This window comes from Nansenia antarctica (assembly GCF_963989245.1).
Source record: "Nansenia antarctica genome assembly, chromosome: 5".
In the NCBI taxonomy this organism is placed as follows: Eukaryota; Metazoa; Chordata; class Actinopteri; order Argentiniformes; family Microstomatidae; genus Nansenia; species Nansenia antarctica.
In genome coordinates, this window is record NC_137690.1 from 61,656,803 (window position 1) to 61,728,804 (window position 72,002).

The 72,002-nt window shown below is 40.5% G+C and overlaps 2 protein-coding genes across 4 annotated transcripts in view; one reads left to right on the forward strand and one right to left on the reverse strand.

The window, feature by feature from the left end:
- Positions 1-16,630: 16,630 nt before the first annotated feature.
- Positions 16,631-39,542, forward strand: calcr (calcitonin receptor; the record flags this gene model as incomplete). The annotated part of the gene is made up of 15 exons (XM_080530515.1): positions 16,631-16,675; positions 19,807-19,969; positions 20,647-20,754; positions 22,021-22,124; positions 22,513-22,675; positions 23,882-23,992; positions 24,209-24,321; positions 24,714-24,805; positions 28,388-28,511; positions 32,469-32,622; positions 37,013-37,073; positions 37,196-37,262; positions 37,600-37,818; positions 37,930-37,971; positions 39,321-39,542. 15 exons carry the CDS (start codon positions 16,631-16,633, stop codon positions 39,540-39,542), a joined length of 1,788 nt encoding a protein of 595 aa, XP_080386641.1.
- A 24,406-nt stretch (positions 39,543-63,948) lies between these two features.
- vps50 (VPS50 subunit of EARP/GARPII complex) overlaps positions 63,949-72,002 on the reverse strand; it is a gene marked incomplete at its 5' end in the record, with an annotated part of 122,231 nt that continues 114,177 nt past the window's right edge. For all 3 annotated transcript variants that reach the window (XM_080530783.1, XM_080530782.1, XM_080530781.1), the window contains 5 exons: positions 63,949-64,949; positions 65,173-65,362; positions 67,997-68,118; positions 71,376-71,534; positions 71,888-71,984. In XM_080530783.1, coding sequence (XP_080386909.1) covers positions 64,830-64,949; positions 65,173-65,362; positions 67,997-68,118; positions 71,376-71,534; positions 71,888-71,984 — 688 coding nt within the window. In that variant the 3' untranslated portion in view covers positions 63,949-64,829. The remainder of the gene's footprint in view (positions 64,950-65,172; positions 65,363-67,996; positions 68,119-71,375; positions 71,535-71,887; positions 71,985-72,002) is intronic.

Here is a 72,002-nt window from a genome sequence, read left to right on the forward strand (position 1 = left end):
TGAGTATATTGTGTCGTGTGCATATGAGTAATAGCATTAATACATAGATACACAGTTGATTACTGACTTACAGTTCTCTGACAGTCTGTGACACAACATCGAACCATTCTACACATCACATCACATGAGAAGATAATTTGCCTAGAATTAGCCTTACACTTGTAGGCTGTAGCATATGTAGGGACAGAGTATCCAGACGAAAGTTGTTACCACATGAAGATGTGATGCCTGTGTGGGAAGATGAGCTCTGTTTATGTAATCCTCTTTAGGGAAATGTCTTCCCCTCTCAACTGTGTTGATGGGAGGCAGGGGGATGAGGCAGGGGGATGAGGCATTGTAGTGCACAGATATGAAGGGACAGACAGACAGACAGAGAGACAGAGACGCACACAGCTCCTGGTGCGAATGGAGGGGCGCACTGTTAAATACGGCTGGTTTCTCTCTGTATCTCTGGGTTAGTAATTCATCATTCCCGCTGTCTGGTCAGCAGCGGGTGGGTGAGCAGCAAATATTCCTTTGGCTGATGGGGCGGCGGAGTGAGAGAGATAGATCTGAGAGCCAATGGATGAAAATGTAAAAAAAGAAGAAAAAGAAAAGAGCTCTCATGTCCCTTGGTAATATTCACTCTTGGAAAAGGCCACACACACCAAGAGGACACGAGCAGTATGTAACCCAGAGAGATTTCTGTCAACTACTGTATGTCACCAGTGTATGAAGCGGCTTGTTGTTCCTTACTATTAATCCAGCTAATGGTTCATGTTTTATTAATGGCTTAATGGCGTACGCCTCTCTCCCGCTCTCTGTTTAAGACTACCGCTACATCAACTGTGCTCCAATTAGTCCGGAGAGGTAATTTGACTGAGCAGAGATGCTTGTCATAAACCCCTAATGGTTTGCAGTAGAGTAAATAACCCTGGAATGCCACCTGTGTGTGCTTAATTAAATGGAATCATAGCTTAGAATTCTAACCTTTGACCATTTTGTCTACATGGCATGTGTGATATGGCTTGTGCAAATCCATTAAGACCCAATGAAGCAATGTTTTGTTTGTATTTGAGTGAAACATGCCACATTTCACTCTCACAGACACAAAGTGACACATCTCCTAGGGTGAGGTGTAGTTTTTTCCATTACAAAATTAACGACAGTATGTTTCTGCCAGAGTTAGAATGTAGCTCCCTGTTCAGGTTCTTGATGACTGTGGGGATAAATAGCAGCTCCCACAAACCTGTTTTGTTTCAGTCCCCTGTTGCTATTTATAGACTATGGGGGACACTAAACCACATTTGCAGTAGAACCCACTGGAGTGGTGTTGGGATGTGATCATCTTAAGCATTGTCATATGCGTGTTGTAGTTTTAATAATGCTAAAACATAGTTTTAATAATGCTAATATATCATTCATGTTTTTTCATAAGCGTGTCGTAGTTGTAATAATGCTAATATATCATTCATGTTTTTTCAACCGAACTAAAGCATGACATCATGGTGAACTTTTAAAAACTGTGTCTTATTTTGTTCATTCGTTTCCCTGAACACAATGAACAACTGTTCTCTCAAGATACATTTTTATAGTCTTCCATGTGCCAGTTCTTCCCACCCCTAAAGCTGTTAGCAATTTCCAGTGATTGCCCCATGTCTACAGTTCACTACCATAGAAACACACACAGTGCTTATAGTGAACATAGAGTATCGGTAGGTGGAGCTACAGTTTGCCAGTGTAAATGGGAGCTTATACTGGATGCTATACAGAGTCAGGAGTGGAGTCTGGGGTGCTGCTGATTAGTGGGGATGATTATGCTTATGTAATGCAGTTCAAGGAGGGAGTGGCATTACTTTTTTCACCATGCTGTTTTCCACCATAGGTCGTTTTTGCATGTACTCTATATTGATATAGATATATAGTGATGATGTATGTGAAAAGGAATGGTCTTTTTTCTTATGCTTTCATTTTCTCAGTTTGTCTTCGTCCGCTGGAGATGCCTCTCTGACATGTCCTCCTCCTCTCAGACATGGAGGCAATTTGTAGCGCCGCCACTCAGGCAGTGCAGCTGCGCAGGAAATGTGTTCCTTGTTCCCTGATTGATAGAGAATGCAGCCTACTGTATCTGTATCTACTTTAAAATGAAATTACATTCCTGTTACTGTGTTTCATGCAAATGGACAGAGTTGTCATAACAGTCGAGCATGTGTTTTTTTGATGATGTATGGGATTTTTTGACTGTGCTCATTATGGAGGCATTTGTGGAAGAAATGGTTGTTTAAATGTCATTGATGCAAGAGAATTCACCTCATGTACTCATGCTGTACCTGCAGAGAATCATTCTTTGCTCCTCACTGCCGTGGACTATCAGAAAGTCTGGGAACCAATCAGGGAACCAATCAGGGAACCAATCAGCAGGTTAATGACCAACTAGAGCTCTGCTCTTTGCTCTTCGGCTGAATATTAGAAATGGCACATGGGTGTTTACATTTCTCCAGCCTAAGGGGAATCTGATATCTGACTAGATTCCCCTCCGCTAATATCCAGTTTTCCCACTTAATCTCTCTGGTATCCAGTGAACTCTCATTTGGTTGCCTGTTTGTCACTGCTTTTATTCCACTCTTATTTTCTTATCTGTGTTACTCTGTCCTGTGTGTGATCTCCCTGGCATTCCTTCCTGTGTGCCTGCTTTGGTCATTGTTATTTGTAGTCTGCCTGATGTTCATTCCCATATAACTGATTTAGTCTTTATTGTTGGTAGTCTGCCTGGCTTCCTGTCCTATTACCTGATTTCTCCCTTCCTTAATACCGTCAACTTCAATATACCCATATTGCCTCCTCTTTTCTGCTGCCTGTGCCTTTCTATTTTCTTCCTTTGTCTACTTAATCTGTACACAGGACCAGTCTGACAATGGTGAGGCAATCCGGATATCTCTCTCTCAATCTCTCACTCTCTCTCTTTCTCTTTCCCTTTCTCTTTCTCTCTCTCTCTCTCACTCTCTCTCTCTCTCTCACTCTCTCTTTCTCTCTCTCTCTCTCTCCCCCTTTTTCGATCTACAGTATCTATATTCTTATCCCCTCTATCTCCCTCCCGCTTACTCTCTCTCTCTTTCTCTCTCTCCATCCCTTACTCTCTCTCTCTTTTTGTATTCTCACATTTAAATTTGTTTTAGTCTGGAGTCAGTTAACTGGTCATAATATTGGTGGGAAGCTTTTGAAGCTTTTGAGATGTTATGGACTCAGGTTTAGCTAAATAACATCTTCGCTTCAGATACAGATGTGCCTCTCTTAGTATTATTGCTGACAAGTGGAATAGATCCAGGTATAGTTTCTCAGTCAGCCCTTTTGTTCTGGTTCTATGGCTGTCCTGCCTATCCCTTGCCAGATGTCCAGATTATCGTTGGACATACAACCATCCTTTGATAAACATTGACATTAAAACAGACAGGAGCATTTAAGGCCAGTCTGGTCATAGCTGTTTTACACAGGGGCTTGAATCTGTCTGCAGCAGATTATTTGAAATAACTGTCATGGAGATGCCATATGCAATCTTTTGATTAATGAGCATCTTTACTATATGTCATACAGTACATCCATGCACAAACTGGACCTGGATCTGTTTTCTGGCAAAGAAAATGAGGACGTAAGTTTAACACATGAAGCTCCAATAGTGAGAATCAAAGATTTTACTCTGTCTAATGCTTCCTCCATTGTTTCACATTCAAAGTCTCTCAAGTCGCTATCGGAGAGACTGAAATTAACGTCTAGTTGGCATATGGGTAGACTGAGAGAGGGTGGCTTTAACCACTGTGAGACAAGTATGTACTGTATGTTCCCTCTCCAACTCCATCATGCAATATGTGACAGGGTCTGGTAAAAAAAATCCTCATGGTCATTTTTCAGTTCTTTCCAGATTATGAAAGTGCCAATTGTAAGCTTTCAATGTGTCATACATTGAAATCTGAAAATACCTGAAAAGTTTATTTGAATGTTGGTCCACCTCAAACCAAATAGTGGAGAAAGGCGCTCTGAAAACACAGGCAAAACAGCTGCTAATAGCTAGTGCTAAAAAGGAACTTCACAACGAACATCTAACTGCATGTTTAGCACATCACAACATGCGGATAGAGCATCAACATGCTAAAAACATAACAGTAAAACTACACATACAGTAATTAGATGATCACACAGTCCTTGCTTTTGAACACATCCTAAAAAGTAAGTTTGTTTACAAACCATGTATCACTTACCAGTAGCCTACGGCAGACAAGACAATTAAGTATTTTGTGATCCTAAAACTGTTGTTCGTTATGTCGAGTGGGCTCTCCAACACTTCAACTTTCATTATATGCAAAAAACACAACGAAAAACACAAAAAACAAAATATATACTGTATATAAAAAGAAGAAGCTTTTTGCTCATTGCTCGACTTGCTGACATGCGGCCCTTTTCACCAGAACGTGTCACATAATGATCTCTCAGTGAGCAGAGATCTTCTTACTCCTAACTAGATTTCCATTACCTGTTCTCCTACACTTCACCTTTTCCTGGTGGTGTTCCTCTTTGACACATAAGGTGTCCAATCAGACTGACTCCCCTCTCATTTGTGTTTTCTGAATTGATTGTGCAATTGATTGGGCTGTCCTGGTGACTTTACAAGGATATGATCAATACTGTTGTCCTCTTTTTAACCTTCTCATGCTCTTCTCAGTCTCTCTCTCTCATTTCCGTGTTGGATATATACTGTGTTGGATATACTTATACTGTAGATAAGTAAGGGATAGGGTCAGGGTTAGTATATGGGTTAGTATGAAGAGGTTTGATGGAAGTGATTCTGGAGCAGGGTTTTAGAGTGTTTTATATATAAACTTTTAAAATCGAATACACATGGGAATAGTAGCCATATTTTTCACATTACAAACTACTGGCTATCCTTAAACAAGCATGTCAGAGCGATATTGCTTGAGCGCCCCAAAACCAGAGCAGCCCTTTCACTGAGCTTGCCTGGAGGCTTGTAATGAAATACATGTAACTGTGAGATGCAGCAACTGCACTATGTCCACCTCTCTCTCTCTCTCTCTATCTGTTCTGAGACTTTGAACTTGTAGCTGGCCAAAGTGCTTATACAATGTTATCTCTGAAATCATCCCCCGAGCTCCTGCGGCGCTTGTTTTTATTCTTTGTCTTCCTGCGACAGTTTGTCAATCTCCTCTCTTCTACTCCTCACCTTTCCCTATCTCACAGCAACCAGATTCAGCCACAGTGACAGACCTAACTTGTTAAGATTATAATACTAGAAAACATAGTGCAGAAGGGAATCTTAGTGCCTTTCGGCTGATGTCCAGTAACCCATATTTGTTTTATTGTCTTCCCATTGCTCTCAGTGGCAAATATGCTTCCTAGTGTAGTAATTGCATGAGAATTTTGTGTGTCTGCCAAAGGAGAAATTGTTCCATAAGGCACTTTGATCCATACCATAAAAAACGTCAATTTGATCAATGTGCGTGTGTTTCTTCCCTACACTGCATCTCTGAGAGTGGTTTCCTACTTTTAACTATAGTTGTTCTCTCTCGTTTAACTTTTTAAACACATTTTGTTTGCAGAAGCTTGGAAAAACACTTGAAAGTGTCAGCCATACTCAGCGAGCTCGATGCTTTGATGAAGAGGTTCACCCATGCACGTGGGCGGATAATGACGTTGTCTGCCTCTGCCTGCCTTTCACTCTCTCTGCCAAGTTGAGACCATAAGTGATAGAGGAGAAAACGTTAGAATAGCACATATTTCTGATGGAGACAAGGAGATTCTTAGGAAAGGTCTTCCCTCCTGGTGATAATTGAAAGCACACACACAAAGAATGTGAGCATGTTTTTCTGGACTTGAAAAAAGGAGGTTATCAAAGGATTGAGTTATGACCCACAGATGGATTAACATAGTATATAGAAAGGCTTTCAACGAGCCATCTACATGTCAACATAGGCCTGGGTTCAATCTAGTGGTCATGTTTTTGTTTTTTGAAACTCAAAAATCGCATGTTTTTTCTTTTACGGAAATCTGTTGTATAATATGCTGTACTTTCTATCAAAGTCAGTGAAATGATTTGAGAGAATTGTAAATCCACTGTTATCGATTTGGCTGTTATTGATTGATTTAACATATCTTATTTTTGTATGCTGATTTGATACACTATTCTATCAGGTTAATTCATAATAATTCACCCTAAAGTGATACCATGCAAATTCACTCTGATAAAACAATTATTATTAATAATTATAATTATAATAATTAGCACACATCTCACCTGTCCTAAAGTCCCTTCATTGGTTCCCTATTAGTTTTAGAATAGTTTTTAAGATTGTTTTATTGGTGTTCAAATCACTCAATGGACTATCGCCTGAATACTTGTCAGAAATGCTTTTAATGTATGCTCCCTCTAGATCACAGGTCCTCTAGCACTGGCCTTTTAGTTGTTCCCTGGGTGAGGACAAAGAACTACGGGGAGGCGGCATTTAGTGTCTATGATCCTCGCCTCTGGAACAGCCTGCCAGAGGAGCTGAGGGCGTCACAATCTGTAAAAACTTTAAAAAGAAATCTTAAAGCATACCTTTTTATCTTAGCATTTTCTTAATCCATCTTATTTTGATCTAGCCTCTTTTACTGTCCTACACTGGTCTCTGTGTACCATGTCTCTTATTTCCTTTTCTACTAATTTCCTTCCCGTTTACCGTTTATTTTTTACTGTATTGTTGTATTTTCATTGTATTGTTAAGCACTTTCTATTGCAATTTTGCACAAAAGGCTCTATATAAATTAAGTGTGATTTGATTTGATTATATGATTTTTCTCGAAATGTAATATTCCACTTAATTTTATGAAATATTATTAAAAGATACAACCCATTAACCTCTTCAGAGTATGTGGACAGAGCTTAGAGTGTTTTATGAAGAGCTACAACACCAGGCTCTACATTGCTTTAATTTTGCGGCATGATAAGTCACACGCCAAGTCACAGACCCAAAAGCGGGGAGGTGTTTTCATGTGGTTATCAAAACTTTTCCTGGCCATCCGACTAATCTTTTGGTGCAAATGGAGGAATGTGAGGCCAATGTTGATTTATGATGTCTTAACAAGATAAACGTTACTTTTGCCCACAATATTCGCAGAGATGTTTTATTGCAAACTGAAATAAAGAAATAATAAGTGTGTAATAAGTGTATTGCTGAGTTATCTGTCCTCAGTTAACATATTTCTGTATATGAAAGTCTACACTAGACAGTCCAGTATTTATACTCATACATTATCATCAGCAAAGGTACTCCTATCTAATTTAATGAATTATAGAGTCATAATTTAAATTCCTAAACTGAATGATTATAAGAACCTCATATTGGAGTACACAATATTAGCCTACAGTAAAAAAAAAAAAAAGTTAAAAAGTAATTTATATTACTTCTGTGATGATAGTTCTGCTACAGATGAAAGATAAAAGGTTGATTTGATCTGTGCAGAATACTTTGTATTATGCAGACCTGGGAAATTAGCGAGATCGACTGCAGATTGCTTTACAGACCTTAAAAAGCATTAGCCCAGACCCATCCACCGATTAGTTGATAGTGGGGTAATTTGGACCTTAATTAGCCAGCCAGCCTCTTTACGTGATCTAAATGGGTGCTATGAGGCCAGTTGTGGTAATGCTATCAGGTCGGGGGGGGTCAGAACTCATTGACCATTCTCACAGTTTAAAGAAACGGAAAACTATTTTAAAAAAAGCAAAGAAAATAAAGCACCCTTCAATGCACTTCTATTTTAATGTCAGTGGTCTCTCTCTCACTCTCTCGCTCTCTCGCTCTCTCGCTCTCTCGCTCTCTCTCTCCATCACACTCACATGTGGAAGCCATTTCTTAAAACGAAGGCCACATTAGATCCTAAAGGGACCTGGATCAGAGGTTTGCCTGTGAGAGTCAATCTAATCCGAGTGTCAGGGGAGGCTGGTGGAGGTAGAAATCAGAGGACGGCCTCATTGTAATGCATGGAACGGAATAATACCATTTCTCATTCCATTCCATGTATTACAATGCGCCTGTCCTCCAATTTCCACCTCCACCAGCCTTCCCTGATGAGTGTAGGATGACACTCTAAAACAAATCAGGTCAGTGAGCCTTCAGTGAGCCCAATGTTCTCCTGTCCTAGTGGTCCCAACCCAAATGCACTTCTCTTAATTCACCAATAGGGGGCGATATAGTGACCTGCAGTGAATGCCTCTTTTTTTCATAATGATCTATTTACATCCATTATTCACACAATAAACCAACAAAAATGTGCTGCCGTTGTTCGTTAATGATTTGGGAAATCTTCAACGTGGCAACGTTCCAGGTCAGGGAATGCCGTGGCAGTTTGGGGCTGGTGTGACAAGTCTGCAACAAAGCCTTCGTGTTCACAACAGAAAAACAACTTTTAAAGCATCCTAATAATACATACTGGCATGTACTTAATGAAAAGGTGTTGCACAACATGTGGTTGAATATGTTTCTTATAGGTGAAATGTGTCTATTAGGAGTATAATTATTACTGGGGATTAGCTGGCCAGGCAGAGTGATCAGGGGGCTGGCTCTTGCATGACTGTCCCGGAGAGTGCCAAGGCAGCTGGTCTCTCTGTATTGCTGACAAGAACCAGAGCAAGAACTGGACTGTTTAGTCTCAAGCAATTTTAACAGTTCGAGATCATCATTCTTTGGGTAATGCCAACACATAGCCTCCTACGTAGCCCCTACAAGATTCCCTCTATTTCTAAATAGATTGGAGATCTATTTTTTAAATGTTTATCTCCCAGAAAACATTAACATTACATTTCAGTTTGTAATTTTGCTTAGTTCCACCATATTTTAGGATGAATTCGTTTTTGTTTTACATTATTTGTCATTATGCAAAGGCGATGTATGTAAATAAAAATGAATGGTGTTGCTCTTTGCATGCATGCCTTTGCATGCCTATTCATATACCTCTTATGCCATTTCACTGAAGGAAATCGGGTGTTAATAATAGGCTTATCATACTGTGTTATGGGTTCTTTTAGCTGTGTCTGAAAATACATCAAAGCTGAAACACACACACACACACACACACACACACACACACACACACACACGCACACACACACACACACACACACACACACACACACACACACGCACACACACACACACACACACACACACACACACACACACACACACACACACACACACAAGGAGAAATAGGAGAAAGCTCCAACCAAGCAATCAAACAGTAGATTGAGGGGTAACATGCTGCTACATTGACGCTCAGGGACCAACAGAACCATGCGATGATAACGTTTCGTCTGGATTCCCTCCAACCATGCCTCTCTGTTCTCCCCCATGCACAATGTGTGATTGGCGTAATGTTTTCATGGCCGTTTCCATTGGAAATAGATTTTTGCACGCATTCAGTTTGTTCTTCTGTGATATTTAAGAATGTGGAATGCAGCACAAGGGTTGACTGGTAATTCTGTTTTGTACTTCCCAAATAAGGACCTTTGGGTATCATGCAGGGCGTAATCTTGTTGCCAGGTGGAAAAAAACGCTCATTCGGTAAAGATTTTTGTATGAAAAAGTTTGTGTGAACAACAACAAAAAAAAGCATTCTTATCCATTATCCAGTGTGTAGCCTACGCTCTGGCAGTACTGAATGATGTTAAACTGATATTCCCCTTGAGACACATTGACTTGACTTGAATCTGTGATTGGCCTTTACTGTGCCTGCTCACACTGAGCTATTTCTGTCCTCTTCTCTTTTTTATTGCCTCCCACCCTCTGATTTATTGTAGGTTCCATTCACCAAGTGCATTTCCCAAAGTTATTAGATATTCCCATATGTACCTTTTCCACCAGTATTTGCCCTTGCTTTCTCATGCTGTTTGAACATCCCTGTTGGAGTCCAGGATTAAGTGGTCAGATTAGGTAAAATTTCTGATCTCTTGTCCTTCCGTCTTGTCCAGAAACATATCATCGATCCCGCTACCGTGGTTTATGACCCTAAAGGCTTATCTTTTATCCATGATGTGTGTGTCCCTTAACTCCTAATACTTTTGGACACTTCCCACAGACTGTCTGTACACTATGAGCATCTTTCATCTTTCAAGCTTAATGCCTACTTTTATGTGGTTATATGGGATAAAGTCATGTCCCATAACCTTCCTTATAAAAGTCCAGTGGATTAGCAATATTTTGTACTTAGGTAAATAGGAAATTTGGCATAAATGTGTAATTTCTCAAGCTGAACAGTTGTTGGAAGTTCTTCCCTCAGTGGGTTTTCTTCCTTTGCTGCTGAACTACAGTAAAACTCTGGCAGAAAAGATGCAATATGTCATTCTGCATCTGTCGTCTGCGGTCTGCTTTTGGAAAAGAGAGAAACAAATGTTGTTGGTTGGCAGATGAGATGTAAGTCTCTAAAAAGTCAGAGGAAAATGACCAGGCACTACTCAGTATAAACAGAGGCGGAAGGTTTTCCAGATGAAAGGACCTTTTCTTCCCCCCAAAATACCCCTCATCCTAAGGTAAATGTCAGCAGAAGCATTCGAATCAAACGGTCTGCTTAAAAACAGAAGAACAAAGCAAGAGAAAATCAGTCCAAAGATAATACAATTAGAGGAGAGCTTATTCAATTGATTGAAGTAAATTGGTATTTTTTCGCATTACTGACATCAAAGTGCAGATAAATAAAATACTGTAAAAATAGTAGCAGAAACATACCCAGCCATCACCTTGTCTTGAGATGTCTTAAGATGTCTTAATTAACCAAATTTTGTCTGTCAAGATCTTGTCTGTCTCGAGACAAGGTGATGGCTGGGTATGAAGCTGTAGGTTCTTCTGCAGAAGAACGGAGTCAGTGTAAGAGCAGGTAGATTTTGCTATTACATTATAAGTCCTGGACTGACAGCATTGTGTAAGTTTTAGAGCACACTGAGGAGTAACTACCCATGGCCTGAATCATGATCCAAAAGGTTTCTTAACAACAGATTGAAAAATTGTACCTGAAGGTAATGTGGAACACTTGTGTGAACAGTGAACACTGTCATCCTTATGGTAGGATATACTTGTAAGTTCACTATAGTTGAACATGTTCAGTATATGTTCAATACCATAAGAATAGTGATGCTGTTTTGTTTGACCGGTTCTTAGAGAAGAATGATGTGTTTCTACTGAATACCAACCTCGTACCTTGTGGGCTTTTACACTATGTAATGAAGGGTATTAATGATGACCAAAACCATTACTTTTTATATGGGTAGCATGAATGTAGAAATTACAAATAGACAGGATGAAACTGGAATGACACTGGAATGCCTTAGTTGAAGACTGGATAATACATTCCAATGTCACGTTAGCCAACCTACCTATAGTGCAACAATACAGTGGAAAACCAGATACCAGATAACTGTCAATCTTTCTCTTTGTTCAAACATGTCCCCATCTCCTGGGACTCAGCGACATTAACATAGGACACGCTGGGAAGGTGTTTTGCACACAATCAGGCAGATGTTCTGTGTCAATTACAGGGACAATGACAGGAGGGTATCAGGGGAGGCTGGTGGAGGTAGAGATGGGAGGACGGGCTCATTGTAATGCATGGAACGGAATGAGGAATGGTGAATTACATTAATTACAATCAGCCCATCCTTCAATTTTGATTGGATGAGTTTTAAGTATGCTAGTATAATGAGTATTTATGACGTATACCCTAAATATAGTATGTGTAACTGACTGGAGTCTAATCACTATCCAGCTCTATGGCAAGAGAACCACCTCCATTACATACAGTACTGTATGTATGCACGCTGTTATCACACAAGTGATTTTCGAGACAGTTGCTAAAGCAACTTTTTTTTTTCCAAAGGGATTGAAATGGTAAAAAGCTCACATTAGGAACAAGTGCTTAAGTTATATCTTTGGAACACACAGCCACCCAGGGCAGCTTACCAGAGTGAGTTATGACAGAGTGGGCTGGGAGAGTGCCTTAGGAGACCTGAAGCTGTTCCATGTAGGCCATTTTCAAAGTGTAGATGGGGAAATGCATGATGGTTCTCAGCAGGCCATCTTAAACCCACTGATTTAAAACTTCAGCCTTAGCGCTGCGAAAAGTCCTCCGGCCCAACAACACTGCCCATTCATTGCCCCCTCCTGCTCTCGTGAAAACCGAGTTCGATGGTCTTGGCTTATGGCTTAGAGAGGAAATGCGGGGGTTGTGGTAGTGTGCGGATGTGATATGAATCAACAAAACATCAAGTGTACTTAAGGCATAAGGCCTGATGGCGGGCTTGTATTAAAGAGGTTGTCTTACTGAAGCACTTAAGTTTGTCTGGCCTCCTCTATATTCCATTCCTATCTGTGAATAACAGGTGCTCTAAAGTGAAGGGTGTTCCTTCTTGAGGGCTGAAGGGCAGGTCTGTTATAATAATAATAATATATGCCATTTAGCTGAGGCTTTTATCCAAAGTGACTTACACTGCAGTGAGCGCATACATTTTCAGTATATATGGTCCCAACGGGAATCGAACCCACAATCTAAGCGTTGTTAGCGCCAACTGAACCACTTTAAGGACCACTGTTAAGGCCGGATCTTACTACCTGTACTCTGATAGTATCTTACAACTATTCAAGCTCTCATATCAGCTGATCTAGTTGCTCTTAGTTAAGGAATATTTGATTGCCCAGTCTCATGCTACAGGAGCTTGAAGTTAAACACAGAAACACAAACATTTTTAGATCCAGTACAAGAGATTATGGATGCGCATTATCATCCTTAATATCTGCATGCTGCACAAAGTGTACAAATCCAATTTACCATTGTGAATGATCCACCAGTACTGTAAATAGATCCAGAACAGCACAGGCAGCTGAATTTCAATTTACAAGCTCCGTAAAACCCTATCTGACTCCCAGACACAGAATTATATTAAAAGATCTCTCATCCGGGTTGAGCATTTGGTTTGGTCTCCATTTGAATCAGAATGAACAGGTTTGAATCAGAATGAACAGGTTTGAGCCCATCAACCCACAGTGACATGGGAGCTATGAAACAGTCCATTCTGTAGTTAATTGCTGACAGTTGCCGTTTTCCTTTATTTGCTTTCTGATCCTTTTATTATCCTTTCCTATTATCCTCTTCTATTATTATTATTATTATTATATTTTTTTTTTTTACTGTCAACAAACCGTGTTTGGTTCGGTGTGGTGTTGTTAACTATACATTATGCCTTGTCTCATAATAGGAGAACAGCTGGTTCACATGTGGAATTGGGTGCCCTCATTCTCGCGGAGACAGATTAACTGAACACGGGACTAATAGAGGGCCCCGTCTGTACACAATAGAGTATAGTCATATTCCATTTGGGGAGGAAGCAGACGCTCATGAATCAGGGAATCAGCCTACGCAGTCAGAGGCAGGGGAGAGGAGGATGCGTGCGTGTGTGTGTGTGTGTGTGTGTGTGTGTGTGTGTGTGTTTGGGGTGTCACAAACCACAGGACTACCCTGAGTGGGATTCCACGTGTCTCTGAGAGAAAACAAGGCTGAGAAGGAGCTCACGTGATTGGCAGACAGTGATAAAGGTTCCACTGAGGTCATTTACCTCCTTAACTTCCCTCCGAACAAGAATAAACCTGACCTAGCCTACACACAAACATGAGGAGAGTGAGCGTGGAATGGGACTCTCAGGTATTGTGGCCTAATATGTACATATTCCTCCCACATTACATGTTAGATTTCAACAGCATTGCTCAACCAACATTAGTCTGGCTTGATCTCCACAGGGTCATAATGGCCAAACCATACAGACTGAATAATGATGTCTGATACAAAGGCATGGAAGGTTCAGAGAGCCCTGCGAGCTACAGATGGGATCTGATACAGGGACCTGTCACCACACAATACCGGCTGTGAATGTTCACCATGGAATACTCTCAGGCGCGGACAGAAAGGTGACAGATAGACAGGCCGATAATGTGGCTGAGAGACCCAGCATGGAGACCACTGTGGCCAAGTCTCTTTCATACCCTCACACTGAAAACTATTTGAGGGAGAAGTTATTGTTTTTTCAATGAGTTTCCTGTTTGAACTTCAGTATGGATTTATTTTGGCCTGCTTTGAATTTTGGACGAGTCTAGGACGCGTGGCCAGTGAAGCAATGTGATGAACTTGAGATACATAAAATAATTAATCACACATTCAGTACGTTTTCTTGTTGAATCCTTTGATAGAAAAGCCTTTCTACTCAGACTAAATTAATAGTCGTTTCTTTATATCCACACAAATACACACACACACACACACACACACACACACACACACACACACACACACACACACACACACACACACAGTACACGATAGAGTATAGCCACACTTGATCTGCATCACCCTCCTGTGTGCAGCGATGTGCCTGGAAAGGATTGGTAATGGAGCTCTGAAGTGTTACTAAATGATAGATACACTCACCATCCAGAATGAGTGTTTTTCTCTGTCCTCAGTGTTCATGGGGCAACAGGGCCCCCATCTCAGCTCAGAGATACATACAGGATACCAAAAAATAGGCAAGAGTCCTAATCTCTAGATGGCGTGTCGCGGCACCCAGCGTAAGACACATGTGCCTCACCTGTGCTGCATGGCTGCTCTAACCCGTTAACATGGGTGCCGAAATAAAAAACACACTGTCACTGCTGAGGTTGCCACTTGAAGTGTGTTTGAGCCGTTATGGTTTCCATACAGTTCTGTGTAAAGGTCTATTGAGCTAATGGATCAAGCAAAGAAACTGTACTGCTGGAGGGAAAACACACACACACACACACACACACACAGACACACACACACACACAGCTACATTTCCTCGAAAGTGTATCAGACACACATATCCATAAAGTGTATTGTTTTATCACTTTCCTTCGACGTAGCTGAGACACTCAATCACTGTTGACTATAACGGCTCCCAATTCACTTACCATATGCCACATTTTAGTAAACGGCAACAGTATTGATGGTGACAAAGCTGCCATTCATCTTTTTGACTAGTTCTCTCGTTCTCTGAAATGACTCCCACACCGTGGTGACAGTACATAGTCATCCTCGGGTGAGTGTGAATTCAAACAACTTGATATTTTGGGGGTTTGTCAGTTCACAGCCATCCTCCCTTTTCCTATTCCCCTGATCATTTGATTGATGTATTTGTCAGTGTTACTCTCCCTACAGTCTATTCTGTGTACAGTGTCTTTGAAGCTAGTTCATGAATGTTTCTCAACACAGGCCCCTAAAGTAGGGTCTCTTGCAGTGTCAGTAGCACTCTGAAATATTCTGGAACTTCTACATGTTTGATACCATTCCTCACTCCATTCCATGCATTAAGCTTTTGGGCGATTGATAAGAATGGCAGGTCTCAGTCTTATGTTATGTCTTATGTGTTATGCTGGCAGCAGAATTGCATTCTGCAGGAGTGGGATGGAGGCTACCCTACACAGATCTATGATCAGTTTTGCTTTTTCAACCATTGTGGCAAATGAATGAATGAATGAATGAATGAATGAATGGACTTTATTGTCATTGCTACAGTGCAGGTACCAAACAACGAAATTTAGGAGGGGTGGCTCCCCTGGTGTTAGGAAAGGGAAGAAAAAAAAAAAACTTTTAGAAAAAAATCACAAGAAGGGAAGGAGCTGGTTTACATAAATAAAGGCTATGTACACAATCCACTGTACTATACTGTCCAGATAGTCGACTAGGGTTGTCATATTGCACAATAGTATTTTTTTCACGTTATTTAAAGTGTCACAGTTTGCAGGCTTGAAATGTACATGTTTGTGCCTCAGCACTACACCTGATTTTTTTCAGTCCAGCAGCTGCCAAATGTGTTGTACAAGTGTTTAATACCCGTGTGGAAGCAGCCATACCGGTAGTTTAGATTTACATGAATCAGAAAACTCACAAAGTGTTCAACCACAGCAACATTATACACCAACTTACAGCATGACTTCTACAAGTGACTCTCAGAGCCAAACTCTCTGAATCTGTCTATTCCTAGTAGCTCTGTGACCTGCTGCAGGCCCCAGCGAGGTGTGGAGAGCCAATTGAGGCAGAGTGATTGGAGCTACACACAGTAATGGGCTTACAATGGGAGTATGGTCAGCCAAAGTAAAGAGACCTGCAGGGAATCCTAATCTGATTCCCAGCTACCAAACTTGAGGAAGCAGCACTGCTGCAGCACGCTGACTGCAGAACAATTAACAACATTAACCCACTCACACACGCACGCACGCACACACACACACACACACACACACACACACACACACACACACACACACACACACACACACACACACACACACACACACACACACACATACACAGAAACACTTTAATTGGTCTTAACACTTAAGCAGCTAAGCAACTGTTGCAGTATTTAGTATTTAGGAGTATTGATTCTCTGTTGCACTCTACTTTGCTTTTCTTGTTTTAACTGTAATAATAATTTAAAAAAAAAAAGTTTCTGTTTGTTTATTCAACCAATTGTATGATTGAAAATACATGTCTTTACTTTTTTTCTGCCTTTTCTCTGCCTCCACAGACTTGTTTGGAATCTGGCATTATGGAGTTAAAAAGCATCTACTGGTTTTTGATATCGTTCATTGTGGTAAGTTCATCTTTAGCTAAAATGAACACAAATTATTAACACAATATTTGACAGGAGACTGTTTTTGTGATTCTGCAACTGTACAAATCAGTGTACAGTTTTTCAAAAGTGTATTTATCATACACACAGGATACAGCTGTACACATACAATGAAATGCTTAATACACATGCTCTCAAGAGTGGAGTGAATTACAAGGATAGGAATAAAATAATAGGAATAAATAATAACAATGTCACACATTACTAATACTTAATAATAATAATTAACAATACATGAAGTGGGTTGTGAGTATGTGAGTGAGTGTGTGTGTGTGTGTGTGTGTGTGTGAGTGTGAGTGTGTGTGTGTGTGTGTGTGTGTGTGTGTGTGTGTGTGTGTGTGTGCATGCTTGCGTGCGTGTGTGTGCTTGCGTGCATGTGTGTGTTTGTGTGTGTGTGTGTAGGTGGTGTACATGGGTGAGTGCAAATTGTCTCTAGTGAAGATAAGCAGCAGGTAGTGCTGCTGGGCAGCTTGGGGTATCTGTTCAAATGGTAAGCTACTATGCTTTGAATTGTGTTTCTATGTGTTGCAATATTATACTACAGTACTGTATGTAATCAAGATTAGATACATTTCAACAGATACTTGCATTTTTGTCTGATAGTGTTCAACACAGCAAAAGTCTGGAAGATTAATTTGATGTAGTTCACTAATCCGCAAAGCACTAATTAGTTCAGTTTGTTAATTAGAAGCTTGGCTGACCCCAAAAAACGGAAGATCTCTCAGCCTTGAAGCTGCATCTCAGCAATACATTTTGGACATGTGGCGTGTGTGTGTGTGTGTGTGTGTGTGTGTGTGTGTGTGTGTGTGTGTGTGCGTGTGCGTGTATGCATGTGTGTGTGTCATCATATTTACAGCCATTAGTGGTCAGCTGGCAGAGATAGAAAACCAATTACCAAAGCACAATTGCCAGTCTTGTTTCTTTATGACCTTGAAACAACCAATTGAATATATTATGTTGCATAGTAATTTACATCAAAGGATATTATGTTGCATGCAGCAGTAATGTATTACATGTTAAAGTAAGACACATGTTTACGCTTTTGTTGCAGACAATGTACAGGGAACAATGACAAAGCCTCCAGGGAGGCTAGTGGAGGCAGACATCACAAGGATGATTGTAATGCATGGAATGGAATGAGGAATGGTATAAACATGCATATGTTCCATTCCATGCATTATAATGCACCTGTCCTCTGATTTCTACCTCCACTAGCCTCCCCTGTGATGCATGTAGAAATGTTTCTTTGTTAGCTAAATTAATTCAGGACAGGTTTGATGGGGTTTGCATGTGAACCGAAAGGTCTTTAGTTTCAACTAGAAATGGTTAATCTCTATTTATTTGTAAAGTATAATTTTCACCTGACAAATTGCTGTTGATAACTTTTCTTGCCATGTCATTGTATCATGTACTGTAAATGAAATGTAACACGGTCTGGTCTTTTATTTTGAAACACGGAACTAATAATAATATGTTGAAAATCACAACACAAACTTGCTAGTCAAGCCAACATTCTCCAATGCAATGGATTCGGTGGGTAATCCCTACTGCTACCTAGTTAACTATTACACTACTTCACATTGTTAGCAGGCTCACAAAACAAGCTGTATTAGTTGACTAGCAAGTGTGTCATTGATTTTCAACAACACTGAAATGTATTTACATTTTTCGAAAGAAAAGTCCAAACATTAACTCGGATGCCGACTTGCGGACCAATTGACCAGACCATGTCACAAATGTGCCTGGCAGAGTGTACAATATAAGGTCATCTGGATACATGGTAATCTGTCTAATAGTGGTTCTGTTTCCTGCGGGACACTTGGAATGTAATAAAATAATGCTCTTATTTCAATCAAGTGGCATACGATATGAATGATTAATGACCTTGACTGGACAGGTTTACTCAACAAATCGTTGTTTATTCATTAAGTGTACCTTAAAGATGATATTGGTGGTGGCCTGGTGGTCGTATGTATGACGTCATTTACTTCAATGTTTGGAGTGACATCATATGTACGGCTGCTAAACTGCTACATGGGACATCAGCACTCGGATAAACTCTCAGAGGAGAACTCTCAACCACCTTGTTTTGTGTTGCTTTGTATTCTTTGAATTCTCAGGTAAGAATGATGTGTCGTACCTAGGAGAAAGCCTCACTCCTCTCTCGTATGGAAGCATGGCCTGTAGGGGCTTTGTGAAGAGATGAGAGGAATAAAAAGAGAAGAGGAGAGTGGGAACTGTTTGTGAAAGTCCCTAGGACTATCTCTCCACATATTTTAATATTGTTATATGTTAATATTTCTGTAGAATAAAGTGTGGAAGTAGCGAGAACAGAAAGGCCCGGTCCTCTCTGTATATATATTAGTGAGATGAGTCACACTCACAATGCGTCAGACACATTATGCTTTTTGAATCTTGATTTCCTCCATCCGTCCTTGTGAGAGAGGTTTTTATCGTGATTAGTTTGTCAAAAGCAGAGCTGCTCCGTTATTTTTGCTGCTTCCAATCTACACGATACATTAGAGATAGGAGGTGAGAGGCGCTGGCACCCTATTCAATTACAGGAAATCACTCTTTTGAGTTCTATTGTGAGTTCTCAAATGCAGACAGATTGACAACATCAGAAAGTATGTCTAGGTTTTTGCATGCTGTCCTTCTGAAAGCACTTCAAAGCAACTTTCAAGTCAGGTACCATGGAGCTCTCTCGAGATAATGTTCTATTTGTCCAATGCTTCTTGGTGGCCACATCACTCAGACACACATAATGGATGAGAAAGCCACTAAAGAGTGTAGCTTATTAATCACACAAATGTGTACAGTAGGCTGTGACTTTATAATAAATGAATTACTCTTACGCTACACTACACCATAACACATTCATATTAAAAGACATAAAGCAAGGCCAATGTTATTATAATACAATATAATACAATAAAAAACAATACAATACAATTCATTACAATCAGCAATACAATTCATTACAATCAGCGCAGCACAGTTGCAACATACATACAACATTAACTAACAGTCGGTGTGATGTTGGACTAAATGACTCAATCTGTGGTAAAGATGTAGCGGTTGTGTCTTTACAGAGAGGAACTGTTGCAGGTACGGCAGAGTCCAAACCTGAGCCCACTCCAGACACATCTCTCAGACCTATGTTGACCGTAATGGAGGGAGAAAGCCAGACCATGGCTGAAGGTCAATACAAATGTCTTGAACTCTTGAGCAGAGACCAGCCTCACAACAGAACAGGTGAAGCCCAAATCTAATTATACTACTTAAGGAGAGGCTCTGATTCGATTCATGTAGCTCTTTGAGAGAGTATCAGTGTAGATGCTATGACCTTTGTCACGTAAGTCGTGGCGGATGGATATCTTATCAGCTCATCCATGTCATAGGCTGAGGTAATATAAATGCTGCTACCTGCACTCAAGTACACCATTACCTCTTTCAAATCCAAAGATGCATTCAAATAGTACCATAACGAGAACCCCAAAAAAAGTTCGATCCCATGCTGTAATGCCTTACTCGATTTTTGCTTTAAATGTGTAGTAACACTGGAATTACCCTGTTATATATTGTATTAACATGTTGTTACTGAGTGTTTTTTTTGTTTTGCAATTGCATAGTAAAAACAATTTAGTACACAGTAGTTACAGTACATATCCCACTTATCAAAAGGTAATAGGGTGAAACTACAATTATAATATACAGTACTGTTAATGAAAGGGTTAGTTAGACATCAGTCATTATTATTTAGCTAAACAATAGGGATATAGATAATGTTTTCCCTTTCCTAACACCAGGGGAGCCACCCCTCCTAAATTTCGTTGTTTGGTACCTGTACTGTAGCAATGACAATAAAGACCATTCATTCATTCATTCATATAGATCCAGATATAGATATCATAATACTTTCCCTCATCCAGATCAATACTGTAGCCGCATGTGGGATGGTTTGCGCTGCTGGCAGGAGACCCCTGTTGGGACCTATGCCACACATAACTGTCCAGACCACCCCGGACTGGACACTACGGGTAAGAGACACTAATAGATGGGCTCATCTCCAGTAAGGGAATTGGACAGATAACGTAAGGTGATTAGAGATTACAGTTTACAGAGGTCCACCTAAACAAGGGCCAGTAGGAGCAATAGCATGCCATGTCCTATAACCCCATCTGATTTGAGCAGATACACTTTACTACTGCAATTAGAACCAGAATAATGGGCATAATAATATAATATTATACCATATATTATATGGTACACTATAGATTTCCTGGTGGTGCAACTTCCTAGCCTGCTGTCTAAGAAAGGTCCGTTTTATGTAGATTTAAGGTAGTCGATGAGCTGCTAGGCAAGGATAAGCAGCTGGTTAGTCAGTTCACAGAGGGAACCTCCCTGGTCTTAGTGTGAATTTACTTGAGAGCAGGAGACTCAACCCAAGGTTTTGGAGAATAGAGCAGGACAACATCTCCTGATGGTCAGTATGTTGAATGAAAGATAGCTTGATCGTAACGTCACAGAATTGGCTTTGCATCTTGCTGTGCTTTTTTCAATAATTGTATAATTATACAAGAATAATCAATAATTCAATGTAATATAACTATATGTTATTGCAATTAGATCCACATTCTGATAGTGTATTTCCTTACATAATGGCATGTCCAAAAGAGATGTATGTTGAAGCTGAAAGTTTGGAGTACCTGGGCTCTATTTTAACAGCATAAGAAACCTGACAGAACTTGACCTGCTCATTTTCATGAACATGCCTCTATCACCGCTACTCCACCCACCTGAGTGCAGGCGATTTCTTTTGATGTATTGTGTTTTTATACTGTATGAGGTGTCTTTTTAATTAGGTGCTGCTTTTCTTGGCCAGGGCTCATTTGAAAAAGAGGCTACTGTCTCAATATGACTACCCTGGTTAAATAAAGGATTAATAATAATAATAATAATAATAATAATAATAATAATAATAATAATAATAATAATAATAATTCACCTCTTCCTGCCGACACAACATTTGTTGCCAAATTGCCAATGCTTGCATTTGGACTTGCATCGGATTTGCGCCAGCTGAAAACAGAGCCCTTAGTCTATTAGAATTCATATCGGAAACCCATAGTAAGCGCTTACTATTGACTCACACACGGCAGGAACACCATCATGTTTTACATGTTCACCCACTATGAGCTCAGTGATGGATTCTGCAGGTGCCAGCCTGCCATTAGCCATTAGTCATCAGTGAAATTACATCGTTAACAATTACTATTAAAAAAAAAATCTCTTTTTTTGCTTAGGAATAGTGACAAAATATTGTGATGAATTGGGTAATTGGGTCCAAAGTCCCTCCGTTAATAAGACCTGGTCCAACTGTCTGACGTTCTCCAAGGACAAATTAAAGGTAAGTGAAGATTGATTGGTTCTGAGTGATGGAGAAACCAGTGGTGTGTTTGTTCAGGCCTGTAGCTGCAGACAGGTTATTGTTATTCTTTACTATGTCTACATATTACGTTCCTTTCATACTGTGTTTCCTGGCTGTTCTTCAAGGGAAATTACAATTTACAATTTGGCTCTGTTAAAAGATTATCAGTCAAGGTTTATTATTCTTACTGTACTGCACACTACCCTCTGATTCAGTCATTCTAGACGTTTTGTTTTTGGGGTATCATACCTGCTTTTCTGACTCTTTGCATAGGCCTATTACTTTGCATAGGCCTAGGACATCTTAGGCAGTCTTATATCTGTGTTTTTGTTATGGTGTCTGTCATGTTGCATGTCTTGTTCCCCAGAAGGCAACGCCTCATGCTCTGGTAGACACAGGTTCTGAGCCCACCGTGGGGACTAAGGTCAGTCCTATGGTCATGCAGAAAGAGGAGGAGAGGAAGAAGATTATTGACGGTCAATATAAATGCTTTGAGAAGATGAATCGAGACCAACCGTATAACAAAACAGGTAGTGAATATGACTATGGTTCTCCCAGTGTATGGTTACAGTGTCTCTGTAGTGAGGCTTAATAGAGCAGATTCCAATGAGAAATGGTTTTATAGTGTCATATAGGTTTCAGTTGACAGTCAAAAGTGCAGCTACAGTCACAAGTCCCATAGACATAGAACACACAGGGCCCTAGTATGCACTTCATCAATAAGACGAGGCGGTAGATCTAAACTTAAGACGTGGAGGCGTGGTCAAGGCCACTTTGCTATTATCCGTGCGGTAGTGGGCGCCTAAAACCCGGCGCTAAGCAAAGAAATTAGTCATGGGTGTGTTTTGGGCGTCTTCTCAATCAACCCAATCAGCGTGCCAGGTGCCATTCCCTTTAAGAACCGGCTGCGTTGAGTCATTAGCGCTATGCTATTATGGAAGTCCTAAGAAGGAGGTCAGCGCGCTTCTCTGCAGAAGAAAGTAACAAGCTCGTGCATGATTATTTTCTGAATAAACACGGCAATACCTCCGCTTGTGAGTTGAGAAGTATTACAGAGGGGTCGCTGGAAGACTGCAGGAATGACAGATGTTGATGTCATTATATTACGCACGGCATGCTCGTACTGTATGTGTACAGTATGCGGAGGCAACATACTGTACAGCGCTGGCCTCTCCCTTCTGAAATAAAGCATTTATACTGTGACCGTAATTGACGTCTTGCCGTGGAGCCACGTGCGTGTTCATGTGTGCCCACATGCATGCGCAAACCGCGGAGGCGCGCTCGTGTTTCAAAACGTGCATGAAGTCTAAACTTAAGAACTTTTCAAACCACTTCTTAGCGCTAGGAGCAAAGTCAGATCGCATAATAGCAGGGGCGCCTAGTGCACTTCATTAACATATGAACACTCCCACAATGAGCAAATATGCACGGAGTTTTACGTCTTATGTGTGGGCGCCTATCGACACCTGCATAATAGCAGTAGCGCGTATGAAGCGCATAATAAGGGTGGCGGTAGGTCTTAACCTGGCAGTGCGTCTTAATTAAGACTTAAGACGGCAAGTTAAGAAGTGCATAATAGGGCCCACAGTGTTACTGTGAAGATGCCTGATTGACACACCAGTATACTGTACAAATGACAAATGAGTACCTTGAACAGATACAGTGATGTTTATGTATAGTCTGTTTGACTCAGTTGAGTGATTGTTTTTGTGTTTGATGTCTTGTTGGCGGTGCAGGTCTGTTCTGTAATCGCACCTGGGATGGCTGGCTGTGTTGGGAGGATACCCCGGCTGGGACATTCAACTCTCAGAACTGCCCCAACTACTTCCCCGACTTTGACTCTACAGGTAAGGCTTGGCGAGTCAAGCTCTGAGTCTGTGGCTCCACTGATGACTTGATAGCTCCTCATGATACCTGCATCACTATGTTTTAAGGGGCTTGACATCAAAATATCCATAGCTTTGAATTATTCATGGCTTCAAATGGGAGCAGAGCTTATAGACATGCTGCACAGTTTAAGTGAGAGTGTGTCTAATTAGTCTTACTTTACTTTATTTTTTCAGAAAAAGTCACAAAATATTGCGGTGATAATGGGCATTGGTTTCGCCACCCAGAGACAAACAGAACCTGGTCCAACTACACCCTCTGTAACTCCCACACTAAGGACAAGCTAAAGGTAAGGGGTCATGGCATGATTATTCCTATTCTTTTCAATACACTTGATCCCATTTCACCATTACATAATGAAAAAAACAAAAGGGGAAACTATTGTTCAAATTGAGCTGGATAACTTTCCTTTAAATGTTGCACACGCTAAAAATGTAATTGCTGTGAAAAGATTTAGACATGGAAATTAGCAGACTAAAAATACCAAGGATCAGATCCCCTGGAGGGTAAATGAAAAGCCTAATCTCTCCTTTCTTAAACCATTTCAAGGGGGGAAAAGAAATGAAAGGCGAGTCGGAAAGATAATAAAATAAAGATTAAAAATAAAAAAGGCAAAGTTACGGTTCATGAGTGAGTTGTTACAATAGTACAGTCTAATAACTCAGTATGCTTTTTTTTCAGATGGTGTTTATCCTATACTACATGGCGATTGTGGGTCATGCTTTATCCATCGCCTCCCTGCTGATCTCCCTGGCCATATTCTTCTACTTCAGGTAAATATGGCGATCTGTACTGTTTTGTCCTTTTGAAAGAAGAAGAGTTGCGTTGTTTACCCAGGACACCTTTTAGTTCCTGCGACTGAAGATGTAAGAACACACCCGCTCGTTCACTTCCATCTTTCATCATGTTCTATCCTGACAGTATAATGGTGATTTGTAATAGTGTAATTTAAGTGGTCAGTCTACATACCTCTCTGTAGCCTACAATATTGTTGCTAGTACTGTTGGCTGTTATTGTGCTATGAGTTTTTGTTCCCATCATCACCACACCCAGCCTCCACCTGCTTTGGTTCTGCTATGTCTGTGTCTATTATGGGGGTTGATAGATATATGGCTCCCTACATGTAATATCTATCTTTTGTAGTAGTAATTTATAACTCCCAGACAGGGAGCTCTCAGAAAAGCGGAGCCATCCAAATCCACTAAGCCTAAGTGTATAATCGTTTTATATTCAATACATGGGACGTGAGTGTTCCTGACCGAACAACAGTTGTGATGACAATGACTAATCATCGCCCTTGGCAATGCGAGCCTTTAGAAATGTAATTTTGAGATTCAAAGTGCTTCTCTCGCAATTATGGAAATATTTGTGATGGGTTATGATAGTTGCTTCCATACAACTGTCTAATTTCCCATTTGTTATTGTTTGTGATTAAATTAGGCTGCATCTAGATGGTAAATAGATAGTTGATAGTTTGGATGAATGACATATTAGGTAGTGATTATTGAAACGTGTAACTTTTACCAAATGTAAGAATAACTGCTGTATGAATAATGTGAATTCTGTTTTCAAATACTTTATGATTATGGTGCAGCACTAACTAGTTAGTTAGCTGGGTCCATATGCTATCTCTGTGAATTAAGTCTTCTCACTTTAAGTGTAGCAAGAGGTGTTGCTGAATGTTTTACTCATTATGAGATGTTGCCTTAATTTCATGCAGGCTTAGTTTTCTGTGTAACTATTTTACAGGCAGATTAATTTCAAAGACATTTAACTCATGACAATGAGTTCTTCAGTGGCCGTCCTAGTCACCGGATCTGAATCCAATAGAACACATTTGGGAGGTGGTAGAATGAGAGATTCACAGCTTGAAAGTGCACCTTAAACATCTGCCGAAATTGTGTGATCATGTCATCATGGACCAGAATCTCAAAGGAATGTTTTCAACATCTTGTGGCAATGCCACGAAGACTTGAGGCTGTTTTGAGAGCAAAGGGAGGCCCTAACCAGTATTAGTATAGTGTTCCTAATAAAGTGTCAGTACGTTGACCTGAACACCCTCTACAGTCTCCCAACACAAATGTGATCCTGCAGAAGGGAGTATAGGAAGAACTGCTGATTAATCTAAATAGAAAGGGCTCAGAAAAGGTGGCTACATCAGAGGTGAATGAGGAAGGAAAAGTTTCAAATTTATTCAAGAAAATCTTTATTCAAGAAAAACCTTGACTTGTGAAATGCTGTTTATCCAAAAAAGTAACCCTAATCAAATTATAGCACATTATATCACATTTCTTTGAAATATTTAAACCGTTACTATGAAGAACACTTTGAGAGATAAAACTGCAGCAAAACTACATTTTGTGCAACATTGTGTACTTGGGGAAGTAAAATGCTGCTAAAAGGGTGTTAGCCGTACAGCTGCATTTGTTGTAACAGACAGCAATGTGCTGCAAACTTTATACCAGTTCATAAATCCAGCTAAGACAGTTAGTGCAGGTGTACTATTGCTCATCTCAGTAGCTGCTTATTCTCCAAACCAAAGTCAAACCCTCAAACTTCTCTAGTTTATGGTATGACAAGAGTAGAACCTTGCACGGCATCAAGCACACCATTAGAAGGACCAACCAATCATCTAATTATGAATCAATTAAGTTAAGTTAAAACTGGCAGAGCACTGATTTCAGAAGAGCATAGTTTTATGATCATGCTATTGTATTTATAGCCAGATCTCTTTAAACGTCAAGTCTTAATGTTGTATTATTGGTTCCAGATGTGAAGTTAACAGCGGTATTTGACGGGGTAAAGCTGCACTATGCCCTTATTTATGGCTCTACTTAAGCAAAGACAGAATTTTCAGATAAAAATACTCCAGCTAGCCACGGAAAAATGTTGTTAGTTAAAAAATACTGCCTAACTTTTTATCTGAAGTGTCTGAGTCTGTTATAGTGCATACATAATGCTGTTGTCATAAAAAATGTTGTGTTTTGACAGCCCTATAAGATAAAATGTCACCATGTAGTGTAAACATTTGCCAGCTACTCTATTCTGTGCAATTTCCTTTGTGATTTTGTATGTCTGACCATAAAATCTGGGACTATTGTTTCCAAATTCAACAATCAACCGGTGTTAGCATTAACACTGTTTTGCAGCCCGGCTGATAATTATTTAACTGGCTATTATAGACTAATTTACAGCAATACTGCAAGATTAGTTTCTTAACAGGAAATTGTTCATAAACACAATTGGCATAAGGCGTTTTCACTCAGTTGCTCCAGTAAACTCTGTTGAATCTATCTTAAATGATTATTTTAGAGAGTGTGGTGACTTACAATTGTAAGCATTCATTGACTAACCTTTGGTATAAAAATATAACTGACACATCTGTGCATAGATAATAACGCCTTTCATAATCAAATCATTTATTTCCAATTATTCATCAAATGACCGGTTTTGCAGTTTATATGGTATCAACATTCTAGAATATCAAGAAGCACCCCAGAGACCTATTATACAGTATTTAGTAACCTCTTATTTCAGAAGTATGGCACAAGTTAGTCTGTGTATTGTTATACCTGTTTACAAAAGCCTATGAGGGACTGTATTTGTTCACATTTTTTGGTGAGAATCCTGGGAAAACTGCAATCACTCTGTTTTACATTTCCTAACCACAGCAACATCTGACTATCGCATTAGACTTTAAGATGCCAGAGTAGTAAAAAGTTATTTATTGTCCTGTTTACTTCATCAGAGGCTGAACGGTCTTGTTTGTAAGATGAAGTATGTTGATGCTGCAGATAATTTTTTATTGCTAAATGTATTATTCATCTTAAATATTCATTATTTGACATATATTTGATACATTCTCTCATTCAAGATTAGCTTATATTTCCCCAAGTGATGTCTTTCATGTATGAGAATCAATATTGACATTACTTTGGTTAATTCACATACTACTCACACTTGACAACATTATATAATACATTTCATTGATATGCCATCACAAATACTGATAACGATGATAATACAGTACATGCGTATAAATGCTTTGTAATTATAATTCTTCATAAATGGTGAAGATGTTCATGAATACTGAAATATGAGTTTATTGTCAATATACTACTAACTACTGATAAATGTAAACTCCTACGAAGGAAAACAACCTTAAAGTGTTACCCAAAGATCTGTGACGACCTGTGTTCCCAAATTACGTGCAGGTTTTCACAGTTTTGCAACAATAATTGGTAAATGTTTAATGTAGCATGAATGTTTGCTGTGGTGTATTGCCAGGCCCATTGCCAGGCCCACATCATACCGTACTGAATGTTAACCATAATTAAATGTGTGTCTTCTTCAAGTAACCTGAGCTGCCAAAGGATCACACTGCACAAGAACCTCTTCTGTTCCTACGTGCTCAACTCTACCTTCACCCTTCTCTACCTCACAGCAGTAGTTAACAACCCCATAGTGGCCAAAAATCCAGTAAGTATTACCTGTTTTAGACATGCATTCCCTAAATACACAGAATAGTGTAGAGTGTCCAATCAAAAATGCTTTTTTTGAACAATGGGTATAATAATATGTTCATTGTGTAGAAAATCCAATGATCCAAACCGCATATCTCCAAAGTTATTGGAGTGTTTAACTTGAAGGGAGGCCAGAAAAAAAGAGTGGTCAAAATCTGGAAAATTGTATCCCATACATATAGTGCTAGGGTACTACTGTAACTCAAATTAGTCTACCAGAACATAACACTGCAAAATCTATCTGATCTAAGATAGATCAGATTTGGACATGACATTTAGTATTTTCATATTTTATGCTTTTTATAACACAAAGTGTATGTAAAAGGAGCACTGAGCATATCGCAATTGTTTTATTTTCGAAGCCTTTTACATTTAATTCAGCTTGTATGATCCATATTTAGCTTTTTGTGACTCGCGCAAACAATTTTGAAGACGACCCCCACAAAATCCTCAAATGTTGCTGTGAGATGGTGGCAGCACTCTATCGACAGTGCTCAGTGCTTGTTATCGGATGTATTAGGTTACGACTGTTTTGATAAAATGTTAATTATAGAGTTGGTGGACACCCTAGATAGTGTCCCTCTCAATGTAATATATTTTATAATCTAAAACATATTTTTTCCTCAGTGAAAGCTAGTGGCCCTATTGCTCTGTAAGCTAGCATCAGGCTGGTTTAGCCGTGCTTTGAACGTGTCCCCTAAAAACTTTAAATTGGCTCGTTTATGCTTCACAGGTCTGTACATATGTAAATCATGATTTCTCTATAAAATCAATCATTGGGGGCCCACATCAAGTGTAACATGGCCCTCAAGCGCTGGTAGGCCTATATAACATTCAAATTGGTTTACTCTAAATGTCCCATCGTTCACCCATATCTTGAATTTGCTACGCTATTGATAGACATACCCCAGAGATCTTCCTCTCACAGCACTCACAGATTTTCCCCTGTCAGAGATTTGAACAGCTGCCCTCAGAGCCTTGCTTGTTGAGTTTCAGACATGAATTCTTTGGATCTTGAGGTCTGCTAAGGTGAAGATGGTAAATCCATCTCCATGGAATGCTATGTTATTAGACATTGTCCTCTGCTGAGGCTTTAGGTATTGCTTTTTGAGAGACACGTTCATCACGTTCATCCACCATGGAAATTATTTGAGCGCATCCATTTCTAACTAGAACGACAGAGGTTGACTCAGCAGAACAGAACAGTAACAGTAACAGAGTTTGAGGTCTGTCTTCCAAAGAATTGACCACCATTTTTCAAATAATAGGACAGGATATTTCAGAGGTCAAAGAAACATGGCTGGTTGCAGAGTGGGCAAATGGTATAGAGGGCATATAAAGACTTTATGAAGGCTCTATAACAAAGTTATACTTTGTTTCAAGTGAAACCAATAATTCACACATCATGTCGATTCAGAGGTATGGTAGTCTATGGCAAATTTTGGGTTGTGGAGGATCTAAGGCGTACATTTGGTTACTAGGAGCTGTTATTTTTAAGCATCTCTTTAGAAAGTTCCTTAGCCAGACACGGAGAAGCACCTACAGCACGTCTGGGTTTGATTTCCAGCTTCAGCGCTCAGCTCCTCGTACCGTCACGTTCTCGCCGCAGTAACAGACTATCATGTCTAATCCATCTGGCAGATCTGCAGTGGAGTGTTTACTCAGATCTCCCATCTGACCCTGTCCAACAGGCGGGGAGGAATGACAGCCCTCACAATGAATATGGATAGATCTGTTCTAGCGAAGGCTCCATTTCAAATTCTCCCAATCTGTCTTTGGTTTTATATAAATCTGCCTTTTGAAATAAGTGCAAGAAACCAAATTGTTTATTTGGGTTTCCCATGCTGAGCGATGATCCAGAGAAAGCAGACAGTTGGTCATCATGGTCATGATTTCGAATAAAGAAAACTAGCTGGTTGCACATAATGCACACACATCCTTTGAGGAACATGCTGAAACTACAGGGTGCCAATTTTAGACTTGAGCTGTGTTCTGCGTGTGTGATTTAGGGATGTGGTGCTCCGTTGGGAGAGCAAGCTTTCTCTGTTGAACAAGCTCTCTTTCTCTCTGGTGAATAGTAAGAGAGGGACGTGTCTGCCAGCTGTGAGGGGGAGTGAATCTCCAGAGCTCAGGTCAAACTAGGGAGGAGGCCGGAGACATGAGACATGCCTTCAAACATCAGGCTGCCTTGTCCTGTAAACCCCGTGCCATTAAACATCCATAACCTTACAGACGGTGCTGTCTGTTACATTGAATGATACAGTAGAGTATTCAAAGTATGCTTAGATGTGGTTATAATGTGTTGAAAAGCCGATCACCAACTGGCTCAAAGTTAGTTAACTGTCCATCAGCAGAAATGTGATGGTGCATCTGGACTCGATGTTAGGTCCAGGAGAACAGAAAGGCAGGGAGGGAGGGAATGGAAGACATGGTGAAAAAGGTTACAACTGACAGGTTTTCAGGGCTGCATATGTGGGCTAGCTAGAACTAGCTTATACCAATACCAGTATCTTCTAATTAGATCTGCACACATGCTTGCAGACAGAGGGCCGCATACTAGGAATCTGAACATGAAAGAGCCCATGGCCAAGTCTCAGTGAATATGCATCATACTGAATATGACTGTCTAAGTGAATGCTATATCTACAGCATCTTAACCTTCACTGACATTTACATTCTTTAAAATGGAAATGTGTAGAGCATAAATGTAATAACTAAATGGCTGTGTAACAATAGTATTACCATTTGATTGCTAGAATAATTGATGACAGATCCTTTATAAAGGTCTTAAACTGAAGTGATGCAAGAGAAACTATGAGTACGATTTGAACATCGTTCCAACGTTACCAAGCTTGGCACCTGGTTTGGTACTCCGTGCCAATCATGGAAGCAACAAGGTAAAATGGTAGTTTTAAAGGAAGTGCTTTATACACAAAAACAATCTAATAAACTCCCAACACACAGACTCATATATAGAAGACAATGGTGGGTGCAGAAACGAAACACAGAACAGAGTGATAAACCGGTGGTTTAAGAACTGAGGCTGCTGTGTCACCAGAGCCGAGGACAGGGAGGACTGTTGCCTGGTCCTCCTATTCTCAAAGGTGAAGCAGGACTTATTTCTATACAAAAAACATTTTAACTACCGGTATCTAATTATTGATCAGTTTTTCAACATGTGTTTTAGAAGACGGTTTATCATCAATAAAAATGTGCAGGTACTTATGTTGAAGGATTGTTCTTTTGGGCTCCTTTCAGAGTACACATGTGCAGCTCTTTGTATTCAGTATTACAGCATCCAGAGAAAAACATAACATTGTTCTCATTTAGCACCAGTTTAAGATCAACAAGCAATCTTTGAATATAATTAAAACCATACCGAAAGTCAAGTATAGCTGCTGATCTGAGGGGACAAATGAGTAGGCAACAGTCATCAGAATCAAGATATCATTTACAGTTGTTCAAGGAAAACGTTATTTATGTCAGTGGTAAACAGCAGTAAACCTACAATCTAACCTTATGGAACACCTGTATTAATACTGAGAGAACTAGACTGAACTCCCACAACTGAAAAACATTGAGTAAGAGAGACACACATGGCGGCAATAAATCAAATGACTTCATACAAATTCCTATCATAGAAGAGGATTCCTATTCTCGAGGTCAACACTACTAAACACTGTCACAGAAACAGAGAAAATGTTTTTGTTGTTTTTTTCCCGAATAATTTGTTTTTCAGATATCTGACAGGAGGCTGCATTAGAGCTCAGTAGGGGGTAAATGGATAAACATCCTGTCAGAAAAGCATAACACTCAATAATGATTTTGTGTCAGGGCTGGTAGGGCAATGTGCTGTTTGTTGACTATCATATTGTTATTATTATTATTATTATGATTGTGTGACTCCCTGCAGGTTAGCTGTAAGGTGCTGCACTTCTTTCACATGTACATGCTGGGCTGTAACTACTTCTGGATGCTGTGTGAAGGGATCTACCTGCACACTCTCATCGTGGTGGCTGTATTTGCAGAGGAGCAGCACCTACACTGGTACTACTTCTTGGGCTGGGGTGAGTCAAAACAGCAAGCAAGCAAACAAACCAAACCCACAGAATTAAAGTATACCATTAATGACTGTATTTACAGAAACCTACTATAAATTGACCATACTGTATGTTGCAAGAAACGTACAACGTTGGTGTTTTGAACACCATCCATGCTCTCAGATGACTCTTATTTCTATTCCTGTACTCTCATCTCTTTATTGAAGAAAAAAGTAATTGATCCCTGAGGGGGATGAAAAGCTAAGCTCAAATGGCAACAAGTGTATTACGGCTTGTTGCATGTTATTGCAGTGTGATTGATACTAATATAACCGTAAGGTCAGTTCCTCTTACCTAAAGCCTTGAGACCTTACTGTAAAGGTTATGATTCATAAGCTACAGTATATTCATATACAGTTGAAGTCGGAAGTTTACATATACCGTAGCCAAATACATTTAAAATCAGTTCCAATCCTAGTAAACATTCCGGCTCAGAATGATAGTGGAGAGAATGGATTTATTTCAGCTTTTATTTCTTTCATCACATTCCCAGTGGGTCAGTAAGTTTACACAAACTTAGTTAGTATTCAGTAGCATTGCTATTAAATTATTTAACTTGGATCAAACGTTTTGGGTAGCCTTCCACAAGCTTCCCATAATAAGTTGGTGGAATGTTGGCCCATTCCTCCTGACAGAACTGGTGTAACTGAGTCAGGTTTGTTTACCTCCTCGCTCGCAAACACTTTTCCAGTTCTACCCAGAAATGTACTATAAGATTGAGGTTAGTGCTTTGTGATGGCTACTCCAATACCTTGACTTTGTTGTCCTTAAGCCATTTTGCCACAATGTTGGAAGTATGCTTGGGGTCATTGTTTATTTGGAAGACCCATTTGCGACCAAGCTTTAACTTCCTGGCTGATGTCCTGAGCTTTAAAATATCCACATAATGCCATCTATTTTGTGAAGTGCACCAGTCTCTCCTGCAGCAAAGCACCCCCACAACTTGATGCTGCCATCCCCGTTTGGGATGATGTTCTTTGACTCACAAGCCTCCCCCTTTTTTCCTCCAAACATAACAATGGTCATTATGGCCAAACAGTTACATTTATGTTTCATCAGACCTGAGGACATTTCTCAACAAAGTAAGATCTTTATCAGTTGCACATGGGGCGGCTGTAGCTAAGGAGGTCGGTGTCTAATGATCGCAAGGTCGGCAGATTGGCGGTTCGAACCCCGGCTGGCCACATGTCGAGGTGTCCTTGGGCAAGAACCCCAAATTGCTCCCAATCAGCGGGTCGGCGCTTTGCATGGTAGCTTGCTGCCATTGGTGTGTGTGTGTGTGAATGAGAGGCCATTGGAATAAGGCACTATATAAGTCAGTCCATTTATCATTTACCAAATCGTAGTCTGGCTTTTTATGGCGGTTTTGGAGCAGTGGCTTCTTCCTTTCTGAGCGGCCTTTCAGGTTATGTCGACAGGACTCATTTTACTGTGGATATCAATAATTTTGTACCTGTTTCCTCCAGCATCTTCACAAGTTCCTTTGCTGTTGCTCTAGGATTGATTTGCACTTTTCGCATCAAAGTATCTTCATCTAGAGGAGACAGAATGCGTCTCCTTCCTGAGCGGTATGACAGCTGCATGGTCCCGTGGTGTTTAGTTGTTTGTACAGATGAACATGGTACCTTCAGGCGTTGGAAATTGCTCCCAAGGATGAATCAGACTTGTGGAGTTACACCATTTTTAATCTTAGGTCTTGGTTGATTTCTTTTGATTTTCCCATGATGTCACGCAAAGAGGCAGTGGGTTTGAAGGTAGGCCTTAAAATACATCCACAGGTACACCTCCAATTAACTCAAAAACTTCATCCTAAGTGTATGTAAACTTCAACTGCATCATCACCCTGTATTAACTGGAGCTATAAAGAACATTGTAAACCGCTTGTTACATTGTAAACAGCTTGTTACATTATAAACAGCTTGTTACATTGTAAACAGCTTGTTACATTGTAAACAGCTTGCTACATTGTAAACAGCTTGTTACATTGTAAACAGCTTGTTACATTATAAACAGCTTGTTACATTGTAAACAGCTTGTTACATTATAAACAGCTTGTTACATTATAAACAGCTTGTTACATTGTAAACAGCTTGTTACATTATAAACAGCTTGTTACATTATAAACAGCTTGTTACATTGTAAACAGCTTGTTACATTGTAAACAGCTTGTTACATTGTAAACAGCTAGTTACCTTATAAACAGCTTGTTACATTGTAAACAGCTTGTTACATTATAAACAGCTTGTTACATTGTAAACAGCTTGTTACATTATAAACAGCTTGTTACATTGTAAACAGCTTGTTACATTGTAAACAGCTTGTTACATTGTAAACAGCTTGTTACATTGTAAACAGCTTGTTACATTATAAACAGCTTGTTACATTGTAAACAGCTTGTTACATTATAAACAGCTTGTTACATTGTAAACAGCTTGTTACATTGTTAACAGCTTGTTACATTGTAAACAGCTTGTTACATTGTAAACAGCTTGTTACATTGTTAACAGCTTGTTACATTGTAAACAGCTTGTTACATTATAAACAGCTTGTTACATTGTAAACAGCTTGTTACATTATAAACAGCTTGTTACATTGTAAACAGCTTGTTACATTGTTAACAGCTTGTTACATTGTAAACAGCTTGTTACATTGTAAACAGCTTGTTACATTGTTAACAGCTTGTTACATTGTAAACAGCTTGTTACATTATAAACAGCTTGTTACATTGTTAACAGCTTGTTACATTGTAAACAGCTTGTTACATTGTAAACAGCTTGTTACATTATAAACAGCTTGTTACATTGTAAACAGCTTGTTACATTGTTAACAGCTTGTTACATTGTAAACAGCTTGTTACATTGTAAACAGCTTGTTACATTGTTAACAGCTTGTTACATTGTAAACAGCTTGTTACATTATAAACAGCTTGTTACATTGTAAACAGCTTGTTACATTATAAACAGCTTGTTACATTGTAAACAGCTTGTTACATTGTTAACAGCTTGTTACATTGTAAACAGCTTGTTACATTGTAAACAGCTTGTTACATTGTTAACAGCTTGTTACATTGTAAACAGCTTGTTACATTATAAACAGCTTGTTACATTGTTAACAGCTTGTTACATTGTAAACAGCTTGTAACATTATAAACAGCTTGTTACATTATAAACAGCTTGTTACATTGTAAACAGCTTGTTACATTGTTAACAGCTTGTTACATTGTAAACAGCTTGTTACATTGTAAACAGCTTGTTACATTGTTAACAGCTTGTTACATTGTAAACAGCTTGTTACATTATAAACAGCTTGTTACATTGTAAACAGCTTGTTACATTATAAACAGCTTGTTACATTGTAAACAGCTTGTTACATTGTAAACAGCTTGTTACATTGTAAACAGCTTGTTACATTATAAACAGCTTGTTACATTGTAAACAGCTTGTTACATTGTAAACAGCTTGTTACATTGTAAACAGCTTGTTACATTATAAACAGCTTGTTACATTGTAAACAGCTTGCACAATTGCTGATGGACAGATTAATCAGCTCAACAACAACAGGACACAACCTGTTGGTACATCACAGGATTCTGCCATCAAACAATGCCTGAGGTGACATTCTAGAACGACCACACTCCTGTGTCTCAACCCTGTTCCCCATTGAGAGCATTATTGAGCTTTCTATTGGATATTGGCTGCTAATGTCCCGTTTCCTCCCTGTTCAAAGCAGGAATGATGGGCACAGTTTGAGGCTATCCGTTAAGTAGATGATATAACTGTTAATGGTCAGCCATTATTAAAGATGACCGTGGGCTGTATCTGTCACAGCTCTCAGAGGGATGAAGGACAGTCAGGTCCATCTGGAGCCAAAACGCTGCAGGGCTTCACTGCCTTACTAAACGGACCCGCGTGGATTCATCTGTTTATGCCAGAGCTCAAATTAAAAAGACAATATAAACGCTGCCGTCATGTTGTTTATGGAGCAGGATTTTAACTACCGGTAGATATTATTAAATGAAATTGCCCATGTGGAGTTGTTGGGCTTGTTACAACATGATTAGCACAGTTTGTTGGCGTTGAGGAAGGGAATCCTGTTAACCAAAGTGTCTGTATGGTCTGGAATCTGAACCTTCATTGACATTTCTCAAATATTCAATGTGTAGAGGAAGTGTAATTGCTAGAAACTAGATTACTATGTAGCAACATGTTAATATCACATTATTATCAGAGTGAAATACAGCATTACTAAACCGCCATAAGAACAAGTTACAGTAATTGAACGTCTTTCCATTAGAAAACAATAGATACATTTGCACTCATTTAATACCTCAAATGTCCTCATCTCCTCTCCACTCAAGGATTTCCCCTAGTGCCTGCATCCATCCATGCCGTGGCAAGGAAGAAGTATTTTGATGACAAGTGAGTAATGTACCCCTGCAGTATTGTAAATAAATGATATGGCTGTGTGGTGTGTGTGTGTGTGTGTGTGTGTTGGGCAGTAGACAGACAGAGCTCTGTGATTAATGTGTTTTTCCTCCCAGCTGCTGGATGAGTGTGGAGACCTATCTGCTCTTCGTGGTCCACGGCCCCATCATGGCAGCACTACTCGTAAGCCAGTTCACTTCTAAGCCAATTACCCCCTTATTATTTTTTAATTTACATCCACAGAGAATCACTGCAGAAAAGTAATGGGTTTAGCATAATTTGCTCTGGCTAAACTTTCATGATGTCGTTTGTATATTCACCAGATTTCTACACGCGATATCTCAGGCACCACTGGGACAATTTTTATGAAACTTCGGTGAATGGATGCGTCTTGCCATAGATATCCAACATTTACAAAATGACACGGATTGGCCCAAGAGGGGTGCGATAGTAAACAACAGAAATTCTGAAAATGACACTGATTGGCCACGAGGGACATGTTTACTGTCTTGTCTTCCAGGTAAATCTATTCTTCTTGTTGAACATTGTGAGAGTGCTGGTGACCAAGCTGAGGGACACCCACCGGGCAGAGTCCAACATGTACATGAAGGCCGTGCGAGCCACCCTGATCCTGGTCCCTTTACTGGGCATCCAGTTTGTCATCATCCCCTGGAGGCCCCAGAACCGCCTGGCTGGCGAGGTCTATGAGTACATCATGCATATATTAATGCATTACCAGGTAGGCAACCCCACTAATCATGTGACTGGGGCCTTTACCATAGCTCTGATCTGACAATAGTCTCTTTTTTTTTTGTGAGAGTGTGATGTTTGTTTTGGTTTGTTTTTCCAGGGTTTGCTGGTGGCAACTATATTTTGCTTCTTCAATGGAGAGGTAAGAATTTCTATGACATAATTTCCACAAATAATTGGAAATATTAATAATTCCTTTGTTTTACCCTCATTATTACGTATGTGGTGTGTGTGGAGGAAGGCTGTGTGTAGCAGACACAGGCTCTTTGTAGATCACTTACCGCTTTGAAAAGGCCAGCATGCATGTGACCATGTCAAAGAGAGGACCAGAGATAGAGTGACAGACAATGCTTGTGCCGTTTTGCATGACATAGCTGGCCAGTCAAGCAGACCATTTTCACAGACTATGGCCGTGAACACTCATACTGAGATTGATTTAGTATGCGTTTTCAGTGTCCAAGATGAGAATGTTTCTCTGTATGTGTCCAGGATGTCATACTAGAATTGCCTTTCCGTGTATTATGAATTCACTACACACTATTCAGGAACAAAGCAGTAAGCAGTATGAATGTTCGGTCACGACACATTTTCCATGTCAACAGGGGGCCTTGTCCAGTTGGCCTTGTCCAGTTGATGACATATTGACCCATGTAGAGCTTTGTCACCAATGAATGAGAGGGTTATTTAGCACTCAGCTTTTTGAGGAGGAAGCTTACTACAGTGCAAGCCGAAGCAGGGACTTCTCAGGTGAAAAGAAAGAAACAGTTTATGAATGCCTCAGATATTTCGAAGTCCAGTCAAACCCGATCTGCCGCTGTTTGCCGGTGGCTATCCACAATTCAGATGCATCCATTTAATATAAGCATGAACTTGAACTCTGCAATAGCAGATTAGAATTCCAGAGCCCCTGTGGACTAATGTATGTGATGAATGCTCTCACGTGGAATGCTTTCAAAGCTCGACCCGTTATAAGGTGAGATTATGCGTTTGATAGTGTAGTCCTTGGCCTGTCAAAGAGCAGGCTGGGAGAGAGGCAGACCATCAGAACATCTCTTAGCATGAAAGGTAGAAAACAATGACCCAGAAAAATTAAATGATTTCAGGGCCTGGAAAATAGGTTTATTAGCTCATGCGTGAACAGCCAGATCCAATCAGTGTCACTTGAACTCAATTTGTAAACAATTTTCATGCGTCCGAAGGATAAAAGATGCATTGACACACAGTAACAGGGGGAATGTTTGTTTGCCTCAGCTACATAAAGGCCAATCCTGTCTCCTTATTTGGGACATTAGGCTTTTGGGGGCTGAGCTCATAACCCCTATTTGATTCTGGGGCCAAACTGCACAGACCTGCCCGGTTTATTGAATAGGTCTTTGTCAAGGTAAGTTAATCTCTATCAGCTGTTTGGCTGGCATGTTTGCCTTGCAGTTTGTGCATGTCTTTTCCTCTGCACCGCTGATCTGACGGGGCCTCTGTGTGTCCCTCCCTCAGGTTCAGGCGGCCGTGAAGAGACAGTGGACGCAGTACAAGGCCCAGTGGGGACAGAGGCGGAGGGACCACTGCTCCATGCGCTCCACCTCCTACACTGCCACCTCCATTACAGAGGTGCCCGCCTTCATGTACCACCACGACTGCAACAGCGAACACTTAAACGGCCGTCACTCCGAGGACTCAGAGCTGGTAGCTCTAAAGACGGGAGAGACATATGCTTGATACCCATCTGAGAGGAGTGTTGGGTAGAGTAGAGCGTCTGCGATGGAGAGGAGGCCATGCTCTACCTGAAACACAGCAACAACACACATTTCTCCAAAGGCCCCCCCGTCCGTCCGTCCCCCATCTCAGATACAGGACGGGAGAGAAGAATGGTGTCTGGACAGTGACATCTCCTGCTATGAGATGGCCAATAGGCTAAAGGTTAATTTTCACTTCATTGCTGCTGTGGCTGCTTTTAAAAGAAAACACTAGAAGATATACAATTCATGAAACGGGAGTTGCATTAACTAGATATGTAGTGCATCCTAAAGCTGCTATCTCTGGGCCAATTTACTGGGCTGATGATGATGATGATGATGATGATGATGATAATAATAATGAAGATGAAGATGAAACAGTTGCATCACCTATACCAAAGGGTGTTTCAGCTGCCGGTACAAGAGGCATGTTCTGTCTGAACTAAACAAAGCACAGAGGCGACCAGAAGGTGACACACCAACAAGACAGTACCACGTACTGTATGAGTGCGTGTCACCATGATAGAGGTCAAAAGTAAAAGGCCTCTTGTGATTAAGCTTTGGAATCGTGTACATAAGGTTCACCAGTTTCACTTTAAAAGTGTCAATGGGTGTTTTAGAGGACTTTATTTTTCTGACCGATGTTTTTGTTCTCGCTGACTATAAAATACCTGCTGTCTGTCCCGTGACGCTCCTGACTGCTTCACTGTTTGTGCAGCTGCTGTACTGTTTCTGTCACGAGGCTGAGATGCAAAAGAGCTAAAGACAAAGGCTACTTTCATATTATGGTCTTGAAAGCAAATGAATTAGGTTGATGTTTTTATGTTGTGCCATATGGATCATGAGGGCAGATTTTTTCCAAGGCTTTATGATTCCTTTAAGATCATTCTTTTATTTTTTAAATTAAATTAAAGCCACTTAAACATTCTACTGATTTGCAGTATGTTCTAATTGAACAGAGATGATAGTGAAAAAAAAGGAGAAAAGGTCACACTTTAAACAAAGTATGTATTGTAAATAACAAGAACATGTGATGCTAAAAGATGACATACTGTTTGGGTTATGCCACATTTGGCAAATCACCAGATTTGAAGTCCTGTTACAGTATATAAAGATCACCAGATTTGAAGTCCTGTTACAGTATATCAAGCCAAGATATACTTTATTTTAAGGGTGTGACTAGAGAAAGTTGTAATGTTGTTTGCATTTGTCACCGTTCTGGTCACCCATACTGTGATGGGTATCACAGTCACTGTCACAGATGACTATTGCCCTTTAACTCTAAGAGTGTTTACGCTAACATAAATGAATGACGCTATATAATAACTGTCTAAGAATATACTATGGAAATACTGTATGAGTAAGTATTTTTCAAACTAAATATTCATTGAATCATCGTAACATTGTATCATCATAACGCCACAATTGCTTTACCAGATGTGGTACAGAGAATAATTTGTCATGATTTTAGGAACCAGCGGAAGCTAAGTTACTTTTGTAATACTCTGTGAAGGAAGACAGAACACAGTGTCATATCAACAGTCTGTAAGCTTTTCAATGTAATGACAATCGGGAGGAAATGGTAAAGCACACCCTCAATTTCCTAAACAGTGAAAGTGGCATTTCCATTCTGTTGTACAGAATCTGTTATATGTATATTGCAGTAGCACTTTACATTATGGCTCAGAATAAGTAGCTAATAACATGTTAGTTATCAGTAATAAGGAAGACAATTACCTAGTTATTACCGGGTAAGGTGGACCAGTTAAGGTTTCCAGTTAAGCGTTTTGTATGAAAGATGCTTGTTTTCACATTCTTGTTTCAATATGGCTCTGGACCTTCTTATCATTGAAAACCCATAAACATCATACAAATTTGATTTGATTACCATGTTATTATACACTTCTTCCCAGCCGTAATGTAAAGTGCTACCAGGGGCTATATTGAAATTATCAATTTGATTTCATGTTCATAAGTGAAAGTGTTTGAGGAATTTCAGGAAGTAGAATTGGAATGAGGGATTCCCTGTTCACAGTCCAGATAAAAATAGAGCTAAAAAATACAGATTAAACATTTTGAAATACTGGGCCACGGTGATTTTCTAGGAGTAGGATTCTCAGTCTGCCCTGAGGATTCAGAAATAGGAACACGCTTAGATATTTCGAGTGAGACTGTCTCTATCACTTACCTTCACACCCTGCAGGTGGCCTCTCCAACAAACTCCTTCTGTTTCTTAAAAATTCTTAATAAAATTCTTTGTATATTGCATAACCCAAACTGGCTTCTAGAAAAGACATAACGGTGCATTGAAACAAATTGATCAGCAAAACCTATTTGGTATTCTGTGTGTGTGTGTGTGTGTGTGTGTGTGTGTGTGTGTGTGTGTGTGTGTGTGTGTGTGTGTGTGTGTGTGTGTGTGTGTGTCTGTGCACGCGCATTCACACAGATAACAACCCAAAAACCGTGAAGCCGTTTGATATCAGGATTATTCCTATCTCCTGTTTTTTAAAAGATACAGATTTCCCATGATTTAATTCCAGGGGGCTCTCAGAAACTATAATTAGTATTGGAGGAACTCTCAGATACATATAGTGTGCTAGATATGTAAAGATACCGGATCAGGTCACTATTCCCCTTGCAAAGCCAATGGCACCCTCCTAATCTACTGGTGCCAATGATTCCTCTTACATCTTGAAACTTCATCCAATTTCCTTCTGGTTGTCGAATATCCAGCCAAACACAGTGACATTAAAAGCTCTATTTTCAGATGACGCAAGTCCAAATACAGGTGTATTGGTGAGTTGTGTCGGTGTTAACTGGTGTAATTATCACAGCACTAAAGAGCTGTCTCGCCTGCCTGGTGGGTGGAGAAGCGGTAATGGAGGCTTGTTCATGACAATGTCATCAGATGAGCAAAAAAATTCTGGCCTTGAAAATAGCACTACTAACATTTCACACAACAACCCCTAGCTCCACTCCCAGTGCCCCTCGCCAGCACCCACATTTGCGCTAAGATAGTTTTTTTTATGCTGTTAATATATATATAGCCCTTAGTCTAAAATGGATAAGGCCCCAGAGCTAATTATTTTTCTTTTATAACAGTAAAGGTTTAACCACTGTGAAGTCTTACGTGTGATTTAAAACTGTACCATGTCGTTTTGTGTGTTGCTGCCCTTCTTTTTCGACACTGCACATTTTAAAACATATGTACAATATGCTACTTTCTCTAATAACAGCAAATGTGTGCATATCCATGTAAATATACAAAACTTATAAATGGTACATAAAGGCCAGTGCTTGACCACAACACCAGATTGTAGAAAGTGTTTTGTTTGCTCTCAACTGAACAATCTTCATCAAATCTACATACTGGACCTTTAAAGCTCAAATCTACATACTGGACCTTTAAAGCTCAAATCTACATACTGGACCTTTAAAGCTCAAATCTACATACTGGACCTTTAAAGCTCAAATCTACATACTGGACCTTTAAAGCTTTTGATCACATGGTTTATATTTTTCATTTGGATGAAGATGAATTCTGTATATTTTGTATGTTAATGGTTACGTTGTTCTGTGCCCATGTAAATACGACAGAAGATTTTATGTGTATAATAGATGTTCACACTGTGAAATGTTTAAGCCGTTTTGGTTATTTTTCAGCTTGTGTTTGGCTCTTTCTCCCTCTCAGCTCTTTGCGTGCCGTGATTTCAAAGACAACAAAAAAAAGGTGTTTCGTAAAATGCACACATTGACTAGCTATTTGTTTGAAAGCTATTTCAGTCAGAAATATATTCATAAAATATCTTTGCTTGTTTCTCCTCTTTATTTCCTGCACAAACCGTAACCAAGGCAACATAGTATACTGTAACAGCCTTGCTGTGTATGATTATAAAAGGGAGCAGAGACAAATTAAATGTAAAAGTGAAACATCCTGAGACATCACAGAATTACCCAGTAGCAGTAACTTCTAACATCATTGTTATTCATCATTCAATCATTGTTGTACTCAAACATTATGTAATGCTCTATTTTTATCAGCGTTTTCTGCTATTAGCCAATGTAAGGCAGACAGCAATTCAAGGTTCACAAGTTTTGTGTAACGAGTACGCAAAGACAACGTAGCAAGACAGACTTAATTTGTGTGCTTGGCATCGCTCTGCTTCTCCTCAAGCCTTGTAATGCGTCCAATGGCCATTATTTTAACCAACGCCATTTAAAAATGTACATTGCTTATCAGATTTGACTGTTGTCCTATACTGAAAAGGTCAGCTTTTCTCATAATGAGACACTGTAAGGGGACTGTAGAACACTCATAGGTTGAGCTTTGGTCCGTTGATTCCTAATAGTAAAACTAAAAGTAGCAAAGCATCTCTCCCCATTCACAGGCCTGCGTTTGTTAAATCTTAATAAGTTAGTCACAATGAAGATCATCACAAATTAGACTATGGTTCCTATCCATGCTAAGATTCAATAAACAGTCTACCTTTTCTTAAACTTGGAAAGAACAGGGAATAATTGACCAGATCTATAACTGACCACCTCCATCATTTGTATGAATATCCACATCATGCACTTTAACTAACACCTTGTTAATGTATTTCAGATGCAGGCCACAAACCCTGGGATGCATGAAAGCAGGGATGCAAATTCATGTTGTTGTTGGAAAGCCTTTTGTTCCCTTCCTCTTGGTTGGACTTGGACATCTATTGTATCTTCTTGACATGGTGTAGTGAATAACAGCTCAGACCTGTCTGTCTCTCCCTAGGCGTGAATATGTTCACCCACTACAAAATCCTTCCGACTGAGCGCTCATAGGGGTAGGCATCTGTAGAGCTACGTGGTTTGGGTACACCACATTTCACATTGCGACAAAAGGTTTTGTATGTTGTGTACTTATATTATGTTTACTGGTATTACGACTAGACCCCTATCACTCTAAGCCTGTGGTCCTCACTGAGCATTGACTGCAATTAAAGCAGTTGATAGTTAGAGGAATCCCTAGGTTTCTTAGGATTACAGTACGAGACCCAGGCACCTAATATCGGGTCAGTGGTGATCGTGAGGATTCCAAAGGCAGTGTTCATTCTATGCCAAGTGGAATTTCAACTCATTCTATTGTTTATTGTCTATTGTAAGCTTCCTCTGGTTAAAGCCTTTCCGTGCTTCATACACAGTTGCCTCTCACAACTCTATGTTATTGTGTCCATAATGAAAAATGGCACAACTTCCCCAATATACATTTGAATAATGTTTAAGAATGCAACTCATTTTCCTCAAGATTGTCACAGTGCATGACAGGGTGCATCTCTCCATATGCTGGTGTGGTTAGCTCCATGCTTAGTGAGGATCCTGCCAAAGACACCATCATGGCATGCACAGAGACAGACACAGAACTGTCAAGGCCGTTCCATCAGGAGTGTGTAATAGCTACTGTGTGTGTGTGTGTGTGTGTGTGTGTGTGTGTGTGTGTGTGTGTGTGTGTGTGTGTGTGTGTGTGTGTGTGTGCGGTGTCTGTGATTTACTGGATTTACTGTGAAAGGAGGTTCCCTGCTGATTCTGCTTCCTCTTCTTCTGAGAGGAGAAACACAGACATCAGGGAGCCTGCTGGCACTAGCGTCTGGCTGCCCGACCCGGCATCATGAGGAAGGCTTGAGGGGGTAATGTTTGTATTTTGACCCCTCGGTATTGTCACAAAATATTTTTAAGAATCAGAAACATCTTTTGTCCAGTCACTTTACCCACTCCACAAAGGGTTAGCTCTCAACATACATTGCTCCACCTGCCTCCAAAAATAAAGTTAATTTGATTGACTTAGACTTAAGTTGTGACTTCACTTGTCGGTCAGTCTGATATATAAGTGAAAGCCAGGGCTGTATGTATTGTAACGTAGTTTAGAGTAAAAAACGCATACCTCCCAACCTACCTAGTCAATGAAAAGAACTAGCCAGCTAACTATATATTTTGTATATGTTTGAGTATAATAGTTTGAAAAGTGTATTTGCAAATTCGTTCAGCTCTTTGCTGGCAAGACAGCTCTTGTTGTATGATCCAGCCTGGGTTATGACTGAGCTCAAATCGGGGAGTTTTGTTGTTGTTTTTTTCCTCAAATAGTTAGTGCCCCCTCAGAAATGTCATGTGCCGCCTTAGCTACTTTCCCCAGGTGCCGGGTCTGAAAGCTGCTAAGGCTGAGGTGCAGGGCCGGCCCAAGGCATAAGCAGACTAAGCGCTCGCTTAGGGCCACAACCACTAGAGGGGGCCACACTTTTTTGGAGGACTGATGTTGGATGGTGGTGAAAGGATGGAGAGCCATAGTTTCTACAGTAGCCTGTTGTTTTGTTGTTAACATAGTTAACCATTTTGTAGTGTGCACTGTATTTATTTGGAATATTTTGCACTTTTATATTGGTCAAAATATTTTTGTTTTTAGTAGTGTTCATTTGTCATTGTCTTTAGTTATAGACCTTGTTATGTGCAAGTGTGTTGCTTTTATAGTTGAACATGTTGACTTTTATAGTTATTTAACTCAAATGTTATGTATATTCATCTAGCCACCCCACCCCAAACCCCACCCCCCCAGTCGATTAAACACCCATCAATCCAAAACTCAAACCCCCCGACAAAACAGGTGTGTGTGTGTGTGTGTGTGTGTGTGTGTGTGTGTGTGTGTGTGTGTGTGTGTGTGTGTGTGTGTGTGTGTGGTGGGGGGGCTACATTAAAAATCTTGCTTGGGGTCACAAAAGTCCTAGGGCCGGCCCTGCTGAGGTGTCATCATGGCCGTACTAGACAACACATTAGAATGGGGTTACCTACTCATAAATACGATTTGAACGAACTAAGCCAAATAGGACCAATGCTCTTTTCCCATTAGTTTAAATGGCAATAGAACAGGCACAATAGACTTTATTCCACTGATTAAAGTGAAGCACCAACCACTCTGACATCAGAGCTTTGTTTTGCCCTAGGCTTGATTTATTCCACATTTTGAAGTGCACAACAAATTATTCACAAAAGACAGAACAACAAGACAGTTATTGGATTTTAAATGTCACATTGTGGCATATTAGCATCCCTCAGATGTCTTATGAGACCCAAGTATAGTGATGATGATTATTATTATTATATTATTATCTCCTGAAATAGCTTCTCCTTTAGGATTACAATAGAGTGCATACAGTGCATGATAATGATCATTGAGCCTTCTGGTAGAAACCCTTTGATACTGAGTATATTACAATACAAAACACAGCATGATACATAATCATGGTGCTCTATGATGTAATTCCATTGATATGAATGCATAGGTGATTGAACAATGCTCCCAGAAGCGCTCTTTCATCCAACACTTTATATATTATGGACTTTCAATTAATAATGAGCTTAGTTTTTTTCCCTGCAAGGGTATAATAATTAGAAACCTTTATTTTATCAAGGACATAATTCAGGGGATGAGACAAAGGGGTTTGGCTGAGCATCATAGACTGGGCTGAAAGCTATTTTGTCAATCAGAGCTTTTGGGACGGCAACTCGACTGCAGGAGAGAGGTAAAGAGTGGCAAAATGACAGAGATTTAGAACACTAATGGGACTATTCTAGTATACTAAGATTTTTTTTTTAAATTCACATACATTGGAGACAAGGTGATAGGCCAGGTGCACAGCACTTACAATGTTCCTAATGGTGGTATAATGGAATAATTGGTAAGGTGCATTGACCTCAAAAGACTATCTCTACTAGAATACTACCTACACAGAAAGATCACAAAACATCCTTTTTTCTTCAGAGATGGTAAAATACTCTACCAAGACAATAATTGGTGGCAACTACAGTACTCACGCATGTTTTGTGTGTCTGAGTAGACTCAAACTCTTTATCTGGCTGGATTCATGTTTGAAATTATAACTGCTTCCCTCTTATCTCCCTAGTGGTACTTGTGTGCACATTATGCCATTATGAGACTTGCGAGGCAAATAATAATGATTAATTATTATTAAGTATCCTCTGTCCTCTCAGAAGAACATACTTTATTTTCCCTTTCTGTTGTTCTGAGCTAAACCCAGTATGTTACATAAAATCAGGACTTCATTTTACCATCCAACAGTGTACTGTACCATGTGACTCAGGTCTGCCTGAGACAAGCTGACAACACTTTAATTGGTTATGACAAAGGCTTTGTGTTTTTGGGTCAGGATTTTGTTGTTGTTGTAGTGTAATCAATTACTGCATGTCTGTACCACAGAACTGAACTCCAACTGTACCACAGAATCCATTAGAGAACAAATGTTACGGATAATTACTTACTTAATTACTACTACGTACCTGTTGTTTACTAAAACAAGCTATTGTACAATTACCATACACTGCGGAAGGGACATCTTTTAAAGGCACACAGAGATAAATCGCAAAAAATATGTTGAGCATCATCTGCATAGTCCTGTCTGTAAGCAATGATCTAGAATCTTAAGAACAGACATGGATACTTTGGAATGTTTGTATTAAATCATCCAAATCATTGTAACATTAATACAAACATTAATACATTCACCATCAGTTACCTCATGGCTATTTCTGTTTGAAGGTTTAAGCTATTTGGACAAATCTGGGGATAACTGTCACCAAACAAAATTATCTAAGGATACTTACACTGAACAAAAATATAAACGCAACACTTTTGTTTGTGCCATAGGCTGGTCACAATAAAAGGCCACTCTAAAATGTACAGTTTTATCACACAGCACAATGCCACAGATGTCGCAAGTTTTGAGGGAGTGTGCAATTGGCAGGAATGTCCACCAGAGCTGTTGCCGTGAATTGAATGTTCTCTACCATAAGCCGTCTCCAAAGGCGTTTCAGAGAATTGGAATTGGAATTGGAAACAACTTTGGAGATGGCTTATGGTCGAGAAATGAACATTCAATTCTGTGGCATTGTGCCTGGCGTTATCTCTCACACGCCTGTGAAATTTGTTATCGGCTAGCAAAGAATCCTAAAGAATGGGAGTCTAAAAGATTGCACCATTTATTTAATATGATATTTGGCCAAGATATACTGTATATAAGACCTCTCAATCAGACAAAGAATAACATCTATTCAGCATTTTTTCATCTGACTCTAAAGTATAGGATCACAGCTTTGAGTAAGACTTGAGCTCAAACTAAGACCATGGAGCCTTGTTAATGTTAAAAGTGAAAAGTGGGCTAGAATCCTAAGGTTGAGTGGTTCAATCCAAGTTTCATATCCCACAGCACTAAACTAGTTTTATGAGGTATCCCAGGCACAGTGGGAGCAGCGATAACTTGTTTCTGTTTCTTATTCAGAGGGCATAAATTCTTGACTGGCTCCAGTGATCAGGTTTGAAAGGTGTCTGGAGGCTAGTGTAGGGCTACTTTGACAGAGGAGTGACTACAGGTTACTGTGTGTGTGTGTGTGTGTGTGTGTGTGTGTGTGTGTGTGTGTGTGTGTGTGTGTGTTCGTGTGTGTGTGTGAGTGAGTATGTGAAGTGTTTTCCCCCCAGGGCTCTGAGGACCTGGGCCGTGAGGTTTGCATTGATAGCCAGTCACCACCTACAGAGGGTTCAGATTGTTGTTGTTTTTTTCTTTGAGATCCTCCTATTGTATTCCACTCAGATAGTGTGATCAGTGGTGTGCAGGCAATCTGTTCACAGCCTCATACCCCTATAGCATATAATCCTGGTGATGAATGGTTTGACAGGCGTAAGGCTGTGAGAGCAGAGAGTGGGAGAGAGGTAAAGCTAAGAATTTGTTTGTGCGTAATGTAAACATGACTTCCTTCCCCTGTCATACATCAATGCCAGGTTGTCAAGACCGACCCAGTGCCCCCTCTCTCTCTTTCTCTCTGGCTTTCCAGTAGCTCTCAAGACAGCCCTGTATAAACATTTGAGTAAATATGAAAACCATGTATTATTATATTAGGAATGATTATAATTAAGAATATATTCTCAATGTAAGGATGATAACATCAGTGACCACCACTATCAAACAAAGGGAGACTGCTTCTAAACAGTAGCCTCTCCATTATGCCTATTCCTTTTCGCTTTCATCTTTGAAACACAAATCAGTAAAGAGTAGAACACAAACATGTCTGTGGTTGTGAAAGCCCACTCTTAATAAATCACAACCAAGACCGCCTATATTAGATTGATGATAACTGAAATAAAATGTTTTGTTGTTGTTACAGCGTGTTGTGTATGATCACACAATAAACCCTTGCCCTTTGATATAATCATTAGTGTTGACAGCAGCTCTGCCTCACAGGAAAAACGAAACTCATCAACTTTCACAATGACAGATAGAGTTAGGAGTGGAAAGCGAGACTGAATGAGATATATTCATGAGGGTGTTGGGTGTTTTTTAAATGCAGAACTCATAAATCAACACTGAATACCTCATAACATAGAACAATTGAATTCTGAATAATGATGATGAATTGACATCATTCAATTTCTCTAGAGTCTAAAAATATCATCGTATATACTGGCATACACCCATTAGACACATTAGCTCGTAAAAAAATATGTATGGGAATATATGGGAAGGCGATGTCCGTCCAAGTCTGGTTCCCTGGCTATCATAATCAGCATTCTCATAGTAATGTCTCGGGTTTCTGCCTGTCTCATGATGTGCAGGGAAGCCCTCCAAAACCTCATTAGCTTGATGAGCAAACAGTTTGGGGTTTACAGAAAATCATAGAGGCAATTTCTGTGTCATCTGCAGTAGCATCAGGCTAGCATAGCCACACTTAAGGGTTAATTGATAGGTTTGGGCTACACTGCAGCTGTTGGTGAGCTTAATCCTGATGGCTCCTGAAGGTTTTGCTGACCTCCAGCAGAACTGTCTGAAGAACAGCAAGTGGAGTCTAACAAATCTGATTGGTTGTTTGAGGTGTGACTGTCTCAATCTTCCCTCAGGAAGGCCTCCAAGATCTCCAGAGACCCATCCCACCCTGGGTACAAACACTTTGCTCGGCTGCCCTCGAACAGGCGGTTCAGGACCATGTTCGCAAGGACAAACAGACTGAAGCTCAGCTTCTACCCCAGGGCCATTCAGGCCCTGAACACAGCAAAGACCTAGGTTCTAGGCCCTGGACAATCTAGACAAATTGATGGCAGCTACTAGATTGAAATCAAGTGTAATTACTGAAACACAACTGTGTACATTTCAAACCTGCAAACTGCGACACTTTAAATGAATGTGCAATAACACTATGTGCAATATGACAACCCTAGGGTACATAAGGTTCAGAGAATAGGAAATGTTAGAATAGGTATAGCATAGCATAGAGTACAGCACAGTGTTTTATTTGTATAGTATAGTATAGTGGATAGTGTACATAGCCTTTATTTTATGTAAACCAGCTCTTTCCCCTTCTTGTTTTTAGTTTTTTTTTTTCCTAGCACCAGGGGAGCCCCCCCTCCCAAATTTCGTTGTTTGGTACCTGTACTAAAGACCATTCAGGTGATAGCGTTGTCTGCTGTTTTTTCGTACAATATTTTCACAAAGCACATTTTGCTATTAAAGTCATGTCAATATCATGATAACTATGTATTGTGTACTGAAAGTGGTTTATATTCCTCAATAAAATACCCCTATCTCTCCTTAAACCTACCCCTAACATGGTTTAAGCAAGAACGCAACTCATTCCCAATTTGTGTGAACCCTACTGAAAGTGAAGTGATTTAGTACATTGCAACTGAGGTCAACATAAGCATGCTAAGGACACATTAATCATGTTTATGCAGCTGTTTAATTTCTGTATGTCTCTGTAGTGTTTAGACAGCAAAACTATGCCAAGCTAGCTGACACAACAAGCCCCACAAAGTTTACATGGCAAGTACATTTAGTGCTCATGAGCTAAATTCGGTAAATTCGGCTAAACCAGTGGTGGAACCCTCTAAATAGGGATGGATCCCTCAACAGTTTCCCGGAGTCTAGACCGCTACACAGAGTGAGATAGAGGATTCATCTGTTAGTCTTTTTTCGCCCCACTGGCAGGGAATCCTCAGCTGAGCATTTGACTGAAGTGCCAGTATTTTAATCTATGAGGCAGGAGTGCTGAATGTGACATTTTATGCAAACTATAGGGTTTTTAAAACATTCCATTTTAGAGCAGGATACACACACACACACACACACACACACACACACACACACACACACACACACAGGGCAACGGAGCAGCAAGGCAGGACACAGTATAATTGCTATTATAAGAAACACCGTCACGATTTGAGGCTGGCTCAGGATCTGTTAAACCTTCATTTACTGTGGACTTCACTCTGACTTGGTTGAGTGGCTGCAGGCCTTCCATTGGGAAATGAGACAAGCAACACCGGACTGTGAGAGCACAATGACTAAAATAATTGGAAAAGAGTACAAAGACATAGAAACTGAAACAAAGTCTGATACAAGCTTTGAGAAATAGTACACTGACCGTTCGATGTGAGTGGATTTATGACGTACTGTATGCCTGGCTGGCCTGGCTCTGGATGTACATACAGTATGCATTCTCCACAACATAAGTTTCAAGTGTGTGTAAGAGAGCTAAATTCTTAGGCTTTGGTTCCTGACATTGCAGCACAAAACATAAGGCAATAGGCATAATTCAATATAAAAAGATACATTAAGTGACAATTTGTAGACAGTAAGGCAATAGGCATAATACAAGATAAAGGTAACAATAGTACAGGATACACTACTAGTGGTGCAACTAGTAATAATAGATAGTTCAGTAATAAAGTGGCTGTGCGCGCAAGGTTTTCATAGTCCGTACATGGGGTGTGCTTGGGGATGATAGTCAATTGTCTACAGTGGGCTTGTTCATGAGCTTGATCACCTGGGGGAAGAAGCTGTTGGTTAGTCTCTGAGTTTTGGCCCTGAGGCTCCGGAAGAGGCCTCACCTTTTGGATGGCGTCAGTTTGAACAAGCTGTGCAACAAGCTGTGCCGTTTCCATGGCAGGCAGTGATACACCCAGACAGTGTACTCTTGGTTGTGCCTCTGTAGAAGGCCTGCAGGGTCTTCGACCCCATGCCAAACTTCTTCAACTGCCTGGGGTGAAAGAGGCGCTGCTGTGCCTTTTTCACCACCTGTTTGGTATGCACGTCCCAGGTGAGGTCATCAGAGATGTGGACGCTGAGGCACTTAAAACTGCTGACCCCCTCTACGGCTGACCTGTTGATGGTGATGGGGTCCTGTTCCCGACCTTTCCTCCTGAAGTCCACCACCAGCTCCTTGGTCTTGTCAGAGTTGAGAGAGAAAGGTTGTTCTCCTGGCGGTACTGAGCCAGGCGGTCGACCTCTCTCCTGTAGGCCGTCTCGTCATTGTCGGTGAGTAGGCCAATCACTGTTGTGCCATCAGTGAATTTAATCACAGAATATAAATAGCCTCAATACAATTGAACATTTTAATCAAGTTGATCACAATAATAAGCTGTGATTAACCATGATTGAAGTGTGGTGTTGGAATAAAGAAATGCATGACAAACTGGTTATAGTTTTGATGATTTCTGAATAGATTAGAATCTCTTTATTTGCAGAGTAAAAAAGTCTCAAGCTATGCAGTCAGAATTGCCAAACATCAGACTGCACAGACACACTGCACCCGCCTGTGATAAATGATCTCTGGTTAATTTAATTTTCACAGTATGTATATTTACTCAATCAATTGACTAAATATACATATTGAGAAAATTAAATTAATCAGATTAAATTAATCTGCTACATTTTTTTATGTAATCATTTGGTGAAGATGCTTATCTAGATCATCATTAGAAAGTGACAGCATAGATGACCCGAACTTTTTAGAGCTTATGTCACAACTCACTGTTCTTAATTGTAATACAACACAACCTACAGTCCGAGTCTCAAACACACACCTAGGCAGTTTTAAATCAATAATGAAGAATGTCATGAGACAGTAGCTCATCATGTAGCTGGGTGGACCATTCTGGGGGGTAAAAGGTCCAGTCAATTGTAGGTAGAAATGCCATGAATAGAGCTGAAATATTTCCCTAGATAACATACAACGATTGTATCTGAATGATCCACAACGTTGCACCGTACTGAACGCAGCCCTGCTTGATCACATAGTTGTCGACCCTAGTATACCGAAGGACTGATGGAACATAGGCATCCATCTTTTAAGTGTGAGATCATACACGCAAGACAAATATAACACAGTTATGGATCACACAATGTACATTGTATAAGTATCACTATAGAGCAAGAAGTGTTATCCATATGTGTGGCAGCAGCTGGTGTTTTGGGGAGCAGGTAGCCACGGTCATGTTTCACTTTTTACATATTCTGAAAGGACATAATATTGTAAGCTTTCAAATAATGTGTCATACATTGAAATCAGAAAAACGTTGAAGAAGATATGTGTACTTACTAGTTACTAAGCAGAGAAGAGGTACCTCAAAGATTACTAAGCAGTCTCAAGGCCCCTCTCTGTGCCATTCAAAGGACAACATCTTCTTTGCCAGAAGGACCATATTATTTTACCGCTTTGTCTCTTTGATTTCTCTGCTCAGAATCAGTAGGAGGACATGTAAACCTTATCTAAATGTCAGGGATGGTGGATTTGTCTGTTACAGCAGAGGTCGAGGCTGCAGTTTAATCTGTAAGACAGTTGGACAAAAGGCTGCACATTGGCTTTGTCACCGTGTTATTCTTCATGTTCTTCCTACAAACTAAAAGTCTTGTATAGATTGGAATCAGTGAAGTGCGGTGAGGTCAATGGTTGGGGAGGCACTGACTAATATCAGAGCCAGATATACACACATACCAACAGCAATTTAACCATAGCCTTTATATTTCCGTTAAATTTTTCACAGACAACTTGGATCAATTTCATACTGTATGTAATATTTATTATATTCAATTATTTTATTTTTCATTTGAGTATAATTGGGGAGGCTCTGCCTTCCTTGCCTCCCCTGACGCCCCCTCCCCTGTAGGAATACAATCTGATATCATATTTTTAACTGTAGGCTATAGTCAGTTTAAAGAGTTCTGTGGTATCAATAGCTCTATGACTTGGTAATATATAGAGTATGCCATTTGGCCTCTGAGAAAAATTAATGTGAAATCCAGTAATTGGATAATTATTCTGTTGGAAGTATCCCATCATATCCCATCGGAATCCAAAATATAAACTTGTTTTAATTCATTGTTTTAATGAGTAGTCCTTGCTCTCATCCATCGCTCCCTCTATGGATTTGAGAGTGGGCTTTGTCCAGCTCCATCTCTCAGCCGTTTACCCCCCGAAAAGTGCTGAATTGTTTTTTTTGTTTGAATCTCAGATTGGCTCTTATAATAACTATTCACTAATAAATCTTACTGTTACTCTACTCTGAGTTAGTTATTAATAATATTCTTTCTCCATAGCAACTATGGTGATGCTCATTGGATAAGTTGCTCAAATAGGGATAACAGAAATTAAACATTATCATAGATTCCACTCCGAGTCAACAAGCCATTATAGGACACATTTTGTGTTGATGAAGCGAAAACATCATCTGGCCTGCAATCTTTCTGATATGCAACGCTGTCAGGCCCGAGACCATGAAATTAACTATCTGGAATAATCTATCTTGTGGTTTTTGTTTGTTTATCCCAGCATGAATATTCAGTCTATTAACCTAACTAGAACACACACCCTACGTCTATTTGGTTGTAGTGTTATCCATGGGTCATTGATTAGATGTGGGGGTAATGCTGGCACTGTTTTAAGAGATAACAGGAATAAAATCATACAGATGGCTCTTTTCTGGTGTTGGTGGAACGAGAAATGACAAATTCTATTTAACATAATATGTTAGACACATAAATAAATATCAGATATTGATTTATGTGTCTATAGTAGTTAGTATACTGACACAGTTTACCGTAATAGACTTGCTTATGAAGGTTAAGTCAACAACAGCAATGTAGTTCACTGGGATTCAGATATCAGACACAGTGAAGGGAGTAGCCTTGTGAATGAATACTATGACTCCGTGGACTGTAACAGGGTTACACAGCCACAAGAAAAGAAAAGAAAAGAAAAGAAAATGGAAAAACACATCAGTCAAACTCTTGAATCTTTCCAGGTCCTTCCAGCCTTTACCAATTGGATTTATATGTTGACAACTGATTGACAATAAACTCTAATATACTGTGAAAAACCTTGGAATTTACAAAAAAAAGAAATCAATCACCTCAAAGGCAGAGAATTGATTCCTGGTATATTCGAGAAATGTAATTAGCTGGTTCAGCAGGGTGAGACAACTGCAAACTGGGAGGTCTTCAGCATGTTGCCAAGAGGAAGTCCCGATTGTTCCACATACAAAAAAAAGTTCCATAAGAAGATCCAAGTTGCTGACTGGAGCATTATCATAAAAGGAAGAGTGTCATATCACCTGTACTGTGGTCCCCACATTTCTGAACTGGGAGCTGTCTCTACCACTGGTTGGTGTGTGTTGGTGTAAGCAAATAAAGGACAGTAACAACTTCTGTGCTTGAAGAATATTTTACTTGGGTGCCAACATACAAAAAAAGTAAATCTCTGAAAAGTGTAAGATTGATAGTATTTATTGTAGTAACCACTACATAGGACCGGGTATAACAAGCACAACCAAGGTAGGTAGACACAGACAACAGGGAGCAGTTCAGCCGCACTGGCGTATTTAATCAAACAAATGTCCCTCAACAAGAGGGTTAGAGTTCAATTGAGGCACTTAAGGCTTCTCAATAATGTTCCCCCTGGATACACTCCAGGTAAAGGCCTCTGCACTCCATAGGCCGGGGGTAGGAGGGTCGGCAGGGAGGTAGCTCTGTGGTCGCGGGTTGGAGGGGCTACAGGCTCCCCTGTAACGCTACTGCACTCTCTCTCTCTGCCTATGTCACAGGCTGTGCCCGAGAGTGGTCTGGCAGTAGGTAAAACACATGAATACACTTTTATCTGAGAACTTTTCTGCCGGCTCTCACCCAGTCCATACGCGTCTCGTTTGTAGCTCTCCTCCTCCTCAGAGGAGTGAGCTAACGATTCTGTGGTTTTCTTCCCTGGCCATCCACCTGATTGGGGAATGTGGGGCAGCTGTGCGTGCTTATGGTGTTGATCTACCCGGTACTACGTGGGGGTTACTACATTATCTACAAACTGCAGCAGGCATCAATACAATGTAAACATGGAACTATGTTTTAAAGTCCTCGCTTGGAAACATTACTGGATCTGCAGTACTGTATAGCTATTAAACTTGACCTACTGCTATCTCAATGGCCTGTGTTATCACCTGGGTTTTGTAGGACATGCTTTAATGTGGTGTAGCGGTGCCACTTTAACAAGTAGACTAATTGCATTTCAAGTTTTTCACACGTGAATGACTTTGAACATTCTGAAGTTGCGGGCTTTGAATTCCATAAATCTTTAAAAACTCTAATGGTGCACTTATAAACACATCTTCCATACTGAGCTTGAGAGAGCATCGACTAGCTCTCCCCTTTCCATGAAACAGTGTATTCTATGATGGCTCTGGTCTAGATAAATGAGACAGCTTTTAAGAAGTGCAGATTCAATATGCCTGCCTCTTAGTTATGACAGGAAAATGTATTTATTTGTATATTTTTTATATTTTACATTTTCAAACCAACAACTTTGATCGGTTCTTAATCATCCTAATCCTTTCAACAGCTCATTTTGCCTTCCTGGGTTCATCAGCAAGTGTGTGAAGAGGTACTGTAGAGGAGGGTTCACCACAGGATATTTAACTCTCACCTCTTCCATCTGTCTGCTTTGTTTACAAGAAGGTTTGGAAAGTACAGTGTATAAGTAAGAGCATCCGTTGACCGTTACCTTCAGACTATTTTTGAGACGAGCCCATGACCTAAGACTTATATAACCTATGAGGTCTTATACTATAGGCTACAGAATAGTCTAGACGGCAGCATCATTTCTACTCTCTCAGCATGTCTGTCCACATGGCTAGCCGTAGTCTTGCTGCCAAACAGATTATAAATAAGGCTCACAGACAGGCGACATATTGTGCCTGTGGTCACAATCGAATTAGGCTGGAGAGATTTCCTATGATCTTATGGTAGAGGGAGAGCACGTGCAGTGCCAAGCTATAGCTGTCAAGTAGTCTATGCGTTGTTTAGAACAAATAGAAATGCATACAGTAGAAGGGTTAGGGAGAGGGGGGGGGGGGACACACAGAGGACTTGTAGGTGCAAAGTGTCCCAGGCCCTTTGTCCTAAAGAGTTAGTTAGGACATGGGATCCCCACTGGGCAGACTAGGTAGAGAAAATGATGCCAATTGGTTCATAGAGAGAGAGACACTGGGAATAGGATGGTGACACATTGAGGCTTATCAATGAGAATGTAATCCAAACTGTCAGCTGGAGTAAGTTCTAGATGGGATACTCATAATGAGTTGAATTGGGAATGCTGGAGATCATTAAGAATGGCTTTCCATCGCCTTTGTGTGGGCGAGGCCAGCGACACATCTATGTTTCTGCAGCTCTCTCATCTGACAAACACTAGAAAAGCCCCCTGTGTGTTTCTTTCTCGTTAGAGCCCCAGTCTGTGTGAACTGGAACATGAGGCTGTGTTGTTTGAAGCGTTGGAGGAGGGAATACCAGAAAACTGTCCATTATGGTAGTGTATCAGACCAGAATGACTGATAAAGTTGAGGTAGTGGAGGGGGGAAACTTAAATTCTGCAATCTTCAAATGGACCTTGACCGAGGAGAACCGTATCTTGTTGCCATCGTTGTCGGTGATTTGGAGCCTCGCCGGGTATAGGAGAGCTGGTCGTAGGCCCAGGTTGTAGAGCTTGGCCATGACATCGCGGTAGACCGCCCTCTGCTCCAGGACAGTAGTCCTTGTAGATGCGTATCGGTGTGTCCTGGTACTTGAGGTCATTCCTCCGCTTGTGGGCCTCGCGAACAACCTGCTCCTTGGTTTGATGTCGGTGAAAGCACAGGTCTAGGCTTGTCCCCCTGTCGTGGCTTAGCGGCTAGCGTGCGATGGGCACGGTCTAGCTCCAGGAGAGTTTGCAGGACTTGGCGAGCGATTATTTCCACCAGGGCCACTGAGAAAAAGGTTGTGGGTCGAAGGCCCTCAATAGACTCCAGTAGACCGACAATCCTTATATTATTTCGTCAGCTTTGCCCCTCCAAGTCTGCATTTTTAGCTTTGAGCTTAGCACAAGCCTCAATTAAGGTGGAGCACAAGCTCTCAAGGGCCTGGATGCAGTCCTCGGTCGAGTTGGCGTTGGCCTCTAGGCTTTCAATTTGTTCACCAAAGTCAATCACTGTGGCCTGTACTGCATCTAGTTTGGTTTCGAGAGATGCGAACGAAGATTTAAACTCAGTAGAGAGGGCTGACGATATGGACCGGAGGTGTTCTTCCAGTAGCCTTGTCAGAGCTAGCATGCTAATCGGGGTGGCCTCGGTGGGCGTCTCATCTTTTTCTACGTCTTCTTTATGTGTCTGCCTAGTTCCAGAAGCCATGGTGCTGGACAAAGAATAGTGTCTGCCTTCGGTTATAAATGATAAGGTTGTGGGAGAGCGCGAAGTGTGCGACTACTCCATTCCTCTCTCCACCGGAAGTCCGGCTGTGGTCTTTTACAAGGTCTCAAGAATGTGTTGGAGTTGGTGGTTCTCCTTGCAAACCACTCCTAATTCAAATATGATGCTTGAAAGTCGGTATAAAACAGAAGTAGAGCACAGATTCATTCTCTGTCCTCTCCTCTTTGTGTTCTGGCCAGCTTCTGGTGTTGTGTGAGTACAGTACAGTTTACTGATCATGTGATCTATTCTTCTCTCTCTCCCTATCATTCACCATTGAGGGTAGATAATAATTATTGCCTAATAATTGTATACAAACCCGGCCCTATAGGACTTTTGTGGCCCGAAGCAAGTTGAGGTGGTACCAGAGTTTCGAATTGTGAATAGTGCTTCATCAACGGGGGTAGCGGGCTTTTTCATTGACGGGTGGTAGCTTGTGCTAGTTCGATGGCAAAAGTGTGGCCCCCTCTAGTGGTTGTGGCCCTAAACAACCGCATAGTGTTTATGCTCCTGTATCATTATAGCCTCATTTGATTCATTCTATTTTGACCATTCTTGCACTAATTCAGCACAAATGCAACAATTCACATACTGTAGTGTTAATTACATAACTTGGTCAGATTATTAATATACTGTATACAGTATGTAAGATATGCTTTGCTATTAATAATATATAGCCAGATTCCTTTGGCAAACCTTTGTATGGTAACTGCCAAGCTATTAGCCAGATTGTTTGTGTTGGGGATTGGCCTATGGGCAATATGTGACAATTTATCTTTATCTGTGTTTGAAGAGTTTATTTACTGGCAGGTGTGATTAAAATACTGTATTTGCTTGTGCTAGTGTGAGGAGCACACTGTATGGATTCTCTCTCTCTCTCTCTCTCTCTCTCTCTCTCTCTCTCTCACACACACACACACACACACACACACACACACACACACACACACACACACACACACACACACACACACACACACACACACACACACACACACACACACACATTATCCCAGATCAATACCCCTCTACCCCTTAAACAGAGGTTAAGGGCCTAGGACAGCAGGAGGAAGCACTTATTAATTAAGTTGAAATGTCCCTTGGTACAGCTGAGGGAAGGATTCATAAAGTCTTCCACAGAGATGCAGGGCTGAAGGGTATAAAGCAGTTGCAGAGATCTACTTTATAAGACAGAAGTCTGAGCTCTCTAAGACATGAAGTTGAGTATCTTAAAAGACTGGATACAAATCTATACAAATGGATGAAAATTGGCCGAATTCCAAATTCTTAATGTTTTTACGTGGGCTTCTAGTATAAGGACAGTTCAAGAGTACAGGACTGGGTTGCACCAATTTGGCGTAAGTCATTACTAAATGCAAGCATTTAGTAGTTACTAAACCCCTAGTTGTTACTAGATAGTTTCAAACTAGTTGTTTACTAATTTCGGTTGCACCATGCCAATCTTAGCTAGTAAATACTTAATAATGCGCAAGTTGTTACTAAAAAGACATTGTCACATAAAATGTAGAAGAAGAACATTATAGCCAATCAGTGAGCAAAGCAAAACCCTCCATTTTTAAATCCTAATTTTTCAGAATAAAAGTCAGAAAAATAAAATTTCAGATTTTTTTTTTTCAGAATAAAAGTGATAAATAACAAATGTCTGAATAAAAGTCAGATTTTTTTTTTGCGGCTAGTTTAGGTTGCATTGTGCTGGTAAAATTAGGCTTGGGCTGGTGGACAGAATGTTTTAATATGTATTATAATATATCATATGCTATAATATTTGGGCAGGTTTTTTTTAATCAATTTGGGCGGATTTTGAGAACTGATTGGCATGGTAAACATCAGACCAATCTGGCAACACTGCCTTCACTGCAGAGTTCCACAGAAACATTGTAACAATTGCTAAACAAGTTGTAAAATGATTTGGGGGGCCAATATCTTTAGCTAGCTAAAGTAACTAGCTTACTATATTGTTGTCTTAGCAGTTGGTAAAAGAACAGGATTAAAATTAAATATACGAGCAATAATATGACGTGGGCTTGCTGCAGCAAGCACAATAACAACCCAACCTGTCCGCCTGAAGCTACAATACTGGGATCATTCGTGACTGGGCTACAAGTCAAATACTAGGCGAACGTGTGTGTAGGACACGAATAAACTTGGATTTCATCCATCTTTGTAATCATGATGACGTAGACCATGTAGATTCCCAATATAGTGAAAATACCACGGCTTCCGTCTTGTTAACCCCAGCTAACCTAGCTTGAGACAGACCTTAGTTATTTCAAATATTGTGTTGTGGCCATCACTCGTCATTTACATTTTACTTTGTGATTGTGATCCTACCATAAGCGTGGAACTACAAGCCAAAATTGAATACATTGTATTAATAAACAATTTAATTTGTCATAACTACGGCTCATGTGTCTTTTTATTGTACAAACTAAATAAATGTAGAAATGCAGGAACTGAATCGCTATCTTCCATAGGCTGGTTTTCCCCTGCTTTGGCAGGCTACTTTATCTCCGCTGAGGTAACTACGGTTAGCTACGAGTTAATTATAACTTACACCACCTTAGGGGTATGTATAAATATTTAGTAGTTACTAAGGTCTACGTCATAACTAGTGTGGTTGGTGCAACCCATTCAAGTTTAGTAGTGACTAAATCTTGATTTAGTAAATACTTACACTATAACTAGGGTTAGTTTGTACTTAGTAAGACGTGGTGCAACCGGCTCCAGATGCACCGAAATGAAAACTCTTGGCCGAAGCCGAAACCTAAATAGTTAACTATAATGATTTTTTACATTGTTAGTAGGCTCACAAAACAAGCTGTGTTAGTTGACTAGCGATTGTCATTGATTTTCAACAATGCTGAAATGTTTTTACATTTTTCTAAATAAAAGTCCAAACATTAAATCGGCTGCCGGCATAACACCGTGATCCCAGATCAGTTTCCAGTGATCGCTTAGCTTGCACTTTTATTTTGAAAACAAAATGGAAGTCTTAATGTCGGAATCTGCCTCTCTTTGTCGTTCAGAGAACAAATGCCAAACTGCCGACATGTTTGCTGTAATTATATGACTTGGCAGTAGGCAGTCATCACTCAATGCTCTCATTCACAGAACAGTATGGGTTGCTTGCACTGTTTGATCGCGTCATCAAAAAAGTCTAGTATTCTGTAAACACTTGGTGTTTTCACACATTCGGCCAAACACCGAATGTGCTTATTTTGGTGGCCGAACTTTCGGTGCATCCCTATTTAAGAGTCTATGATACTACTGACGACATGTCAGGGTCTTGAAGGGTTATCCCATTCAACATTTTCATAGGGGAAGATTTCAATCACTATCTGTTGTAACTCTGCCGAAAAGCGAGTGGCACTCCAACACGAGGGGTAGGGGTAAAAATGAGAAATGGGATTGGGCCTAAAAATACTCAGAAAGTTTCTCTGAAAAAAAAACCTTCTGTAAAGGATATTCTGAGCAGCAGGCCCAAAGCTTCTAAACCAGGCAGGCAGGCAGGCGTTTGGAGTTCAGTTCAGCTCAGCTCCCTGACTGAATCCTGATTACACGCTCTCCCCACCTCTGCTGCTGCAAGCTACTCATTAATTACTTCCTCATTTCCTGATCTCCCACAAGGAGAAATGAGAAGGAAAGTAAAGACTGAGAGAATAAGGAAGAAAAAAAACAACTAAATTCAGCCTCATTGCACTGCTAGCTCATATCATGCTGTACATATCATGCCGTACAGTGGGTAGTAAAGTGCAACTCTAGACATTCCAATTACTTATTTTACTTTTACTTATTATTAGTAAACAATAAGTAAAATATTATATATATTATATATATGTATATTTTAAAACAGAACAATTGCAGCCTCTATAATCGATTTGCCCAGAACTGGAACTACAGGGCCTAGATAGACAGTTATAGTACTGTAGATAGTGAGATTGTAGAATTGAAAATAACTTTACAACCAAAATGTATTTACAAATGAAATTACAGTATTAGAAGCATCGTTTCTGCATTTCTACTCTCTCTTTGTCAAATGTATGTCCACAAGGCTAGCCAGTCTTGCTGCCGGAACAGATTATAAATAAGGCTCACAGATAGGCGTCAGACCTGTTGTGCCTGTGGTCATAATTGAATCAGGATGGACAGATTTCCCATGGTCTTATGGTAGAGGGAGAGCACTAGCAGCCCCAGCCCCAAGCAGAGATTACTTTTCTTGTGATGACTAATGTATTGATGATTCACTTACTTAGACAAATGGATTTGTTGTAAGTCGCTTTGGATAAAGGCATCTGCTAAGTGCTAAAAATGTAAACATTTAAATGTAAATGACTGAGGGGTGACAGCCTGAGATGAACAAAGAGACAGACGACTGGCTGGGTTTACATGTTAATTAGTTAGATAGTGTGTTCTAATCATCTGGACTAACAACTCCAACATTTACAGATTTTTGGAATAGTGCACTTAAGCCTCATCATGACATCATAAGTAGTCTAATTTAATTCTTAAATATTATATTACAGTTGACAACAAGTTACAGGGTGCCGTCAGGATACAGATGATAGCTCACCTCCAGTACTTATGATATCAAAAAGTCCTGAATCCAACAGCAGAAATAAATAAAAACCAACCCAACATGTTCAAACATTCACATTTACAGCATCATCTTGGAATTGTGCATGAAAACATAATGGAATCAATTGAGTTATGTTGGTTTTATCTTCTCTCATTTAATATTTTAATATTGGTCTGCCACTAAGACAGAACAAGAAAAGCCAGAGGCATTGATTGAGGATGTTTCAACAATAAAATAATTTCTCCATATGATATGACATGAAAAGAAAGGAGTGCAGTAGGTGCGAATACAACCTAAATACATTGTTATATCATCTAAATCCATTTAATAATTCAGAATCACCATTATATTAGGAATAATTATTCATGGACGTAACACAAAACAAGGCCAGGTACAGTAAAACAGAGACACCACAGGCCTGGTACAGTAATCACCCTGTACTGAAACATTCAAACAAACATAGTGCTGTCATTATCAATGGACACTTGAAGAGACAGACACATTGTCCACATACATAAGGAAAGTACTTCATCAAATATCTCTTTACATACAGTGTTGGAATGAGTACTGTATGTCACCCCAAACATGGATATGAAACGGCAAATAGGCCTTCTTACGACTCTAAGACATTAGTCATAAGTTGAAAATCTATGTTCAACAATTCCGTTTTAAGGGTCTCCTTACTCCCGAGTTGTTACAGGAAGTAAGCGCATTTGATGAAGAGGGAGTAAAACACAACCGTCAGTCAGTCCCCACAACAAAGTCCACTTCAGCATTTAAAGTCGGAACAATATTATCTTAAAAACACACAGACCTTCCTTGTACTTAATGTTCAGAATGAATAGGTGAATCGACAATCTCAATGGTAACATACATATAAAATGCAACGGAACGGTAAGCAGCATTTTTGTTGATATCAAAATGAGGGGCATGCGTATCAGTTGTATACTGTACATTGATAAACTGTCAAATAGCTGTAACATGCATGAGTATTAGCAGGAGCTCCTGTTCCATAGCCTCTTCTGTGTTCCAGGGGATGTATGGGGGGCATTCTTCACTGAGCTTCCCCAGTTGCTAAGGCGCAGGCCTCCTTCAGTCAGAGTGTCTGTCTATCTCTTTGGTCTGTCAATATCATCAATGGCCGACAGGAGTTTTTGTCGGGCCTTCTTGTTGATGTGAGACCCCAGACAGACATTCACCAGGTTGGCCAGCTGCTTCATGGAGTACTCCTGGTAGGACAGACAGACAGACAGAGACAGACACGTAGCCCACATGGATTCAAGGTCAAGATCAGTTATCCTTTCTCGACATATGCTGTACAGCAATTGTATTTGTCAAAAAGCAATATACTGTATACAATGCCCTTTGAGACCAAGTGAAAAAATGCAACAAAAGCAATAGAAGCAACTAAACCCATTGTAATGACCCCTCCTCTCCTGCTCCCTCTCTCACCCTGTGGTTCTTAATAAACTGCTCCATGTCGTTCTCAGTCAGGTAGTAGGCCTTAATGTAGGTCTCTACAAACTCCTTGTCAGGGATGGGCCTCAGGTCTGTCAGCTTCTCCAGCTTCACCAGGAACTGCTGGAAGTCCAGCTGCATCAGGGCCCGTCCCTCGTTACTGCACTTCTTCACGTTAGCATAGCTAGGAAGAGAGGGAGCGAGGGAGAGGGAGAAGGAGAGAGCGAGCGAGAGAGAGAGAGAGAGTGAGAGAGAGAGAGAGTGAGAGAGAGAGAGAGACACAGAGACACAGAGATGGTGGTTAAGTACTAATAGTGCCAAAATCATGTCGCCCGTTTCTTCCAATTGCTGTTTTTGTTTGCATAGTTACACATCTATAAATAAAGTATTCAAGAAAACAAAACAAAAAACAAAAACATTCAATTAGTGGAAACATCTGAGCTAATGTCAAGAGACTAAACACTAAAGTGAAAACGACAGAGCCTTTTTTTTTTGCTGGAAGGAGAAATCTTGATTCTGCTCACACGGCCGCTCTATCTCGGCAGCTTTTGTCTGTTCAGTTTGTTCTCATGGTCAAAAGTACACAGATCTTCATACGGTTCACTTCAGACAATTTATATCCAGTGTGTGTGGATCTATATTTGAGATCCTCAACAGGAGTGGTACTCACACTTCTGTCTGTACCCTGGTGTGTGTGCGTGTGTGTGTGTGTGTGTGTGTGTGTGTCCATGTACCGTGACAACAACTAGATCAGTGGATGCTGACATCCATGTGTGCTCTTGTCCTGACAGGGGCATAATTGCTTTCTGTGGAAGAGAGATACTGCCAGACACCTCAGGAGAGCATCTTCTCCCTCCCTCCCTTCCCTACTGAGATGGTCAAAGGCCTCTACAACGATATAGTGGTGTAATGAGTCAGAATGTTGACCAGTCCACTTGGAGTAGAGAGAGTCACTAACTTACAGAGCAAAAAAGTCAGCCAAAAAAATCTATCCTACATTACATAACTCATAATGGAGGGAGGGAGGAGGAGAGAGATGGAACGAGGGAGAAAGAAGAAGGAAGAGAGGGAGAGAGAAGCAGAGGGAGAGAGGGAGGGACAGCAAAAAGGAAGGAGTGAAGATAGGAGGAAGAAAAAGAGAGGGAGGACAGAAGAGAGGGAGAGAGAGGGTATTACTGGGAAATTCAGGCAGACGAGAACCCTTGGAAGACCCCAGAAGCCAGAACACAGGTATGCTCACTTGTGGGGGCGGAGGATGGGCCCGTCCTTTACTTAACCTACTACACTTTTTTTTAGCTCGACAGTGTTGAGCCTCTTTTCAAAGATCTAACCCAGAACCATGATGTCACTGATCCCCAAAATTCCAGTCTCAGCCACCCGACCTCTACTTGGCTTCAAACCCAAAACTTACAGTTTCTAAATCTATACCGACTGCAGTATCAATGAGCCTCATGAGCATTCGGTAGCTGGATAATACGACCTGTAACGAATTCCTCTTGATCTGTCATTGTTGAGTCCAACTTCCTGCTCCACCTCGTCACTCTCCCGCTTAATCACAATACAGCCGGCAGCATGATGCCCACTCATGTTGTGTCACTCCGGCCCAAGAGGATATCACAGCTCCCGGTCTAAAATCCTAACCAATGCAGCACCCTCTACTTCACACATGCTCTCACACTCTCACCCACATGAGATGAATGATGCATTAACAAAGATAAATGCCACTGGTAGTGCTGGTAATGGCTAGTGCTGATTTACGGGGAAATAAATTATTATTCTGTTCCCCAGTCTTTTCAGGCCCACATCTCAGGATGTGTCAAGTGTTTCTAGCGAGATGAGTCCATGTCACGCCGTACTGGATGTTCCTAGAGGGTCTCCATAGAACCCAACACAGACCTGGGAGGTGACGTCAAAGAGCTGCTACCATATGGAGGAGATGACAGGAGTGGAGAGGAGTTATCTCGGGGGTTGTGTCTGAGAGAGTTGCAGGGAAAACTGGCACTCTATGTCTCCAGTGCTTATCTAGGCAATGGCTGTGTTCCTTGCAGTAGTCTTACGATTTTGGAGAGAACGTTGCTTTCATTATTTATTACAAGCAGATGTTCAAACAACTGTATGGTTAACCTTGTGAGAAACAAAAAGAGGGGGGAAAGTAAATAAAGAAAATCCAAACTTTTCCTGATCAATGTGCTGAAGCAGTATGAGACGTGTCTCAATGTGAGAGATGTGGGGATATGACAGGGGCAACGATCAAGTCTGGTATCATAAATCATAAACCACCAATCATAAATCATAAGAGGTAGTCGGCACATGACACAAGCACAGGCTTCGTTTTTACGAGCCTGCCCCGGGAGCAGAAAAGGCCCAGACCAAACAGGCAAAAGGCGTCAACATAAGAGATGGATGAGGTAGCTAATAATGTCCACCCCTTCCAAATACAGTCACTATAAATCCACTATTCCACAAGTAGTAGCACAGGCCAGGGAGACACAATATAGTTATAAACTATAACTGAATGAGTTGGTATTCACAGATTTCTTTTTCCTGCTGTGCAAATCCGTGTGCTGGCATAACACATTTTGACAAGCTTTTCACAAGCTCACAAAGCTACTGTTGTGGCAAAAAAACACAAAAAACCCCCAACATATTTCTGCAAACAGAGAGAAACTACTTGCACAATGCTGATATGGAGACACCGTCAAGGTCTTCGCTACTGCAATGAGGCAAAAGAAGGCAATGTCAGTTGAAACGCTTAGGGTATTATCCAGAAACCAATGCAGATATATTTCCTAAAAGATGTGTTGTAAAGCCAACTCACCCTTCGACTAGAGTCCGGTTGGCCAGGCGGATGCAGTGCTCCCACAGGACGTTGGACACGGGCAGAGGGATACGCACATGTCTGGACACATCGTCCAGCTTCTTATTAAACTGCTCAAACTCCTGAGGAAAGAAAAAATAACAATGAGTTCATATGTGATCCAACTATTTCCTCAATGACCCCAAATCACTTCATCTTTGGGGGTTAACATTTTTTATCCCAAATTGACAGAATTCTGTCTATCGTCCGTCTAAAATAAAGTCTGGACCAAATAGGTCATAATACCCTTGTTTAGTCAGATCATTAATCTTGTGCACAATACCCTATCTATGGATAGTGGCAGGAGTGACAGTAGTCAAGGTGGGAGATGACCAGTGTCTGGACCAAGATTGAGCTGCTTCTCTGGTGAGAATGGACGTAACCTTCTGATGCTGTAGACTAGAGCAAGAATCTGCAGGAGTGTGCTCTCGCTGTGATGTTCGCCGCACAGGATAAGTGGTTGTCAAGGAACAACCCAAGGTTGTTGGCTGTCTGGGAGGTGGGAGGAGGTCACTGTAGAGTTCTCTACTGCAGAGCGGGGCGCTGACGGTCTATGTGGTTGCTTAGGGCCACAACCGCTCGAGTGGGCCACACTTTTGCTGTCGATTTAGCTCAAGCTACCACCCGTCAATAAAAAACTCTGCTACCCCCGTCGCCGAAACACTGTCAATTAAAAAGTCAGCTAGCACTACCACCCACATCGGCAAAATAACCGTCAATCAAAAACTGCGCTAGCAGCCCACGCCAACTCCCACCCCACCCCCCCTCGATGAAATATGGAGAATCAAAATCTTGCTTAAGGCCACCTAAGCCCACGGGCCGGGCCTGCTCTACTGTGATGGAGAAGTCTTGGAGAGGGCAGGCTTTTCCAGGGACAACGAATAGCTCTGTCTTGTTAAGGTTGAACTTGAGGTGGTGGGCTGACATCCAAGCAGAAATGTCTGCACGACACGCAGAGACACATGTTGCCACTTGTAAGTCAGAAGGGAGGGAGACAGGAAGAGTTGAGAGTCATCTGCGTAGCAGTGGTAGGAGAAACCATGTGAGGAAATTACAGAGCCAAGACATTCGGTATAGAGGACAGCGATCCTCTGGTAAGAGCGATCAGCCAGGTAGGAAGCAAACCAGGAGAGTGCAGAGCCAGAGATGCCCAGTTCTGGGAGGGTGGAGAAAAGGATTGTGTGGTTTACTGTGTCGAAGGCAGAAGACAGGTCCAGGACAATGAGAACAGAGATGAGGGAGGATGCTTGAGCAGAGTGGAGGGCCTCTGTGACAGCAAGGAGGGCAGTCTCAGTAGAGTGCCCAGCCAAATCCCAGAAAGAGTCTGGAAAAGAGCCAACAATGCTTTAAAACACTAGGCCAGATTCTTTCTCAATTGGTTTGATTGATTGGTTTCACAGCTATCCTAAACATATGGTTGACATATGGTTCTAAATTGGAAATCTGGACGCAATTATGGAGAGTACAGCAGCGGTTTGTGGTACAATAGTAAACTGCAGTATATACAGTAGGAAATGTAAATGAATGTGACTAATTATGCACAAAAGAGGTTTTGCATAAAAGTGTGCATCTTCCAGATTTAATCAAGAAGAATAAAAAACACCAGAATTTCAACTCCTACACACTAGAAAAATAGGCCTTCACCCTAAAATTGCTTTTTATACTAACAACATGTATAATATAACTAAATTGTACTACTTTTCTTTGCTAGTGTTGCATCATCAGTGTAACATTCTGAATGACCTGGTTTGTCAATAAGGCTATTTCAATGCTCATATCAAAGCTGCCTATTTCAATGCTCATATCTCTAAATGCAAATAACAGACAATTCTGAATGGTCATAATAATTAACATGAATTCATAAAGAACTCTCATAGCAAAACAATACAATAATGCAACAATGGCTTGTCAACCATTCAACATTCTGTACCTATACCATGTACTGCATTGTAAATGCTACTGACAATCTGACAGACACTGTCAGTACAATGTAAACCGTAATGTTATTTTCTATCTAAACCCTTGCTTCAATACAAACCATGTCATGTCAATTACGATAGCGAAGGCTTGCAGCTCCACTGTTTTTTTTTTGGACATGGCAGACATTTAAATCAAATCTTCGAGACAGACACTTTAGCTTGGACTATTTGGCTTAACAGCTTAATTGCAAAAGTGCCAGAAAGTCAGAGATGTGGCTTCGAGCGATTCAAGGATCCAGGAAGGTGAGCGTGATTTTTTCATTAGCAGACAGACTTCCCTGAGATTGGCAGGGTGGTTTCTGGAATCGTGGCAGTTTGGGATTTAAGGATGCCTCTGCTCACAATTCAGACATGCTTATGCATATTTACGGATACTGTGGGGCTTTGCGCTAACAAGTAAGGCTCTGCTAACAATTTCAGTGTAGCAGCCCATCTGTTCCCAAAGACTCACGCTTACTCCCTATGCCACAGCCATGCAAATCAAGCCACGCGTCCCCATACAAAATGCATGATGGGATAAGTGAAAGCCATGAATAAGGATTCTCATTTGAAAGGAAGAGGTATTTCGGGACCTTAAGTGCTCACCTCTTCTTAACGAACCTGAGACTTGGCTCCAGGATCTGCATTTTAGCTCTTCCATTTGAATCATTCAACCCCTGGTAAATAATTGATATCAGAGACCTCTCAATGTTTGAACTCACAAGGTGATTAAATTAAAAGTGGAAACTTCTTGATATTTTTTCCAAGAGATGAAAAGTTGAACACGACCTTGTAGGCCTACTGCACGAACAGGAGAAACTAAATCCACATTCAGAAGATCTCAGTACATCTCACATACCGGTACATGAGTAGAACTATGTGACGTTACATTTACATTTGAAACATTTAGCAGACGCTTTAATCCAAAGATTTACAATTAGGGATTACAGGGACAGTCTCCCTGGAGTAATTTTAGGGCTAAATGCCTTACTCAAGGGCACACTACTGGAGGTATTCCCAGGCGGGATTTGGAAAAGGATTTGGAAAACTCCAGTCCAACCAACTCACTATCCACGAGGCCACCACTACCCCTGTGGTAGCTTAGTGGACAGTCACACTACCATGTGACGTTGCTTGTTTCCCCTCTAGTGTCGCTCTCGCTGAGTGAGAGCTGCACATGTTTGCAGACTGACACACTGAGTCAGAGAGGTTACTGTACATAAACACATGTACAAAAAACAAATGTATTACACACAAACACACACACACACACATATACACATACACATACACATACACATACACATACACATACACATACACATACACATACACACACATACACACACACACACACACACACACACACACACACACATTACCTTTAAAAGAACATCCACATAGACGTTGTGCTGTGACATGATCTCTTTAATGTCCCATTTAACTCCGGCCATCAGTAGCAGCATCTGTTCATAGTCTATGGCCTTGGCCGCCACTATCCAGTATATAGGTTTACGCAGTTCACTGGCCGTGGACACCGTCTGCAAATAAAGGGGATGGAGAACACAATACACAAGGACTAATGTTACTTCCTCAGAAAAGCCCACGTACTGTACTTAGTGAACAATGACAAAGTCTAATAGATGGGTTGAAAGACTATAATAACATTTTCAAACAACATTTTTTCCCTGGCATTGAAGTCCAAAGATGTCATATTTTAGCTGTTGACATTATCGAGTTTTCCCCTTTGAAAAACCCCCCATGTTTTTGTAACAGAACACAAGTGATTTGTCCCCTAGTAGACACTATTATAGAAGGAAATGAAAAATCTCACTCAGGGAAGAAAGGGAAAAGGACAGACTCTTTATATAAAGTAGACCTGTCTGGGGCTAACCTGGGAGTAGAACTGCTGTAGGAAGGGCTTCTTGGCTGCAGGCATCATGGTGTCCAGATGGGACTGCAGAAATTCAAACTGCTCGGCCAGAAACACCCTGTGGAGAAGGAGGGAG